Source organism: Mobula hypostoma, chromosome 20, assembly GCF_963921235.1.
Source record: "Mobula hypostoma chromosome 20, sMobHyp1.1, whole genome shotgun sequence".
Classification (NCBI taxonomy): domain Eukaryota; kingdom Metazoa; phylum Chordata; class Chondrichthyes; order Myliobatiformes; family Myliobatidae; genus Mobula; species Mobula hypostoma.
In genome coordinates, this window is record NC_086116.1 from 40,526,075 (window position 1) to 40,598,163 (window position 72,089).

Genomic DNA, 72,089 nt, shown 5'->3' on the forward strand with positions numbered 1-72,089 from the left:
TACTATTGTTTTTGAGGTCTTCCATCTCATTTTGGAGGCATTCAACAAACACTATTAGAAACGTTGGGAGAAAATTACCTTAGTTTCAAAACACAAGATATTCTGCAGATGCTAACAAGCGGAAAATACTGGAGGAACTCATCAATTCAGGCAGCATCTATGGAGAGGAATAAACAGTCAACATTCTGAGCTGAGACCCTGCATCAGGATGAATGAACGGTCTCAGCCTGAACATCAAATGCTTATCCTTCACCTCAATTTTTTAAAGAAGTGTCTCAAGTGCCTATGGCTAATAATTATGGAAAGAATGATGTCTTCTGCTTAACGTTTCACCTGTGGAATGGCCATATGTTAGAGTAGCTTTATTCTATCACAGAATTTTACTAATACCATTCAGAAAGCTCTGACAGCTTAGAACATTTGATACTGGATAATTAAACAAGGTTTCTAATGCAGAAGAATGATGTAGTTTAAATAAGAAATAGGAGCAGGAGTAGGCCATCAGGCCTGTCGAGTCTGCTCCGCCATTCAATAAGATCATGGCTGATCTGGCCATGGACTCATCTCCACCTTCCTGCCTTTTCCACATAACCCTTAATTACTTTACTATAAAATGGGACATTGACAGAATGAAGAACTGGGCTGAGAATCCAGAGATGTGTGAAGTGATACACCTTGGAAGGTCAACCTTGAAAACAGAGCACAAAGTTAACAGCAAGATTCTTAGTGGTGTGGAGGAACAGAGAGGTCTTGGGATCCAGGTCCATGGATTCCTCAAAATTGCTGCAAAGTTATTACGTAGTTAAGAAGGTGTATCGTGTATTGGCCTTTGTTGGTTGGGTGATTGAGCTCAAGAAGTGCAAGCTAATATTGCAGCTCTGCAAAACTCTGTTTAGACCACACTTAGAATATTGTGTTCTGATGGTTTCATTATAACCACTACACTACCGTCCTGCCCTTCCCTTACCATCCAAAAACATTCTCATAATTATATTTACATGGGACACTGCCACAAGCAACTGTAAATGGTGATTGGTTTAATGCCAGTTCTTAATTTTAAATTTGAGACTGGTGATTTTGTTTTTGTTAACCAAAAGTATTATGGTTATCCCAAAGTAGTGTTATGGAATTAGATCTCACATCAGTCATTATCTTACTGAATAGGAAACCAAGCTAAAAGGACTGAATAGCACTAACTATGACTCCAATACATATAAAATAGAGTGAACAGTTTCAAATTCCTGGGTGTCAATATCTCTGAGGACCTCAGCTGGACACAACATATTGATGCAGCTATAAGGAAGGCAAGACAGCAGTTATATTTCAGTAGGAGCTTGAGGAGATTTGGTTTGTCATCTAAAACACTCAAAAACTTCTACAGGAATACCGTGGAGAGCATTCTGACTGGCTGCATCACCGTCTGGCATGGGAGGGCTACTACACAACATACTACAAAAGTAAGTTGCAGAAACTTTTCTTTTTCATTGTAAGACCTTGATCAGACCCCACTTGGAGTACTGTGCTCAGTTTTGGTCACCTCACTACAGGAAGGATGTGGATACTATAGAGAGACTGCAGAGGAGATTTACAAGGAAATTGCTTGGATTGGAGGAGAATAGGTTGAGTATACATGGCTTTTTCTCCATGGAGCGATGGAGGATGAACAGTGACCTGACAGAGGTGTATAAGATGATGAGGGGCATTGATTGTGTGGATAGCCAGAGGCTTTCTCCCAGGGCTGAAATGGCTAACACGAAGGGGCATAGTTTTAAGGTGCTTGGAAATAGGTACCGAGGGGATATCAGGGGTAAGTTTTTCACACAGAGAGTGGTGGGTGCTTGGAATGCACTCCTGGTGGCTGTGGTGGAAGTGGATACAATAGGGTCTTTTAAGAGCCTCTTAGATAGGTACATTGAGCTTAGAAAAATGGAGGGCTATATGCTAGGGAAACTCTAGGTAGTGTCTAGAGTAGGTAATATGGTCAGCACAACATTCTGGGCCAAAGGGCCTGTAACGTGCTGTAAATTTCTATGTTCTGTGTTCTATGTTATTGAGATAGCATGGAATAGGTCCTCTGTCCCCTTGAGCCACGTTGCCCAGCAACCCCCAATTTAATCTGAACCTAATCTCAGGAACATTTACAGTGACCAATTAACCTGCCAAATGGTCGGCCTTTGGACTGTGGGAGGAAACCGGAGCACCCGGAGGAAACTCACGCAGTCACGGGGAGAAGCAGCAGGGTCGCTGGTACTGTAAGGTGTTGTGCTAACAACTAAGATACTGTCCCACCCCGTAAGATTAGTCAGCTTCATCACAGGAACTAGCCTCCGTAATATCCAAGACATCTTCAAGGAATGATGCCTTAGTGTCCATCATTAAGGACCCCCGCCACCCAGGTCATGACCCCTTCTCATTGTCCCCATTGGGAATGAGGTGCAGAAGCCTGACGGCACACACTCAGCGATTCAGGAAGAGCTTTTTTCCCTCTGCCATATGATTTCTGAATGGGCATTGAACCAATGAACGCTACTTCACTACATTTTTATTTGTTTTTTTTGCAATACTTATTTTAACAACTATTTAATAGACATATATACTTAATGTAATTCAGTTTTTCCCCTCTATATTTATTTATCATGTATTTCATTGTACTGCTGTTGTAAAGTTAACAAATTTCACAACATATGCCAATGATATTAAACCTGAGTCTGAAATAACCAGGGAGAGATTCTCTCTCAATGAAGTAATATTCCAAAAGAACAATTTTGATTGCAGTGCTGGAGGGTACAATTTAACTTGGAAAAATAAAGGGCTGGGGAAGGTATACTATTCACCGTCTCACCCATTCCCCTTGCCTGGAATGAGACATATTCCAGATCCAAAATCCATTCATTTCAGTCCATTACTTTTAACTGGTTGGTATGGTGATACTGGATAGAAGTGGTTCAAGTAGTGTAATCTGTTGCTTCACATTCTGATTCATTCTGGAATTGCTGTACTGAAGAACCATTCAGAAAATAGCACTTGAGATAATAACCCCTGAATCACCTCTATAAATAAACAGTGGAATCTAAAGTTAAATAAAACAACTGCAACCCTTCCGATCACCCAGAATTTGGAAGCTATGTTTCAGTATAGGCTTGTATTTTGTAACTTCTAGAAATCTGAAAAGATGTAGAGCCAGTCGAATACTATGCCTTCTGTAATTTTGTCATGGTCATAATATGGTCATCAACCAGTCTGTAAGTTCCCATTAACAGTAAAGTGATAAAGACCGCAAAACGTGAAAGTTCCATCTGCCCTCATTTAGCCTTTAGCCCTCTAAACCTCCCCTATCCATATACTCATCTGGATTGATTTTTTGGGTCAGTAGTGCCAGCTTTTACTGTTTGGAGTACAGTTCTCATTGCTGTCTGTAAGGAATTTGTAAGTTCCCTCCGTGACCTCTGTGATGCTCCGGTTTCTGAGCACATTCTAAAGACCTGCAGTGTGGGTCAGGGTTGGTGAGTTGTAGCCATGCTACGTTGGCACTGGAAGCATGGCAACGCTGCCGATATGCCCAGCACAATCTTTGCTGTTTGATTTTTTGCTTTGACACGAACGATGAACTTCACTGTGTTTTGATGTACATACCACAGATAGAGCTAAAGCTAAGTTAATGCTAAATCTTTAAAAGCTGATCTTTCAAATATTGCTAATGCGCCTGTTTCAGCCATTAATTGTGGCAGCTCATTCCAAATACACAGCACCTTTTGCATGAAGAAGCTGCAGTCAATGTCCTGTTTTATATCTTGTGCCTCTGATCTTTTTCATTCAGCACCCCACCCTGGGGACAAAGGATTATGTGTTTTCACCTTGTCAATGCCCCTCATGATCTTCATTTCCCCCACTCCCCCTCTATCAGGTCACCCCCACCTTCCAGGGAATTATTCAGCAATGTTTTCTCTTTTATTAACAGTAGCAGATGATTTTTCTGGAGGAACATAGTGGACAGAGCGGTACCTGCAGGGGAAAATACATTACCAACATTCTGGGTCGATACCCTGGCAAAATTCCTTTCCTCCCACAGACGCTGTTCAGCCAGCTGAGTATTCACAGCAGGTCTGGAGAGGAAGGGGGACGATGCCAGAATAAGGTGGGGAGAGGGGAAGGAGTATAAGCTGGAAGGTGATAAGTGAAACCAGGTGAGGAGGAAGATAGGTGGATGGGGGAGTGCGGGAAATGAAGTGAGAAGGTGAGAGGTGATAGGTGGAAAAGTTAAAGGGCTTAAGAAAAAGGAATCTGATAGGAGAGGGCTGCATGCCACTGGGGAAAGGAGGAGGGGCATCAGAGAGAGGTGATAGGCAGGGACAGGGAAAAGAAGGAGCAAGAGGGGAGTCAGAATGAGGAATTGAAAAAAGACTTAAATTTAGAGAAATCAATGTTCACACCATCCAGTTGTTGCTCCAGGTTCCAACATCTGCATTCTCTTATCTTCCCTATCTCGCAGTAACTGGACCTGGACATTCCTGCAATAGTAACCCATCTGTGAAACATCCTAGCCGCGAAGGTCAGACTTAAATAAAAGAAGAACTCTCTGGAGATGCCCAATGGGTCAGGCTGAATTTATGAAACATCATTAAAAATTTAGAATAACAATCTTCATCAGAATTGGAGAAATGAGAAAACAGACATGGTTCAAGTTGCAGTGTGGGGGTGGGATGGAGATGCCAGTGACAGGACGGAGATCAAGGTTGTCTAGGTGACAAAATTGCTTCCAGCATCATCCAGTTAATCATGGTTGATCCATCCGCTGGAGTGTAAATAGAAGGAGATGAAGGAAGGCAGTCAGACAGAAAAGGAACGGACGGCAGTATTCTGGAAATGTGAAATGCGTGGCACAGCAATTACAAGACATTCTCTCTCTCCATCTGCTGAGTATTTCCAGCATTATGTTTTTATTTTAGATTATTGACTATAAGACATGAGAGTGGAAAAAGGTCTATTAATCATCGAGTCTGTTCCACTAATCAATCAAGCCTGATTTGTTTAAAATCTCACTAAAGTCACAGAAGAGTCATAGAACACTTCAGCACAGAAACAGGCCCTTTGGCCTATCTACTACTACTAATACTATGTCGACTCATGCCTAGGGGGCCAGCGTCGGGCACGATGATGGACTCTCCACTTCTCCCTCTCTTTCATCAGTGTGTTCAGTTCATCTACATTAGCTGCGCCACTAACTTCTAGGAGCGTGTTGACCATAGTCCTGGGAGGGCGCCTAGGGTTCATCCTCCCATGCTTGGGCTCCCATATGATGATAGGCTGACAGGTAGCTCAGGGTGGCGTAGACAGTGCCCTGATAGTTGCAGTCTTCTTGCCTTGATTTTAGTGGTGAGCATTGGTAGGTCATCGTAGAGCTCGACGTTCGTCATGTGCTGTTGCCAGCTCATGTCAAGAACCATCTGATCTGTACCAAACTATTACGATACCTAGTTCCATCGACCTACACTCAGACCATAGCCCTCCATACCTCTCCCATCCATATAAAGTACCTATCCAAATCTCTCATAAAATGGTGAAATCAAAACAGCATCCACTTCCCCTGGCAGCTCGTTCCACACTCTCATCACCTTCTGAGTGAAGATGTTTACCCTCCTGTTCCCCTTAAATATGTCACCCTTCAAGTTTGATGGAAGAAGCCTACTTGTATTTACCCTACTGAGTGTATATTTCTCATAATTATGTGTACCTCTATCAAATTTCCCCTCATTATTTTATTTTTCAGGTAATAGAGTCTGAATCTACCTTTCCCTTCAACTCAGGTCCTCAGTTCCTGGCAACATCCTTGTAACTTATCATTTTTTCCCTGCAACCCTTCATCCGGTTAGCAGTCAAAATCTTCACCTGATTGATGACCTTCACTGCCCCCTGTGGCAAAGAATTCCACAGATTCACCACAGTCTGGCTGAAAAATTTCCTACTCACCTCAATTTTAAAGGGATATCCATTACTGTTGAGGCTGTGTTCTCGTTGTTTTATAACTAGTACAGGTTCAACAGACTGAATGGCCTCCCTCTGTGTAAGAAGGTTTCTATGATTCATTCCAAAGTATTCAAAACTAAAAAGTAAATTTTATTATCAAAGTACCATGTATGTCACCTGAGATTCATTTTCTTGTGGGCATACTCAGCAGATCAATGGAATAATAAAAGATCGGCTACAGAGCAAAATACAACATATTGTGCAAATGCAACTATAAATAAATAACAATAAATAGCGAGAACGTGAGATAATAAGATAAAGAGCCCTAGAAAGTGAGATTATTGGTTGTGGGAACACTTCAATGCCGGGGTAAGTGAAGTTGAGTGTGGGGATCCCCTTTTATTCAAGAACCTGATGGTTGAGGGGCAGTAACTATTCTTGACCCTGGTGGTGCGAGTCCTGAGGGCCTTATGCCTTCTATCTGATGGCAGCAGTGTGAAGAAAACATTCCATAAAATCCAATAAACTTCAACAAGGTCACCACAATAAATTCCCTGCTCTTGTTTGGAAAGTGTCTTGTGCTTCTTAATGCTCACCTGCGAAAATAATTGGAGACTCTATTCCAATAAGCAACATCGCCAGCAGTATATTTATTATTGTCACATGTACTGAGATAAAGCGAAAATCTTGTCTTGCATTGTGTTTATACAGATCAAATCATTACACAATGCATTGAGCTATAGTAAGGAAAAACTATAACAATGTAAAATAAAATGTAAAATCTACCCAAAAAGTGCAGGGCATATACACAATAAAGAGGAAGATCACAATGAGGTAGAGTGTGAGGCCAAAAGTCTATCTTGATATACAGGAGTCTGATAACAGCTGTCCTTGAAATTGGTGGTACGTGCTTTCGGGCTTTTGCATCTTCTGCCCAATGGGAAATGGGAGAAAGGAGAATATCCAGTGTGGGTGTGGTCTTTGATTACGTTGGCTGATTTACTGATGTAGTGAGAAGTCTGCACAGAGTCCACGGAAGTGCAAATGATTCCTGTGATGTGCTGAGCTGTGTCCACAACTCTTTGCAGTCATATACAGAGCAGTTGCCATACCAAACCATTATGTTTCCAGACTAAATCATTTTTATGGTGCATTGATAATAATTGGCCAGAATTAACAGGGACATGCCTCGATTTCTTTAGCTTCCTGAGGAGGTAGAGGCATAGGTGAGCTTTCTTTGCCATGACATCACCATGCTTAGAATTTGACAGGTTATTGGGAACACTTTCACCTCCTTCCCAGTCTCAGAAGGATATTCGTTTAGGACAGAGAAGAGTAAGTATTTCTTTCCCCAGAGGATGATGAATCTGTGAAATCCATTGCCACAGATGGCTGTGGATACCAAGTTATTGGGCATATTTAAAGGTTCATATGTTCTTGATTAGTAAGGGATTCAAAGGTTAGTGGGGATAGGGGAGAATGGGGTTGAGAGGGAAAATAAATCAGTCATAATCGAATGACGAAGCAGACAAAATTAGGCTGAATAGCCTAATTCTGTTCCTATATCAATGGTCACTCAGAGCAATAGTTCTCAATTTATGCTGCGAGACTCTATGATTGGATACAAAACAGGACTGGGAACATAAAAGATTATGGGAGATCTCTGTGTTATATCTCGTAACTTCAAAACATTAAACTAATTGTAAGAAAAAAAGGGAAACCCAAGAGATTAAGAGCATCCTGCCATATGCATCTTTGCTGTCTAGGGTTCAGTGGAGAGCCAATGAGATGGCATCTGCTGTGGACCTGTTGGTCTGGTAGGCAAATCATAGTGGATCCAAGTGGCTTCTCAGGCAGGAGTTGATGTGCTTCATTACTGACCTCTCAAAGCACTTCACTCTGGATGTAAGTGCGACTGGATGATAGTCATTGAGGTAAGTTACCACGATTTTTATAGGCAACGGTATAATTGAAGGCTGCTTGAAACAGGTGGATACCTCAAACCGTCAAAGCAAGAGATTAAAGATCTCAGTGAACACTCTAACCAGTTGAACAGGACATGTTTTTAGTATTTGGCCAGGTACCCCTGGTTGGGCTGGATGCTTTTTGTGTGTTCACCATCCCGAAGGCTGCTTGCACATCAGCCTCAGAAGCTGAAATCACAGCATCGTCGGGGGCTGTGGGAGTTCGCAATGGCTCACCAAGTTTTGACGCTCAAAGCGAGCGTAGAAGGCACTGCATTCATCCGGATGTAAAGCCCTGTTGTCACCTATGTCACTTGATTTAATTTTATAAGAGGGGATAGTATTCAAGCCCTGTCAAAATTGTCGAGCATCCTTCATTGATTCAGGATTCATCTGGAATTGCCACTTCACCTGTGAGATGGCTTTCTAGAGATCGTATCTGGACCTCTTGCAGCTTTCTTGGTCACCACATTAAGTGCTCAATCGAACAATATATTTACAATATTATTCAAATATTATTGAATTATTAAACACACAACACTCCTCCCTGCTTAGCTACAAACTCCATCTCAATATATATATAATGCATTTCAACCATACACACAGCATCCTATATAAAACAACTACTATAGAAACATCCTCAGCATAATAAATTATCCCATTCAGGCCTAAAGATTTAATTGCTATGGAGGCTGTTTTACTCTTATGGGATAATGTCTTTCCTGACAAGGGAGATCATTCTGCTTGGCAAGTGAGACTTGCGGCTGTGAAACAATCTGTTTCTAGGGCCTTCTTCACGGTGGTTGTAGGAGTTGACTCTGAGGCTGCAGTAAGTGGTTCTGACAGTTCTGGACATTTTTTTTTCTTTTTGTTCTAGTGTGTGGATTTTGATCTTGGGAAGATGCACTTAGTTCACTGGAGTATTATCTTATTAATCTTTCTATCGCTCCCTTTACAGTCAGATCTCTCCTCTTGGTTTTCTCATCCACAACATCATCTGACAAAACCTGTGTTTTCATATCTCCATGACTCCTTTCTTTTTGGCCTTCCATTCATCTAGAAGAACTTTTCAACTTTTCATATCAACTTTTACAAGCAGTTTTTTTGTCTCCTACTTGAAGCTCATGCAATAACCTTAACGCGCGCAGAGTAGATTCTGGTTCTTTATATTCACAAATTCTGAATGCTTGTAACTTTCCTGAAGCTCCTTGAACTCCTTGAACTCCCTTCCAGCTTAAAACCAAGCCACATTTTGTAAGTAATTGCTTGATTAACATATCAGAAGCTTTCTCAAGTGTGTTACCTAGACAAATTGTTGTAGTCGGACCACTGCTTTCATTACTTTCGTGATTCCTCTGAGCAGCTTGGCCCTTCCTTGGTTCAATATGCTTTCCAACCAGAGACACAGAGGATGGCACCAACACAATTTTGCCCTCTGTTGGGCAAAAGTTCATGGTACAACATGGAGATACTGTGGCATCATTAAATACCTTTCTTAATTCACTTTCAATTGACTCTATTGCAGGGGATGTGGCATGCAAATGGTTGACAGATCTCCAATCAAGTGGTAGTTGTCTCAGCCAATCACATCCCCACAATGCTGGCCCTCTGTTTTACCACATACAAGCCCAATGTGGCTTGTTGGTAGTTGTATTTCACTGTTATGAATGTCGTGCCCATGGGAGCTTTCTTTTTTCAGTATAAGTTTCTAGCTGGATATCTGCAGGCTTCAGTTCAGTATCTTTGAAATGCCAGTCAAGCTCATTTTGTGGACTAACTGAAACAGCTGAGCCAGCATCCAATTCGATTTTAATTAATTTACCGTTCGCTTCTGGTGTAAGCCATATAGCTTGTCTATTGTTAGTTTTCATATTGTAAACCCCAGGGGTACCCAGACCTGTTTCTCTCTCATCATTATCAGGTTTTTCATCAATAACATGCAGATTAGTGCTCTTTTTGAAACTGTAATTTGACTTTTTAGCTTTTTCTCTTTCCTGGACAGTCCATTTATGTTTTACTGCCTGACGTGCTCTGCAAGTTTTACCTTTAAATTTGTTCACCCAGGTCGGTTTGTGCTTCGTCCTTGCAATTTTGTTCACACTCACTTTCATTCCTGACTGCAACTAAAGTCTGTCTCTGTCTGCTGTTTCGTTGATACATCTATTTCTACTGCTCTTTTAAATATAAGTAGTGATTCAGTTTCAAACTGTTTTTGAATGCTTTCTTGTAAAATTCCTGAAACTAAATAATCTCTCAGTATATCGTTAAGTCCATCACTGAACTGACAATGCTCAGACAATCTTTTCAATTCAGCCACATACGCTGGAATGGACTCCCATTTCTTTTGATTCTGTGTAAGAAACCTAAAGCATTCTGGAATCAACAACAGCATTGGTTCGAAATGTTCCTGCATTACTTTCACAATAGCAGCAAAGCTCATTTCAGCTGGTTTAGTTGGAGTAAGCAAACTATGATCAAACTGTATGCTTTTCTACCCAAAGCACTCAACAGAACTAGTACTTGTTTCCCCTTGGCGACTCCATTTGCCTTAAAATATTGCTCAATTACCTCAGTATATATATTCTAGATATATGTTGTGCAATCAAAGGTTTCAATCTTTTATGACGTAGCCAGCTAATTCTGCTCTTTTTTTTATGATTAAATAGTACTCACTGTTTAAGAACCTGTGAATTCTTCCATTTTCTTCCTTTTTTGATGCAACAGTCATCTCCTTTTCTAAAGAAACACATGCTGCACTGTTTTTTTACTCAAACGTCTTGCTGCACTTCAAAAGTAGGTAGTCATCTCAGGTTCAGTTAAAACTTTCTCATCGCAACTGTTGTATTTTGTAACTTCAAAACTTTAACCTAATTGCAAAAAAAAAGACCGGAGCCCAAGAAATGCAAGTCTTAGCTAATTTTTACTTTAAGTGAGGTGCACATGGATCACGTGGTAGCGTCACGACGCATGCAATTCACTTATTTTCACATATAACCCATAATTAATTATTGAAATGAACAAGAATGCTTAGTCAAACAATACATTTACAATATTACTTAAATATTACTAAAATATGAAATATACAACACTCTGAAGGCTCAATAATATTACTGTAACTTAATTTAAAACATTTACTGGAGTAATCATTTCCTTTAAAGGAATAAATTATTAACATTCAGTCGGCATTCCAACATTGACTAAGCATATGATAAGATAAAGCTTCATTTATCCTGAAGGAAATTATTGTTGGAAGGTTGCTCTGTCAGAAATATATACTTTAAAATACAAAATGTAAGCATTGAGGTATGAAAAAAATACAAACTATGCATTAAAAAGTAACAATGCAAAATACAGATGTGCAATGAAACCATATATTTATATAATTAAGGAGGAAGAATTGTAAAATCTTATAGCCTCAGGGAAAAAGGATCTCCTGCGACATTCAGTGGTGCACCTTGGTGGCATCAGTCTGTTGCTAAAGGTGCTCTTCTGTTCGTTCAGTATAACATGGAGGGGGTGAGAGGGATTGTCCATAATGCTCTGTAGCTTCTGCAGCATCCTCCTCTCAGGCACAACCAGCAGGCGATCCAGTTCCACCCCCAGAACAGAACCAGCCTTCCAGATGAGCACATCGATTTTCGTATCGTCAGCTGCTCTCACCCTGCTGCCCCAACAGACTACATCGTAGACTAGAATGCTGGCCACCCGCTGAGTCTTAGAACATCTGCAGCATAGCACTGCAGATGTTGAATGACCGGAGCCTCCTCAGAATATACAGTCAGCTCTGACCTTTCTTGTACAGAGCTCCCGTATTTTTAGTCCAATCCAGTTTATTGTTCAGATGAGTTCCCAGGTATCTGCAGTCCTGGATGACTTCCACATCTGTTCCCTTGCTGGAGGTGGCAATGCAGGGTGTTTTCACCTTCCTGAAGTCCACCACCAACTCCTTCTTCTTAATGATGTTGAGCTGCATATTTTTCCAAATGTTTTCACGTGGTGCTTTAATTTAGAAAGTTTGGAAGCGAGAGGTGTGACTTCACCATCGTGTGCATCTGTTTCATACCAGAATAGATATTTAACTGAAATCACCTGACCTGAGTGTGCTCAGCAAAAAGCCTACCCATCAAAACAGACATGGCTGTACCTGAACTAGCAACATTTCAAAAAGTAATAACTTGCTTGATTCATACTACAAATATAATTTTGCTTTTAGGTCTTTAGCTAAAATCTGTTAAGTGACTAATTTCACTCCAAGGTATGATTTACTTGAGTTTTCTAGTATTGTATGTTTCCTAAGTCAAACAGCTAAGCACCAAGGTTTTGAAGTTTCTACCAAGGTTTTGTGTACCAAGGTTTTGAAGTTTTTTTTCATAAAGACACCTCACCTTACATAACATATTGAGAGGACCTTTCAATTCAGGAGATACATTAACTTCCAGCATGTTTAAGTGTGCTGTAATTCTCAGGCCAAAAGAAAGAGCAGGGAGTGGAAATTTGCATCAGTGATATTCTCACAGATTAACTCACTTGAGACAAATTCCCACTACCTATTATTTTAATGAAAATTATACTATAAAACTCTGTGCTATTAAAATAATTCGGAATACTAACTAATTGAAAATTACAATTAGAAGACCAAGTTTTTATTGATGACTCAGTACAGGCAATTCTCTTCCTGTTACTTTGTTATAATGTGAGTCTTGACTCATCACTAGAAACAAGAACGCTTACTTGCAGTTTCCATGATTTTCAGACTTTATGGGAATAGGGGGCATGGAACAATGAAAACCCCAAGTGGTATAGAAAGTGTGGAGAGACAGACATGTTTCTGTTGGTGGATAATTCAGAATCAGGTTTATTACACTAACACATGTCATGAAATTGTTTCTATGTGACAGAAATACAGTGCAAAGTTATAAAAATCTATAAATTGCAAATATAACTAAATAGTGCAATAAAAAAGAATAATTCATTGGCTCATGGACTGTTTAAAAGACTTATGGCAGGGAGGAAGAATCTCTTTTTAAAATACTGAATGTGGTTCTTCAGGCTCCTGTAACCTCCCCCTGGTGATAGGAACAAGATGAGGGCATGCCTCAGATGGTGAGGGTCCTTAATGATTGACGTCACCTTCTTGAGGCACCACGTTTTGAAAATGCCCTCGATGGAGGGGAGGGTTTTTAGTTAGACATACAATGCAGAACTGGCTTTCTGACCCACAGAGCTGCACCACCCGAGAACTCACCAATTTAACCCTAACCTAATTGCAGGTGTGACGAAAGTACACATAGACTAAGATATTGACTGTCCTGACAGTTGATCTGCCACCTGTCCTCAGGAGAGAGAGATAAGTAAAGACAAAGGAGCAGCATTTGGAAGTGTTAATGAAGAGACGGGAGAGCTTAACGGAAGGAGACAGCGGACTGGGAATTGTCAAGACCGGCTCCTCTTTGAACCTTGAACTGTTTGAAGTGATGGACAGGCGATACCCCAGCAGGGGGATAAAAAGGGACAGGTTCGCTAAGGCAAGACACACACGACACCCCGAGGTAACGAGACCCTGGAAGCGGTGTGTCTCCCTCAAGTCGGTATGAGTTTTTGGAGGGCTGGTCACGGGACCAAGCCATAGACGCACAGGGTGGAAAGGTACGATCGGCGGGAACCTGGTGTGTGTCCGCCCTTGCCTGGGTGCCAGGTTCACCGTAGAGAAACGATCGTATCTGGAAACGGAGGGGTCACAGTCGGTGACCTCAGAAGACAATACAAAGGGCTCGCCCGAAAACTGACTGCGAAGAATATCAAAGGTCTGTGTGGAAGCCGTTTGAATATTCATTCACTTTTGCTCTCTCTCTCCTTCCCTCCCCCGCCCCCGTCCATCGCCACAGCAGTGATTACTGTGAACTGAACTGAACTCAATTGAACTGAACTTTGCGTCACTTTGAAACTGGTCATTTACCCCTAGACGACGATAGAGCTTGATTGTTCCTATTATCCTAGTTTCTGTGTACATGTGTGTTTATCATTGCTGAACTTTTGTATTCATTATCCTTTTGATTAGAGTACTGTGTTGCTTATTTCCTTAATAAAACTTCCTTAGTTCCAGTAATCCATACTCCAACTGAGTGATCCATTTCTGCTGGTTTGGCAACCCAGTTACGGAGTACGTAACATAAGTTGGGGCTCGTCCGGGATTTTGAACGCTAAATTTGGGACGGGGTAAATTGATTGGGTTAAAACTCCTGAAAGAAAGAAAAGTCAAACAGCAGAAATGGAGATTGAGGAATTTCTAAAGGCGCCGACCTTGGAGGCATTAGAGGATGCCAGGAAAGCGGAATTGGCAGCTGTGGCCAAACGGTTGAATCTTGTTAAGGGGAAGTCGACAATGAGGAGAGAGGAGATGCACAGAGCTCTCGTAGAGCACTATGTATCTAAAGGTGTGTTTCCCCAAGGGGAGCTGGAGGTGGTGTCTATTGAAAAACCTGGTGGAGACACGGTACAGGTGCAGCTTGAAAAACTGAGACTTGAGCACGAGTTCCGGGTACAGCAGCTAGAACACAAAGAGAAACAGTTAGAAAGGCAGGAGAGAGAGAGAGACAGTTGGAACGAGAAGAAAGGCAGCTGGAGCGAGAGGAGAAACAGAGGGAAAGGGAATTTGAGCTGGAGAAGTTAAAGATAAGGGCAGATCAGGGGCCCGTGCCGAACCAAGGTGGAGGGTTCCAGGCGACCCAGGAGGTTAGGCTGGTTCCCCCATTTGACGATACCGACGTGGATCGGTACTTTCTCCATTTCGAAAAAGTTGCTACAAGTCAGGACTGGCCGAGGGATAAGTGGGCTGTTTTGCTTCAGAGTGTACTGAAAGGGAAAGCCCAACAAGCTTACTCAGCTTTGTCTGCGGAAGATGCCCAGAGGTATGAGGTGGTGAAAGAGGCCACCCTCAGGATTTATGAGTTGGTCCCGGAGGCATACCGGCAGAGGTTCCGGAATGCGAGGAAGCAGTGGGACCGCACGTATTTAGAGTTTGCCCGTGAGATGCAGACATATTGTGAGCGTTGGTGCGCCTCGAAGGGGGTAGATGAGGATTATGATAGACTGCTACAGCTGATCCTGATTGAGCAGTTTAAAGGTTGTGTCCCTGAGGGTATGAGACCCTACCTAGATGAGAAAGAGGCAGCCATGTTAGCCGCAACTGCTAAGTTAGTGAATGAGTATGCGTTGACGCATAAAATGAAGTTTGTCCCGAGTAAAGGCTACCAGAAGGGAAGTCAGGACGGCGGGGGGAGTCCGCCAGAAAAGTCAGAAAATAAGCCGGGGACTAGTGAGAAGGATAAGGTAGACCGGGAGCAGTCTGGTAGGAAGTCTCCTGAGGTCGTCTGTTATAATTGTGGGAAAGTCGGACACTTTGCGTCCAGGTGCTTTGCCCCAAAGAAGGAGACGGAAAAAGGAAAAACAGCGATTTTGACTGGCTGTATCGAGCTGGTAAACGAACCGCTAGGAGAGGACAGGTCTGCCAAAGTTCAGGAAGGGCGCGAGAGGTTTATCTCGGCCAGATTGGTGTCATTGAAGGAGAGGCTAAACCCAGTTCCAGTGCGGATCTGGAGAGACACGGGAGCATGTCAGTCATTGATATTGAAGAGTGTATTAGAGTTTAGCTCAGAGACCCAGACTGGGGAGGTCAAGGTAAAAGGTATTGGGGAAGGGACAGAGGCAGTCCCTTTGCACCAGATACCTACAAAGCAACCTGGTCCCTGGATTAGTCACGATCGGGGTGAGGCCCGAATTACAGATGAAAGGCGTGGAAGTCTTGCTTGGTAATGACCTCGCCAGGGGAATCGTGTTCCCAGCCGTGAGATTGACAGGTCAGCCTGCCAGCATTGAGGCCCCACCCATGGACTCACGGGTTCATCCCGGGACTGCCGAAGTAAATTTAGCTGAGACGTACCAGGAGGAGGTAGAAAGTGAAAAGAAGGAGTGTAACGAAACAAGAGGTAGTGAGGGAGCTGAGACAGACTTAGCATTAGCCAGGAAGGAATTTGTGCAGGCGCAGGAGCGAGACGAGGGGCTGATGGTTTTGGCGGAGGCAGCTCTCTCTGACGCAGAATTAACAAGGGAACTAGTAGGCTATTGTGTGGAGGAGGAAGTGCTAAGGAAGAAAGGGAGACCAAGTACCGTACCCGCAGATGAGGAATGGGGGTGGTGAAAAAGAGTTATGGGGATGAGATTTTTAACCTGGCCCACAAGGTACCCCTCAGTGGACATTTTGAGGTGCTGGAGGAAACAGTCGGTGTAATCATGAAAGAGGTTTACTGGCTGCACAGGAGGCAGGATGTTATTGATTATGGTAGACGCGAACTGAGACGGTCGCAGGCTTTTGATATGCTAACAAACCTAGTCGGTGTTAACGCGGAAATCAATGAAGCTAGGGTCCCCCTGATAAGAAAAAAAAAACATTTTGAAAAGATGAGTATGGTATCGACCAGATGGGAGAAGGCTATTGTTTTGGCCAGCTCTGCTGATAAGGTCTTTCCCTTAATCCCCGAACAAAGCAACTCTTTAGGAGAAGTAATTAAACGGCTCGCACAGGTGTGTTTGATTGTCCCGAGGCGATGCAAAGTTGGGTGGTGTCTGACACACTAGGTCATCCTAGCTCTCTATAGAAACATAGAAAATAGGTGCAGGAGTAGGCCATTCGGCCCTTCGAGCCTGCACCGCCATTTATTATGACCATGGCTGATCATCCAACTCAGAACCCCGCCCCAGCCTTCCCTCCATACCCCCTGATCCCTGTAGCCACAAGGGCCATATCTAACTCCCTCAAGAATGAGTAATTCAGTGACGAAAGGGCTAACGAACACAGAAGTGTGTATTGGCGATATGATATGGCTGTCTGAAGCCAGCTTGATGGTGAACCTTGAAAAAAATGAGTTCGGCCACAGGAAGGTCACTTATTTGGGAATTGTGGTGACACAGGGGCAGCTGGCAGCGATGCAAGCTAAAGTGCGGGCTATCTCTGACATCCCAACCCCAACAGACAAGAGGGCCCTCAGAAGGCTCTTGGAGATGGTGGGGTACTGTAGGAAGTTTTGCAATAACTCTGTGGTTACTACCACTCCCCCTCCTACTAAGCCCTTGCGAGAGAAAACTAAGTCGGAATGGGACGACCCTTGTTATTGTGGTCCGGGACGAAAACCAATGAGAGGCTACATCGATCCCAATTCATCAGTGTTTTTGGCCACTATGAAAGATAAAAACAAAAGATTGCTAAAATGGAGTCTGGTGCTACAGGAATTTGATATAAAAATTACATATATAAAAGGAACGGAAAATGTAATTGCTGACTGTCTGTCAAGGTGTTGACAACTTCAAATTCGCTGTATTAGCCAAATAGCTGATGAAGATGTATATTTGTGTGTATCAAATAATGTATTCATGTTTGTAATTTTTACCCCAGTAAAAATCCTTAAAGGTGAGGGGTGTGACGAAAGTACACATAGACTAAGATATTGACTGCCCTGTGCTATCACCAGTGGGATCAACAGTTGATCTGCCACCTGTCCTCAGGAGAGAGAGATAAGTAAAGACAATGGAGCAGCATTTGGAAGTGTTAATGAAGAGACGGGAGAGCTTAACGGAAGGAGACAGCGGACTGGCAATTGTCAAGTCCGGCTCCTCTTTGAACCCTGAACTGTTTGAAGTGATGGACAGGCGATACCCCAGCAGGGGGATAAAAAGGGACAGGTTCGCTAAGGCAAGACACACACGACACCCCGAGGTAACGAGACCCTGGAAGTGGTGCGTCTCCCACAAGTCGGTGGGAGTTTTTGGAGGGTTGGTCGTGGGACCAAGCCATAGACGCACAGGGTGGAAAGGTACGATCGGCGGGAACCTGGTGTGTGTCCGCCCTTGCCTGGGTGCCAGGTTCACTGCAGAGGAACGATTGTATCTGGAAAAGGAGGGATCACAGTCAGTGACCTCAGAAGACAATACAAAGGGCTCGCCCGAAAGCTGACTGCGAAGAATATCAAAGGTCTGTGTGGAAGCCGTTTGAATATTCATTCGCTTTTGCTCTCTCTCTCCTTCCCCCACCCCACCCCCGTCCATCGCCACGGCAGCGATTACCGTGAACTGAACCGAACTGAATTGAACTGAACTTTGCGTCACTTTGAAACTGGTCATTTACCCCTAGATGACAATAGAGCTTGATTGATCCTATTATCCTAGTTTCTGTGTACATGTGTGTTTATCATTGCTGAACTGTTGTATTCATTATCCTTTTGATTAGAGTACTGTGTTGCTTATTTCTTTAATAAAACTTTCTTAGTTCCAGTAATCCAGACTCCAACTGAGTGATCCACTTCTGCTGGTTTGGCAACCCAGTTACGGGGTACGTAACACAGGACAATTTACAGTGACGAACTAACCTACTAACCGGTACATCTTTGGACTGTGGGACGAAACTGGAACACGAGGAGGAAACCTATGCATACACAGGAAGAAACATACAAAGGCTCTCCAGAGGATGCCGGAATTGAACTCCAGACTCCAATCCACTGAACTGTAATAACATCGCTGCTGCTCTACTGTAGTGCCCTAGAAGCTCATAAGGTCATTCACAAACAGTTTAAAGGGTAAACAACGTCACTGTCTGCTAACCCACCTGTCCCACTCAGTGCCAACTGTTCCACCAATAACTGTGTATCCCACTTCTTAGCTGGAGCAGATGTATCATCCTCAACCACAAGGGCCCATCTTTTACCTCATCTGTACCTTCCCACTCTAACCTCTGTCTCATGATGTGTGGGATCTACTCAGAGACTGAATCCTCTGGGGAAAGAATTCCAAAGATTCACAATGGTCTGGGTGAAGAAATCTCTTCTTTCCTATTTTATTAGGGTGTAGCATAGTTATTTTTCTTGTAGTTTGACTTTCCAACATGTGCTTTTAATTTTTATATGGTCACCTACATTCAATACACGTAGTTGTTCAGGGAATTTTGCAGTTGTTGTGGTGTAGCTGATTTTGTGTTTCCCAGAAGCATCTCAGATTTTTTTTTTCTGCAGTAGGTGTCATGCCATTTAAATCTTCATATTTTATAGGTTAATTAATATCACTAGGATATTGTTGTCTCTGGTCCGAGTATGAGAGGATCACGACTTATTTTTTTCTTGTCTTTTCCTTTGTTTGTTTTTTGCTGTGGTAACACTCAATAAAATGGCTGTACAACCAAGCTTTACGCCTCAATCTTGACCTCTGAAGAACCTCTGGATCAAAATCGTCACATCTAACATGTCTCTGAATGACTGACCTTTATTGATATAGTCATAGAGTCACAGAGCACTACAGCAGAAACAGGCCCTTCTGCCCTTCTAGTCTATGCCAAACTATTATGCTGCCTAATCCCTCCAACATGCACCCCTATCATAGCACTTCATATCCCTCCCATCCATCTACCTATCTAAATTTCTCATAAATGTTGAAATCGAACCCACATCCATCACTTCAGCTGGTTCCACTTCGAAACCATATCCAACACTCTTGATTTAATAGCTTCAGTGTGGTTAAGCTGAATTTCTGAGTAACTGAGAGGCATTGTTTGTGTGGATAGTCAGAGGCTTTTTTCCCAGGTCTGAAATGGTTGCCACAAGGGGACACAGGTTTAAAGTGCTGTGGAGTAGGTCTAGAGGAGATGTCAGGGGTAAGTATTTTACTCAGAGAGTGGTGAGTGCGTGGAATGGGCTGCCGGCAACGGTGGTGGAGGCGGATACGATAGGGTCTTTTAAGAGACCTTGGATAGGTACATGGAGCTTAGAAAAATAGAGGGCTATAGGTAAGCCTAGTAATTTCTAAGGTAGGGACATGTTCGGCACAACTTTGTCGGCCGAAGGGCCTGTATTGTGCTGTAGATTTTCTATGTTTCTATGTTTTGAACCATATTATATGGTTAAGGGGAAATATGTTCCTGTATTTTTCCTGTTAAGTTGTATAAGAAATCCTGATGCAGGATACGTCAACAATTCCTTCCTCTTCAGATGCTGCTCTACCGGCATGTACTTTGTTAAATCATGTAAGAAGTTATACTACTGGCAGTTGATTTATTTGTGCCACAGGTACTGAGATACATTGACAAGCTTTTGTTTACATGCCTTCCGGAACGATCATTCCATACTTCAGTACACTGAGGTGGTAAAAACAGATTTTTAAAAATGCGGAATATTAGTAATGCAATCAGTCAAGTCGAGTATGAAGTTCTCCGGAGGGGTTGAATATTGGTGAGTCAGCCAGTGGCCGTAGAGACCAATGTGAGATCCACATATTCTGCTGCAGAGTGGGCAGGAGTAAGTGGTGGTTTTCCTTAGCGGTTGGGTCTTAGAATGCAGAATATAGTGTTACAGTTACCGTGAAAGTGTAAGGGACATTCGGATGAAAAGTGAGAGATCAATTGCTTATCTTTAGCATATAAAAGATCCCTTCAAGGCTCTGACGAGAGTGGGGAAGAAACTGACCTTGAGCCTGGTGGAACATGCTCTCAAAATTTAGTGTCTCTGCACATTGCAACAACAGCATTTTGCAAAACTCTGTAGAGTAAAGGCTTAATCTATTTAATTGCTTCTCACAGAACAATGTCCTGTCCTGGGAATCAGTTTGATGTCTTTTTGCTGTACACCTTCTATTCAATACGGCATTTGCAAGCATAATCTTCCCAGGGAGGGAACAGAAGAAAAGGTATCGAAGATGTAATTAAGGTCTGTCACGAGCCTTGTGGCCCATCAGGCCGGTGCTTATGCCGGTCTCCGTGGCGTGAAGTGAATAAGAGTACGAGACTCCCCCTCGGATAGGACACCAGTCTTTCACGAGATTAACCCCCAGCATTTTTGCCGGTACCCACTCTCAGCTGGGTAGACTGGAGCATTGTGTGGTTAAGTGCCTTGCTCACATGCTGCCTCGGCTGAGGCTCGAACCCACAACCTTCACATCGCTAGTCCAATGCCCTAACCACTTGGCCACGCGCCACACATCCAAGATGTAAGGTGAACACTTAATCTTCTGAGAAAGACATTCCTCTTGGTGCTGAGAGGATTCTGAGACCAGTCAGCCCAGGAGAAGATGAATAATCTGGTGTTTAGTACAGTAAAGGGAAAGAGGGGTGCATGAATGGGGAATGGAAAAGGAGAGGGGAGGAGAAGAAATTACTGGACGTTAGAGAAATCAATGTCCATGTCATCAATTTGGAGTCTACCCTAACTTGCACTCCTTCCTCAACCCTGTCCCCCCCAAACATTCCTATTCTGGCTTCTGCCCCCTTCCTTTCCAGTCCTGAAGAAGGGCCTTGGCTCAAAACATTCCTTTCCATAGCTGCTGCCTGACATGCTGAGTTCCTCCAACATTTTGTGTGTTACTCTAATACACTCAGCATGCTGTGACTATTAGAGTAATTTAGCAAAATGATCTAATTCAGTGCTTATCTGATCACAAAGATGTTATTGAGGGTGCTAGACCTGATCCACTTAATTGCACTTCTCTCCTATTTCATCAACAAAACTCATACGATTTTTCTTCAGGGAGAACAGTTTCCAAGAAAATAGATAGAGAATCTGAGTAATTTTTAAACAAATACCCTCCCTTTTATGTTTTATATTTATACAAGATGCAATAAAAAGGAGGAAAAGGGTACATTAGCAAAACTGCCAACATCATGATCTAGTAAAAAATATCACACCAGTGGTTTGAGGTACTTGGCTGGAAATTTAATTTGAGGTTTTCCAAGATATTGTTAATGTTATTATTTGTTATCTTCTTTGACCCATTATGATAAAATAAAGATTTATAATTATATAACATTTTTCATAATATTGACAAGTATGTTACTAAGGTAAATTAAGTCCTTTTTCTAAATTATAATTTACACACAGCATGATCCCACAAATAGCAATGTGGAAGTAGCTCACACTATTTATGTTTTATTTTTTTCTTATAGTAACATAGTAATTTTTAATGTCTGGTACTGTGCTGCTACCTCTAAACAATAGATTTCATGATGTATGTCAGTGACAATGAAACTGATTATGATTCTGATTCACTCATCTACTTTGATTCAGACATTAAGATGGTCTGCTGAAAGCCTCCCACACCACCCCCGTGCTGCCCCCCCCCCACCGTTTCAAGAGAAAAGAGTCCATTTTGCTGTTGTTGTTGTTTACTGTCTGTTCGCTGTGTTGTTCTGCTGAACATTGTGGGCATGCTATGTGGCCATCAGAACGTGTGGTGACACTTGCGGGCTGTCCCCAGCACATCCTCAGATTGTGTTGGTTGTTGACTCAAAAGACACATTTGACTATATGTTTCGATGTACATGTGATTACTAAATAAATCTAATCGAATCCAATCTAATAAAGAATGATGGCATTGGAAAGGGAAATGTCAGCGAGATCATGCAGGCACAATATGTATTCCGGGGCCATTACGAGAGAATCAAAGGAAAAATTGAAAGCAAAAGAAAAACATCGTTAACAGACTGAATAGAAAATCCAAACAGACCATTTAGATCCTGTCACACTTTAGATACTGAATCAGAAGCGGGAACAAAAAGAATATTTTGGCTCACAATCCCAATACATATTTGGATCCCAAAGAGAGGCAATAAATCAGATTAAGCTTGCAATGCTGGTAAAGAGGAGTAGAAGCTGGTTTGGAAAAGGAGATGTGGAAAATACAAGTACTAGGACATTGACTACTTTTTCCTCTTCGTGGATTAATTCATCACCAGTCCTGCTGACCTTTGCTTAATGAAGCCAAAGATTTAAGAAGGAAGGGGTGATGAAGATGAGAGAGTGCAAATGTGACTGCAGGACGATACAAGTCTATTTCCCAGTCTGATTCAACTGAAGGCTCTATGTTGGTGACATCCGCTAACCAAATAGGAACAGGAGAAAGGCTCATGAAGCTTAATCTTTAATCTTATGCCTACTTATATCCTGATTTCTATAGCTTCCAATTATTATTTAAAAATTAAAGGTTAAATATTAAAGATTAGCATTATTTGTCAAATACACACAGAAACATTCAAACTTACAGCGAAATTCATTTTTTTGTGCTAGCCCATAAGTGTCATCATGCTTCCAGTGGCCTAACCTATCTTAAACCAAACACCTTTAGAATGTGGGAGGAAACCAGAGTACCTAGAGGAAAACTGCAGGGAGAACGTACAAACTTTTACAGACAGCAGCGGGAAGTAAACCTCAAATTTTTTTAGTGTCCCTGTCTTCAATATACTTAATATCTCAGGATCCGTAGACCCTTGAGTTGGCAATTTCAAAGATTCACAGTCACTCACATCACATTCACAGCTGTAAGAAGGCTCCACAGCACTGAATGGTAAAGAGTTTTGCATGGTTATACATGCAGCCAGCAACACCATGGGCCCAACCCCTACCTGGCCATCGAGGAAATCTTCAAAAGGCAGTGCCTCCAGAAGGCAGCATCCATTGTTAAGGACACACACTATCCGGAACACGCCCTCTTCTCATTATTACCACTGGGGAGGAGGAGGAGGAGTCTGAAGACCCACAGTCAGCATAGCAGGAGCACGAGTGGACCATTTGGCCCCTCACACCAGTTCCACTATTCAGTACAATCAGACCTGATCATCTTACCTCAATACCAAGTCCTCTCTCACACTCATGCTTTTTGATGTCTTTTGTGTTTAAAATTCTATCTGCATCCTTGTTAAATACCTTGTTAACTTCCGCTAATGCCCCACCTCCCCCTCGTACCCCATCTGTTACTTATTTTTATACACACATTCTTTCTCTCACTCTCCTTTTTCTCCCTCTGTCCCTCTGAATATACCCCTTGCCCATCCTCTGGGTTCCCCCCCCCACCTCCTTGTCTTTCTTCCCGGACCTCCTGTCCCATGATCCTCTCGTATCCCTTTTGCCTATCACCTGTCCAGCTCTTGGCTCCACCCCTCCCCCTCCTGTCTTCTCCTACCATTTTGGATCTCCCCCTCCCCCTCCCACTTTCAAATCTCTTACTCACTCTTCCTTCAGTTAGTCCTGACGAAGGGTCTCGGCCTGAAACGTCGACTGCACCTCTTCCTAGAGATGCTGCCTGGCCTGCTGCATTTACCAGCAACTTTGATGTGTGTTGCTTGAATTTCCAGCATCTGAAGAATTCCTTTTGTTTGCGGTTAAATACCTTCAGTGTCCACTTTATTAGGTACATCCTACTACTGAGCGTATTTATTTATTTAGAGAGAGAGCATGGAACAGACCCTTCCGGCCAACAGGCCACACTGCCCAGCAACCCACCTGTTTAACACTAGCCTAATCACAGGGCAATTTACAATAACCCATTCACCTACTAACCCGTATGCCTTTGTACCTTGGGAAGAAACCAGAGCACTTGGTGGACACCAACGCAGTCACAGGGAGAACATGCAAACTCTTTACAGACAGCGCCAGAACTGAATTCTGAACTGTAATAGTGTGCTAACCACGACGCTCCCGTGTCATATGCTTGTAGTCTTCTGCCTTTGTACACCAACCATTTCGAGATTCAACGTGTCTGGTGCTCAGAGATGCTTTTCTACACACGACTGTTGTAATGAATAGCTCACTGAGTTACTCCCACCTTCCAGTCAGTTTGAACCATTCTGGCTATGACCCTCTCACTTCACTCATTAACCAGGCATTTTTGCCCACAGAACTGCCACTCACTGGGTGTTTCTATTTTATTTTGTTTTTTACACCATTCTCTGTAAACTCTAGAGATTGTTATGCGTGAAAATCCCAGATCAGCAGTTTCTAAGGTAATCAAACCAGTCAGTCAGTCACTAAGATCGCATCTCTTCTACATTCTGATGTTAGGTCTGAATGACTACTGACTCTCTTCTTCTTCTTCTTCTATTTCCGGCTGTTTAGACACATCCAGGCATATTACAGCCCTCCGCAGGATGTATAATTAATTATAGAACTTCAAGGAACTCAAATTCTCGAATATAACCTAGTCCCACGTATAAACTGAATAATAAACTCTTCAATCAGATGTTGATTCTCTTGATGGCCAAACAAAGATTTAATAGAAAACCAAAAATAATTTTAAGCCAGATAGCCTCTTGAACAACATGCTTCTTTCAATTTTGTATCGATTACAGCTCAGCAACACATGCTGGACTGTCTCTGGACTACCACAGTCACATAATCCAGTAGGATGTTTTCCTATTATCTTTAAATAATAGTTTAACCCATAATGCCCCAACCCAAGTCTTGTTAATTTCACCATATCTCTATGACTTAAAAGGTAACAGTCTGAGACCTGCTTAACTAGTGGGTGACTAGAAAAATAATGCCTGCCGCTTAATTCATTTTTCCAATCCTCCTGCCACTTCTCTATACCTTTTTTAATCCTACTTCTCAATTCTCCTCTGCCTAGGGGAACCCTAATTTCTACTTGCCTGATCTGTAAGGAAGGCTTTGCAATGCCATCCACAATTTCATTTCCCTCCACCCCAGCATGCCCAAGTATCCATGAAAATCTAACTGCACAACCCATCTTCCCTACTGTAAACAACACTAAGAGAATCTCAATAACTATGTCTGCACGACCTTTCGTAGCTCTATAAGGCAGCAGCAGAATCCAAACAGATGATAACCCTACGTAACTGAATCTCTTGACGCCATCTGTCTGCTTGCCACATGATTGGCCGATTAGATACTTGCATTAACAAGCAGGTATACAGGTTTACCTAATAAAGTGGCCACTGAGTAGCTGTTTCACAGCCTTCTTAGTCAGAGAGTTCCATAGATTCCCAGCTAGATAATTAATTAAATAATCTCCAGGCAAGGAAGTTTACAGGTGGTAGCAGTCAACCGAGGAAAGAGAGGACTTTGAACTTCCTTTGCACAGCAGGTGACCAGAGCCACGTGGCATACAAAATCAAGATAAAGATGCCAATGAAGGATTCAAGAGTGACATTTACTATTGGTCAGTTTTTTTAAACCAATTTTAAAGTATTATTGGCCTTTAACGTGTGGATTCTGTTGGTTTGTAGTATCTGTGTTATTGTAGTGTAATTGGTGATTGATTATGCAAATTAGGAAGTTGAACATGCACATGGTTACCATCGGGCCTGTATCTATAGTCAACTATTTAATACCTGTATAAAAATTGTGTTTTTTGTTCAAGCAGTTTGGTGATAGGGTCCATACTGTTTGCCTTGAGAGCAAGGAAATGAAGTGTGATTGAGGAACAAGTGCAAAGTTTTTGGATCTTACATTACAAGATGTTGGTCAGAGGAACCTGGCCATCTGTGTTTCAGTATTACTAAAGGTTTTCACACAGGTTCAGCAAGCAATTAGTGAGGCAAACAATACACTGGCCTTTATTGCAAAAGGATTTGAGTACAAGAGCAGGCATCCATTCCTCCAATTATATGGAGTCCTGGTGAGAGAGCATCTGGAATATTGTGTACAAGTCTGGTCATCCTGCCTGAAGAAGGGCTGAAATGAAGAAAGTGCAGGAAATGTTCACCGGATTGATTCCTGGGATGGTGGGCTTGTTGTATAAGGAGAGTTTAAGCAGAGTAGGCCCATACTCTTTAGAGTTTTGAAGAATAAGTGATGATCTCATTGAAGGCCTTTAACCTGGAAGAGGTGATGTTTCCTCTGGCTAGGAACCAGAGATCAGTCTCAAATTTTAAGGTGTCGATGATGGGGAGAATTTCCTTCACCCAGAAGGGGAAAGTTCTTTACCCAAGAGGTAGAAGGATTGGTGAGGAGGCTCCATTGTTGTGAGTACACTCAACAGTTCAATGGTTCAATAGTTCCATTTAAAATCAGAGCATGTATACAATATACAACCTGAATTCATACCCTCCACAGACATCCACAAAACAAGAGAAACGCCCCAAAGAATGAATGATAGCAAAACGTTAGACCCCAAAGCCTCCTCCCTCTTCCATGCACAAGCAGCAACAAAGCATCAACACCTCACCCACTTATTTCGGAAGAAAGCATCAGCCCCACCACCACCCAACATGCAAGCAATAGCAAAGCCCATTAGAGAGACAATGGTCTAGTCCATCAAAAAAGACACTGGTCATTCTAACTGTTCGATATAACATAGGCTCTCTCTCTTTCTCACTAATGAGGGAGAGAGAAGTATCACTCCTTCCACAGCGAGAGGGGAGGCCAACAGTTTGCTGTTTTGATGTTACAGTCTGCAGTTTCACTTTATTTCAAGTTCCTCTGGCATGAGAACCGGCAACAAACTCTCTCTTATCATTGAGAAAGAGAATGAGCGATCGCTCGAGTGCTGAGACCTCCGACAGCTGCACCCACTGTCTCGATGTTCTGATCTCCCGTGACGCTTCAGTCGGTGACACCGGCAAGGAATCGGGTTGTCCACAGGGCCACACAAGGCCCCACCCTGAAGGAGCATGTCGAAAATGCTAGGCCACTCTGCAAGCTCTGAGAGTGAGTGCCCACTACCATGAGAAACTGCAGTTTGAGTGCAGCTGTAGATCACGGACTCCAATGATAGATATCAAATTTGAACCGTTCTTTGAAACTGAACACTGAATGAATTTCTTCCGGCACATAATGAACTGAATGAATAGGTCATAAAGTCAATGGGAAGCTGTTGTGACCTGGAAAGAACTTCTATATTATAAAGAATGTGGACATAAGAAAAGCAGGAAGAGGACATTTGGACCCTCATCTCTGCTCTATTATTCAATGACCCGTTATAGGATCAGAAATTACTGCCAGAATCAGGATCAGAATTAAGTTTATTATCACTGATGTATTTTGTGAAATTTGTTGTTTTGTGGCAGTACAGTACAAGATATAAGGGTTAATGGAGGGTCTCAGCCCAAAACATTGACTTTCCATTGATGCTATCTGATCTGCTGAGTTCCTCCAGCCTTATTTCAATATGCAGTAAGTTTCAATGATATTTCCCCCCACCCCTACCCTCTTCTAAACTCCAGTGAGTGCAGCCCAGAGCCATCAGACACTCCTCATATGCTAATCCGTTCATTTCTGCAATCGTTTTCTTAAACTTCCTCCAGGCTCTCTTGAATGTCAGCACATCCTTTTTTTTAGAAAATGGAGTCCAATACTGCCCACTCAAGTGTGTTCTGACCAATACCTTAGGTGCCATTGAAGTTCGAGACCTTGACTTCCTTGTTTTTGGGTCTGGCATACTGATGCAGAAATGAAGAACTGAACTATTTTTATTTTCTAAATTGGAGATACAGCACAGTAAAAGACCCTTCCAGCTCAACAAGCCTGTGCCTCCCTATTACACCTATATGCTCAATTAACCTATTAACCCGTACGAATGGAATATGGAAGAAAACCCACGTGCTCACTGAGAAAACTCTTTACAGACAGCAGTGGGAATTGAACCCGGATCACTGGAACTGTAATAGTATTACATTAACCACTATGCAACTGTTCTGAAGGCTATAGGACAGGAAACACACGAGGTGTACATTTCGTTTTGTGGGTAAAGCACTATCAAATCTCTAGGTTAGCTGTTCGATCCACAACCTAATATTGTAATTCTGTTATTCCATTGTGACAAGAATACACATAAAATTAAGATGTTTGCTGGCCTAGGTTAGCATCAGTGACATCAGCAAGTGGTCTGCCACCTGCCCTCAGGGGAAGGAGAGATAAGGAACAATGGAGCAGCGTCTGGAGATGTGTAATGAAGGGACGGGAGAGAGAGCTGTCTGGAGCGGCTCCCCCTTTGAACCCTGAACTGTTTGAAGTGGTGGACAGGCGATGCCCCAGCAGGGGGATAAAAAGGGACCGGTTCGCTAAGGCAGGACACACGCCACCCAAGGTAACGAGACCCTGGAAGCGGTACGCCTCTCACGAGTCGGTGGGAAGTATCAGACAACGGCCAGGGTGGGAAGTACCAGACAATGGCCAGGGTGGAAAGGTACGATCAGCGGGAACCCGGTGTGTGTCCGCCCTTGCCTGGGTGCCGGGTTCACTGCGGAGGATCGACCGCATCTGGAGGAGGGGTCACAGTCAGTGACCTCAGGTGACATCACCAAGGACCTGCCCCAAAAGTTGCTTGTGAGCCATATCGCCGGTCTGTGAGTGAAGCCGTGTCTGAATGATCAGTTGTTCCCGTTCTCTCTCTCTCCCCCCACGTTGTCCATCGCCATGGCAACGATTACTGCGAACTGAACTATATTGGACTGAACTTTGAGTCACTTTGAAGTTTGGTCATTTACCCCTAGACAACGATAGAGCTTGATTGATGCTGTTATCTTAATTCTGTGCACATGTGTGTTTATCATCGCTGAACTGCTGCATTTATTATCCTTTCGATTACTGTGTTGCTTGTTTCTTTAATAAAACTTTCTTAGTTCTAGTACTCCAGACTCCAACTGAGTGATCCATTTCTGCTGGTTTGGCAACCCAGTTACGGGGTACGTAACACCATCAATACAACGAGCATTGCATTATTCTGCTTAAAAAGCACTTACAGATGTTGGAATAGGCAGCACAACAGTAAGAAATATCCTTCAAATGGTTTGTATAAGCCAAGAGATGCTTGTAGTTACACTGTAAGTTAATGTATTGAATTACTGCTTGGGATCAGCACGTGACATGAGTGTAACCTTTAGGTCAGCTTTCTCACCACTTGTCATTTGGTCGAGGTAAAGCATAGCTTGAGAGAGTGTATCAAAGATAGATTAATGTCAGGAGTGTGGAGTTTCAGAGTTAGTGATTATTGATCTTGAGTAGCAGCTACAAATTTCTAACACCAACATGCTGTCGAACTGCCAACTCCTGGGAATTGCATTGACTGACTAAACAGATCAAGGTTCAAGCAGAAGCTTGCATCTTTCAAAGTTTAAGAGAGAACTAGTTTAGGTCTGAACACTTCTATATCTGCAATTTAGGGTTCACATCCACCGGAAAGGTCACCTTTCCAGAGTGATAAAAGAGAACACATAGGGTCAGGAAAGTAAGTTTCTGTGATGTGATGTATCACCCACATAATTAATCAAAGTTTTAAAAACGCGAACAACAATCCTGACGAAGGGTCTCGGCCTGAAACGTCAACTGTACCTCTTCCTAGAGGTGCTGCCTGGCCTGCTGCGTTCACCAGCAACTTTGATGTGTGTTGCTTAATTAATCAAAATGTATGGTTGTTAAAGCCACTGTCTCGCAGCACCATTGGCCCAGGGTGACAAGAGTTTAGTGATGGCCCGAGTGTAGAGGCACAGGCACAAACACAGATTGAACAGTTCACTGAACTTAGATAAGAGTTGTATTGAACGATGGAAAATCATAAATGCTATAAATGCTAGACCAACAGGGCTGCTAACTGAAAACTTACAAACTAACTAAACCTTACAAACTAACTAAAAACTAACACTGTCACTGCAGCTCGAAAGCAGTAACCCAGAACTAAATTAATGCCACTGCTTTAACAGCGTCTATTTAAATCACTACTCTTCTTCCCTGGAATACGGACTGAAAAAAAGCAGGGGGCATTGTCATCGCTGTGCTTCAATCAAGACTTGACAAGACTGAAACAAAAGGAAGAGTATTAAAATACAATTACAAAGAAACCCTAATTGTCTGGAATGTGTGCATGCTCACATGCATAATTGCTGTCTTCTTTCAGCTGCCCGCCTGCGAGAGCAGCCAGACTCCGTGGCAGTGTTCGCATTGTGACACAGATTCAGTCCTGACCAATGATGTTGCTTGTGTGGTGTTCACACGTTCTCAATGGAATCAAGTGGAATCAAGTTTATTGTCACCTGCACACGCATGTACAAGTGAAATGAAAATCTTACTGGATGCAACATCATGGGCACATAGCATTAAGTGCACACCATTCACAAAGATCCATAAATTAAACGTAAGTTCTACAAAACAGAACACAATTAGAACAAAAAAGTCCATTGTAGTGAAAAGTGGTCAAAGTGGCCATAACATTACGATACTGATGAAGAGTTGTGCAGGTTTCAAGAACCAACTGGTTGAAAGTAAGTACGTAGCTGTTCTTGAACCTGATGGTATGGCACTTCAGGTTTCTGCACCTTCTACTTGATGGTAGTTACGAGAAGATGGCATTGCCTAGATGGTCAGGATTCTTGATGATAGATGTTGCCTTCTTGAGGCAACACATCATACAGGTATTCTTAATAGAGGAGAGGGAGGTTCCATGATGTATTAGGTGCATCCATCTCTCTCTGCAGCTTCTTAAGCTCCTGCGCATTTGAAGTGCTTTACCATACCATAATGCAACAAGACAGGAAACTTTCAATAGTGCATCTGCAGAAATGTTTTCCTGTTCAGTGACTAGCCGAACCTCCTTAAACTTCAAAGAAAGAAGAGAGATTTGTACGCCTTCCTTATGATGCATCTCACAGAACATGTTAACACACAGAAATTTAAAGTTGCTGACCCTCCCCACACAGGTTTCTTCCTGGCGCTTCCTGCCAGTGTAAATTGCCAATGTAAATTGCTCCTGATATGTAGGTGGGAGGTTGATGTGAATTTGGAAGAATAAAATGAGATTAGTGTTGGATTAATGTAATAGGTGCTTGATAATTAATGTGGTCTTATTGAATTCCAGGGACTGTTTACTTGTTGTATGACCCCATAATTATCTACATTTTCTGAAAATATTAAAAAGGTGATGTTAAAATAGCCACTTAATTTCATCTATAAAGTAGATGGAAGTGAGTTGCAAAATGATATCTCTGATATCAGTCAAGAACATAGAACAGTACATAAACAGCCCTTTTGGCCCACGATATCTGTGCTGAATTAAATTAAATCTCTTGTGACTGCATATGATCTATATCCCTTCATTCCCTGCATGTTCATATGTCCATTGAAAAGCCTCTTAAATGCCAATCTTATGTCTGCAATTGTTTAAGGAGGTAAGTTAAAAATATTTTTGACTCAAGGTGATTTTCCCAGTTATTGTGGGTCATCTGACAGTACACTGGCATTAGATCCAGAGTTAAAGGGTGAGGTCCTTACAACAAGGCACACCCTCCCCCACCGTCGGTAGCATCTACATGAAATACTACCTCAAGAAGGCAGCATCCATCATCAAACATCCCCACTGTTTGGCCCATACCATCTTCTTGCAATTACCATTGAACAGGAGATACAGAAGACTAAAGTCCCACATACCACCAGGTTCAAGAACAGCTACTTCCTGCCAACTATTTGGTTCTCGAATCATCCTATACAACTCTAATCTCTCCCTCAGCATAGCAAAACTATGACAACCTTGCACCATAATGGACTATGCTTTTGTTTGTTCTCGTTGTGTTCTTTCTTGGATAACTTTGTATAATTTACATTGTTAATTTAAAATTTCTCATGAATGTTGTCTATCTGATGCTGCTGCGAGTAAGTTTCTCATTGCACCTGCGTACCCATGTGCTTATGCATTCAAGGTACAAGATTGTTCATTGTCATTCTTCAGTACACGATTGTTACTCCAGATCTGAAACAACATAAAAAACCCAAAAAGCATGAAGAACACAGAAAAAAAGCACAATAAATTTAAATATGCATATTACAATAGACTTGACTTTGACTTTAAGGTCTAATTCCCATGCAATTGATTTCAACTGAACGACAGCTTGTAGGGAATCTCAGTTCACAGCATTCCTTCTGTGCCTCATCTTGCAAAGCTCTTTATTCACATTCCTAGGGCAATTCTGAACATCCTGATGTCAGCACACTGCAAGTCGTCTTCCAGACTGTCAGAACAAGCAGGGATCCATTTCATTACACACACACACACACACACACAACAAATGGGCAGTACAACACCTCATTCTGGGCTCTGGGAAGAGACTCCCCAAAGATACCTCCTAGTATGTGATTATGTGATTCAAAAAGGGGGAAAAAATTAATCTGGACTAACACAAAGTATGGAAACAGATGTAAACCTAGATGCTTTAGCCAAAAGGTTTAAACACTCTTTAAATTCCACCCACTCTACTCCCTTCCCTTCCTGATTAGCCCTGGGTGCACTCTCAGTACCTCAGAACTTAATTACCAAATTATGCCATCTCTTTAATTTTATATTGACTGGTTAATAAGTGCAAAATCGTACCATGGTCCTAATCAATTAAATTAAATGTATTTTTACTTACTGATTACAGATGACATGCAGCTTACTAATCTTATGAGCTCCTATAACATCCCAATTTCCCCATCATTTTCTTTCCATCTTTCTCTCCAACTTATTCTCTCTCAAATGCACATCCATAGCTTCATAGAGATTACAGCAAAACAGCTGGTCCTTTGGCCCATCTAGTCCATGCCGGACTGGACTTCTGCCTCGTCCTGTCTACCCGTACCCTATTTTATCCCTCCATATCCCTTCCATTCATGTACCTGTACAATCTTCTTTTAAGTGTTACAATTGAACCACAGTCTACCACTTCCACTGGCTTTCACCACAGTCCGTGTTTCCCTTGGATTCCCCTTAAATTTTTCGTTCTTCGCCTCACGTTCTAGTCTCACCCAACATGAGGAGGAAAAGAACCTAAACACAAGAGATTCTACAGATACTGGGAAACCACAGCAATACAAACAAAATACTGCCAGAAATCAGCAGGTCAGGCAGTATCTATGGAAGGGAATAAACAGTCAACATTTTGGGCTGAGACCCTTCATCAGGACCTTAATGGAAAATGCCCGCATGCCTTCACTATGTTCACACCATGCATAATTTTGTATAGCTTTGTAAGATCTCCCCTCATTCTCCTGCACTCCATTGATTAAAGAAATAATCTATTCAACCTTTCCCTATAACTCAGGCCCTCAAGTTCTGGCAACATCCATTCCCATCCTGATGCCACATTTGTTTCATGAGGGGTAATTTCCGTATCCAGTTAATCCAGCAGCAGGTCTTTGGGGTGTGGGGGCAAAAAAAACAAGATTATCCTGAGAAAGAAGGTGTCAGTTCCACACAGGCAGCACCTCAGGTTGGGATCGAACCCAGAATCTTCGAGCTGAATTAACTGCTGTGCCATTTGATGGTCCTATTTTTGCTCTGGGCCAGACATACTTTTTGAAACCTAGTAGTTTTGAACAAGTTTTAATCACGCAATACACATCAAAGTTGCTGGTGAACGCAGCAGGCCAGGCAGCATCCCTAGGAAGAGGTACAATCGACGTTTCAGGCCGAGACCCTTCGTCAGCACTAACTGAAGGAAGAGTTAGTAAGAGTTAGTAAGCAAATCTCTTTACTAACTCTTCCTTCAGTTAGTCCTGATGAAGGGTCTCGGCCTGAAACGTCTACTGTACCTCTTCCTAGAGATGCTGCCTGGCCTGCTGCGTTCACCAGCAACTTTCATGTGTGTTGCTTGAATTTCCAGCATCTGCAGAATTCCTGTTGTTTAAGTTTTAATTACTCTAGGTTTAAGAACTTTTAGATAGAGGATAACACTCCTCCTTAGCGGGACTGGAAATAAGGGCTTTGAATGAAGCACGGGGAGCCATAACTGTCCTCCTGCATGCTAATTCTTCCCACATTTTGGACCCTTCAGGATGTTCCATTACCTGCCATTGTGTTAAAAGTGCCACATAAATGTAAATTATTATTGTTGTGGAGCAAAACCATGCAACCAGTTGGAATATGCACTGCATTAATTATTGCAGACTACTTTCATTCATGAGCATAACGTAAATTTGCATATTATACAATTTAATTGTTAGTAAATGAGCAAAGCTAAACACTGACATTTATCCTCAGGAACAAGTTGATTATCTGAAGATATACTCAACTGCTTCATGAATGCTAGCAGCTACAATTATTTCATCCTTAATTACAGCAATATGCAGGTAACACAGAATATTATTGGTGTCTATGTTTGATTGTATTAGTGTGTGTGTTTGTCTGTAAGTGTGTTGAATGTGTAAGTCTATTAGTATTCTATGTACGATAGCAAGTGTACGTGGTTGCAAAGTTGTGTTTCTGTGTGTGACTTTATAGAACAATATAGCCTTTCTGCTTCATTCATCACTGCTAACGAATATGTCCTTCTAAGCTGGTCCCTTTGTCTGAATTTGGCCTATACCCATCTAAACCTTTCCTATCCTGGTATCCCGTCCAACTGTCATTTTGCTTTTGGATCCCAGCATCCATCAGTCAATGAACATCATTACAGCAGGTTAAAGGATTATTGATGCAATCCTGTTAATAGGAGCTTGCTGTGGGCAGATCAATTACTGTGCTCTTTGTGTTACAACAGTAGCTACATATTAAGGAACTCGATTAGCTGTAAAGTGCTTTGGGGCATCCCGAGACAAGGAAAGCCTCTTATATAAAAGCAAGCATTTTCTTTCCTTCTAGTTGTACTAAAATAGAAACAATAAACACAAGAGATTCTGCAGATGCTGGAAATCTTGAGCAACGCACACACGAAATGCTGTAGGGTCTCAGTCCAAAATATCGACTGTTTATTCCTGTTCATAGACACTGCCTGACCTGCTGAGTTCGTCCAATTGGAGGGTTTGGATTGCAAAATACTTTACATTTCACATTTAATTGCATTTGCTGAAAGATTTTTCATGCTTAGAAGATGAAAACCAATTTGGAAGATTTTGGATGTTTATTATGCTACCTCACTTGTCTTCGGACACAGGCAGATACATGGATCCAAAAAAATTAAGGCAAACGGGACCCCGGGTGAGCCAGCTAACTGCATCCAAGGGAGGCATGAGACACTGCAGATGCTGAGATCTGGAGCAACAAATAAACTACTGAAGGAACTCAATGGGTTGAAAAGCATCTGCAGGGGCTGAAGAATGAATTTAGGTTTCCACCTGAAACGTCAACAGTTCCTTTCCTCCTACAGTTGCTGCTTGGCCTTCTGAGTTTCTCCAGCAGACTGTCTTCTGTCTGTTGGTGCGTGGCCAAGTGGTTAAGGTGACGGTCTAGTGATCTGAAGGTCGCTAGTTCGAGCCTCAGCTGAGGCAGCGTGTTGTGTCCTTGAGCAAGGCACTTACCACACATTGCTCTGTGATGACACCGGTGCCAAGCTGTATCGGCCCTAGTGCCCTTCCCTTGGACAACGTCAGTGGCGTGGAGAGGGGAGACTTGCAGCATGGGTAACTGCCAGTCTTCCACACAATCGAGCCCAACCTTGCGCCCTGGAAACCCTTCAAGGCCCAAATCCATGGTCTCACAAGACTAATGGATGCCTATTATTATTAATTGTCTTCATCATAGGAGGCAAAGGATGGCAATGAAAATATGCTTTCCTAATCAGAAGACTGTGACTAGTGGAGTGTAATGGGCTGGGTTGTTCAGACCCAAAAGATTCAATCAGTTCAAGTGTCCAGGAGATGTGGTAATGAGCATTCAAGCACAACAAAGTAACTTAAGCCTAATTTATTAACATAAAATAGAAAGCACAAATAAACCACACAAAACATGATGTTGTAAGGTTCAAAGATCACAGGGCTCATGATTCTTAGTCTCCACTTGATTGTCGCTGTTGTTGGGGGGAACTCTGAATTCTGAATTCCGTCTCGTGGAATCATCCTGGGTCCATGCTAGGTACCAATCACAATCACTCAGTCTAAGTGCAGTCGCAAGAACCAAGCGGGAGGTGTCTCAATAAATAGGAGGTTTCACAAGCCTAGAGAGAAACATGGAGACAGACAAACTCTTTGATCTTTTGTTCTTAATCCACCAACTCAGCATGGTTTCTTTAGAAGTTTCACAAGCATTGAGACAGAGACAGGTAAACTCTTTGGTCTTTTGTTCTCATGCCACTGGTGCCGGAGGCCAAGGAAGACTCCAGCCCCTATCAGCAAACATTAGATATTAAAAATCTTCAGCAGGCCAGGCAGCATCTATGGAAAAAAGTACAGTCAACGTTTCAGGCCCTGAGTCCTACCGAAGGGTTTCAGCCTGAAACGTCGACTGTACATTTTTCCACAGATGCTGCCTGGCCTGCTGAGTGCCTCCAGCATTTTGTGTGTGTTGCTTGGATTTCCAGCATCTGCAGATTTTCTCTTGTTTGTGATATTAACAATCCTACAGTGTTTGACCTGTATAGACACCTTAACATCTTACATGCTGCAAACTCACAAAGAGTTAAAGTGTCATTTGCAGCTGTTCAGATTTTCATCCAGTATCTTACAAAATTTAATACAGCACAAAACATGCCATCCTTTTGAATGTCTGAACAAGCCAACGATGCATAGAACTCTTCCTTCTGCTTAAAATGATGAATACATATTAATATCCCTTGGATGATTGAAAATGAGTAATCACGATTATTAAAATGTGAAAAGTTATACCAATCTAATTATTAACTTCAAGGTTCACATTAAAATATACATCATCCTTAAGGGACATTAATAATATCTCATTGACAATTAAAACAGAACGAGTAAGATTTACAAATACCACATTGTGGTCCGGAATGCAAGAGTCAGATTACAATCAATTTGTTACTTGTTTCACAGGAAAAAGCTGTAAGAGGCCAGTCTCTCTAGGTTTACAACATTCTCTCACATCTATAGGCCCTGATTAACACACATCAGATAATGTACATTTTTCACAAAATAATCATTTCATCTCGTCAAATCATAAGCAGCTTGTTGGGTTTCAGACCAAGTCCAACAACCAACAAAACACAAGACAGACATTAAGCAGAACAAAGCAACATTCCAGCAGGAATCTTTAAAAATAAAAGCAGAGAGATGGTTAGAAATGCATTCATTCTCACTTGGTCAATTTACTCTTATCCACATACACAGGATGTTCTCACACCATCACCCTGTATTTATTTCTTAGTTTGTCAGTAATAATCTCACCCTGCATTGGTGGAGAAGATGGATTATGTCACAGATACTATAATGAGCACTGCTGGGACTGGGACCCTTGATTCTTATGATATTTTTGAACAACTTTCATGTAAGTGAGGGAGATAGGAATAGAAAGTTTGCCAATGATACAACAGCTGATGGTTTGTGGACAGTGTAGAAGATTGTCTTGGGCTGCAAACAGAATGTAGATCAGCTGGAAAGTTAGAAGAAATTTTGGCAGGTGGAATTTAATCTTCACAAGTGTGGTGAATCATATAAGGGTTGGACATACAGTATGTCGTAACAGTCATAGTCATAGTCATACTTTATTGATCCCGGGGGAAATTGGTTTTCGTTACAGTTGCACCATAAATAATAAATAGTAATAAAACCATAAATAGTTAAATAGTAATATGTAAATTATGCCAGGAAATAAATCCAACTATGGCAGAGTCATCAGAAAACTTCTGAAGATGACAAGACTCTGTGCAGTAGTTGAAGTCCGAAGTGAAAATGGTGAAGAGAATGGGAGACAGGACAATCCCCTGTGGAGCCCCATGATAGGGTACTAAGGATTGTTGATAAAGAAAGGTATCTTGGTATTCCAGTCCATAGTGGAAAAACAGTCAGATTGCTAGTTGGTTCATGGTAGACATGCTATGTTGGTGCTGGAATATGTGGTGACACTTGAGGGCAGACTCCAGCACATCTTTTGCTGTGTTGGTTGACAATGCAGATGAGGCATTTCACTGTATGTTTCAATGTACACGTGCTAAATAAATTAATCCAAATCTGATGGTAGTCTAGAAGGCTTGCTTGCCTTCACATTCAGGTCATAGAATATCGATGTTGGGGAAATACTGATTACACTACACTTGGAGTAATTGTCACACTGGAGGAAGGATATGGGTGCGCTGGAGAAACCACAAAGGAGATTCACCAGGTTGTTGTCTGGATTGGAGAACTTTAGTTACGGGAAGAGATTGAATAGGCTGGCCTATTTTTTTCCTGAAGTAAAGGAGACAACAGTGTGACCTGATGGAGTTATATAAGATTATGGGAAGCATAGATAGATAGTCAGAATCTTTTTTTTTCCACAGTAAGGGTATCAAAAACAAGCATAGATTTAAAATGAGAGGAAAGAGTTTTAAGGAGGATTTCAGGGGCCTTTCACCATTATAAGTGTGTGTTTGATGGTTGATGCAGACTCAATGGGTCAACAGAATTGTTTGCATACTTATCACTCACTTAAACCCATCTCTTTGATTCAGCCTTTAATTAAATATCTACTAATGTAGCTTGAAGTTGAAGTTTGTTTGATAATTTCTCCTGTAAAGTGGGAATCTCATTGAAACCTATTGAATATTGAAAGCTGTAGATAGAGTGGACATGGAGAGAATGTTTCCTATAGTAGGGGAGTCTAGGACCAGAGGGCACAGCACCAGAATTCAAGGATATCCTTTAGAAGATAGGTGAAGAGGAATTTATTTAGCCAGAGGGTGATGAATCTGTGGACTTCATTGCCAAGGGTGGCCATGGAGGCCAAGTCATTGGGTATATTTAAAGTAGAGGTTGATAGAATCTTAATTAGTAAAGATGTCAAAGGTTACAGGGAGAAGGTAGGAGAATGGGGCTGAGAGGGATAATAAATCAGCCATGGTGGAATGGTGGAGCAGACCCAATGGGCTGAATAGCCTAATTCTGGTTCTATGTCTTATGCTCTTCATAGTAAAGCATCTACACTAATGGTGCCTAATGAATGAAAGTTGTCAATTGTTATCAAGTATCTGCAATTTTTGTCCAAGGATGGTTGGGTCTAAAACCATGTTCTGCAGTGATGGCCAAGAGTTGAATAATTGACCTTCAAAGATATTCATTGTGTGAGGATGGACCCCAGTCATTGGAGTATTTACATTTACTGACTTCTGTCTTTGATTTCAATAGATCGCCTTTATGCTACATGAGTTCAAAGACTACCTTGATGGACACTCACGGGCCAACACTGGAATTTAAATCTCTGTCCCATGTTTGTATCAAGCCTCTGGTGATGTCTGGAGTGAGGTGGTCCTGATGGAAAACAAATTAGGTGTTGTTGAGCAATGTATTAAGTGAGAAAATACCACGCAATAATATTATTGGTCACAATTTATAGACCCTCCCGATGATCGAGAGCAAACTAATTCATTAGTAATTTGTTGGATTGGTTTCGTCTTGGTTTTGTAAACAGGACATACCTAGGCAGTTTCAAAATTACCAAGCCAGAGATCATTGGGATGTGGGTGGAATCTGTAAATCTATGCTGTCGAAAAAGAACATTGAAAACTCCACACGGATGTTGTGGTTCGGCCACACGTTGTGCTGAGGGCACCTCATCTTGGGAAGAATGTGAAGGCCCCAGAAAGGATGCAGAAGGGATTTCGTCAATTGCGTACAGTTATCCAGAATGGGAACAGCTCATTCAGCCTACTGAGTCGTAATTTAGGGTCTCAGCCCAAAATGCTGATTCTTTATTCCCCTCCATCGATGTTGCCTGACCTGCTGAGTTCTGCAACGTTTTGTGTGTGCAACTTTGCACTGATAATGAACAGTTCATTTGCATCAGTTCTAAACTAATCCCACTTTTGATCTCCCTAGCCTACCATTTGATCTGAAGATGATATTGCCCAGAAGATTCTTTGAAAGTCAAGAATTGGACCCAAAACTTACGTCTGCAGCCATTTTATTGCATGCTCATCATTGTACAGGTTAGACTGGGTCAACTTTAAATAGCAAATAACATGAAGCAAAAGCAGCTACAGTAAGGAGCAGGAAGGAGAAGGAAGTAAGACAAAGATCTTGCCTGTGTGCTATTGGGCAGAGACTTTATGGTTTGAAGGGCCTGTTTCTGTGCTGTAGTTCTCTGTGACTCCATCTTCATACTGCAAACTAATTTAAGATGATTAGATATAGGAGTTTTCTCTGATAAGGACAATCTGTGAAAAAAATAAGGATACTTTTGATTTGGATTACCGAGACATGTTAAGCATACCCTCAGGGCCCACTTTATTAGGTACACCCGCTTGCTAAGGCAAATATCTAATCAACCAATCATGTGGCAGAAACTCAATGTATAAAAAGATGTAGACATGGTCAAGAGGTTTAGTTGTTGTTCAGACCAAATATAGAATGGGGAAGAAATATGATCTAAATGACTTTCACCGTGAAGTGATTGTTTGTGCCAGACTGGGTGATTTGAGTATCTCAGAAACTGCTGAGCTCCTGAGATTTTCGCACACAAGAGTCTCTAGAGTATGCAGAGAATGGTGCGAAAGACAAATAAACATCCAGTTCTGTGGGTGAAGATGCCTTGCTAATGGGAAAGGTCAGTGGAGGATGGACAGACTGTCACAAGGCGGTGCTGGGAACAGACCCAAATGCAAGACACAGACACTGAAGTACAAGGAACAGGACTTGACCAGAGTGGGGACTTGACAGGATACAGACAAGGAGCAGGGAAAAGAATGCAGGCTTGGGCTTTGACCCCGAGCCAGTGACTGGACAAGGACCCAGAGCCTGGGTTTTGCCTCGGGCCCGGGCCCCAGAGCTAGGCAAGGACATGACATGACTGCAGGACTGGAGACTGGAGTCTTGAGGCTTGAGCTTGAAGACAGTGTTGGGGTCTTGAGGCTTGAGCTTGGAGACAGGCTTCGGGTCTTGAGGCTTGAGCTTGAAGACAGGCTTGGGGTCTTGGGGTCTTGGTCTTGAGGCCTGCAGGCTGGGGTCCTGGTCTTGAGTCTAAGACTTGGGTATGGACTCTGAGCCAGAGACTGGGCAAGGACCCAGAACCTGGGACTTGACTTGGGCTCGGACTCCAGAATTAGGCAAGGACAAGACGAGGCTACAGCACTGGACGTGGCTTGGGTGAGGAACACCTGGGTAGGGTGAGACACAAGGACAGGTAAAGGCACATGGACAGGACTCAGATAGGACTGGACTAGGCACGGACTGGACGAGGGCCTTCAGGAGCACAGAGCCTTGGACTAGAAGAGACAGGAGCATGGAACACAGAGCTGGGACCCCTCCTGGGGAACAGGACATAGGGCCGGGACTCACACACATAACACAGAGCCAGAACCCCTTCTTGGGAACAGGATGTGGGGCCGGGACTCATACACAGAACACTGAACATGAAGAGATGGATCCCAACAGAAGGTGGCGGCAAACAGCCGGACCCACCTAGTGAAGGCGTGGACACAGAGACAATTACACACAACGAAAGACAGTTCCTGATCTTGACCTAACAAGGCTCTGGTCTTGCTCCAGCGGTAAGACTTCAGCGACACAGGCAGGGTATACAGGCGGGGTATCCAGGCTAGGTGAGCAGGCAGAGAGTCAAGTGAGGTATCCAGGCAGACAGTCAGGCGAAGAGGGAAAAGACAGGGAGGGGAACAGGACAGTCCAGCGGGGAATCCCTGGTTTGCAGAGGTATTTATGTCTTAGCCTCAAAACAAGAAACATGTGCCCACAACAGAAACTGGGGAAAACCAGAAACCCTGGAACAAGGAACCATGGACCAGACCGTGAACCAGAACACGGACTTCACGGACCGGACTATGACACAGACTGGTTTAAGCTGACAGGAAGGTGACAGTATCTCAAATAGCCAGGTGATACAACAGTGGTGTGCAGAAGAACACACGGCACATCAAATCTTGAAATGGATGGTCTACAGCAGCAGAAGACCACGAACATCTACCTAGTGGCCACTTTATTACATACAGGAGGTACATAATAAAGCGGCCACTGAGTATATAAGCAAGCACAAACCAACAAAAATAAGCAATTTAAATAGCAATTTAGACATGGTTCAACACCCTCAGTAAGGCAGTGACTCTACCAGTTCTAGCACTGTACCACCCCCTACAAGGATGGGGGATTTCAGCTACAAGGTTAGACTGGAGAAGCTGACGTGAACTCCGAGGAACAGGGAAAACTAAGAGAGGATCTGACGTGTGAACAACATCATCATTGGTTGAGATAAGGGCCTTCAGAAGGGAAGTAGATTTGGTGATTAGCTCAATATTATCACATGGCGGCACGCGCGGCCGTTCCGGATGATATCGATATGTGTAACTAGGGGGCCGTACACAAACCGGATTTGATGGAGACAGCCGTGAGAAGCGCAGAGGAACATCTGGAGTAACTTCTGAAATGCCCGCTTCGCTGCCGTTGCTACTATGTGATCGAGAATTTCTGGAGACGAAGGCCCCAAATCCTCGGCTTTGCGTATCGCCTGTTGCCAGGGCCGAGGTCGAAGCGCTCGGCAGAGATGGTGCTCAGTGCTCGGTGTCGGGAGGTGGTCAGAGGCTCAGAGTTTTTCGGACTGTGGCCCGATGCTTCCAGTATGCTGCTCCGGCAAGTTGGTGGCACTGGAGGTTTACCGTCTGCGTGAGATGATGGGACTTTCGAGAGACTTTGAGACTTTTACTGTGCCATGGTCTGTTCTTATCAAATTACGGTATTGCTTTGCACTGTTGTAACTATATGTTATAATTATGTGGGTTTTTGTTAGTTTTTAAGTCGGTTTGTCATGTGTTTTCGTGATATCATTCTAGAAAAATATTTTATCATTTTTTAATGCATGCATTACTAAATGACAATAAAAGGGGACTGCGTGTCCTCATAATCATACTGTGTTAGCGTACATCCAGACAGATCATTCCATGTAATACATAAGAACATCAAAGAAGCACAAAAGAAAAAAGACAGAATGCAGAATATAATGTCACAGTTACAGAGAAAATGCAGACACTTAAAGTTCAAGCATCATGGGGTAGATTGAGAATGAAGAGTTTATCTCTGTTGTGTAAGGAGTCTGTTCAAGTGTTTAATAGTACAGGATCGAAGTTGCCCTTGAGTGTAGTAGTAGGTGTTCTTGTTAGGGATCATTTTGGAGTTATGAAATTAACTAACATAACTATGGATTGACTAAAATTAGAACAGTCTTCAAGAAATAAAATCTGTGCACATTTTAACTTCCAACCAATACTATGTGGCTGGAGTAACCAATCTTTGGGTGTGCAACATACTAATTCTGTCCCATTGAAACTACATAGGGGAAGACAATAGTGGAATGTTCATATTAATCAGTAACCATTGAAAACTTCAGAAGGAGATCTGGAAAGACATTAAGTAACCATCTGCTGTACTAGCACATTGTTAAAGGTGCACACCTGTCACTCAACATGCAGTTCGGGACAGGTCTTTTTGTCTCTTAACCTTCTGCCTTGTTCATATTCATGGAGCCATCCTTCAACACTGAAACAAAAAGGGTACGCTTTTGGGTGTCTGGAGTTTGTATCTGGGGCATTTGGGACAAACACAAGTATTGCATTTTCAGTGCAGTTGTTTGTGATATGCCACCATTATAAATAAGTAATTCTGCAAGTCTAAATGACTGTATTAAAAATATTGATGTAGATTATCATAGCTATTGAAGCTGTAATTAATCATTTATTGTTGTCTTTGTGTTTAAACTGTATAAAACATAATTTTGGGTGAGTGAGATTCTCTTGGATTCTCTTTCCTGAAAGTTTGTTGTGTAAGTAAAACTTCTCTATTTCCCAGTTACAGCTTCCGTGTGGCTCAGCGTTAGTCACAGTCACAACAGTTCTCAGGTTTCTGTACCAGTCGAGCACCTCCGCTCCATCCGCCTAAAGTGGAATTTCCTGGTCTTAAAACCAATCACTTTACCTTCTATCCCTATTCCTGTTCCAACATGTCGTTCCATGGCCTCCTCTCCTCCTCTTCTGCCAAGGTGAGGCCACTCTCTGGAGAATCAACACCCCATCTTCTGTCTAGGTAACCTCCAACCTGATGGTACGAATATCGATTTCTTCTCCAGCATTTTTTTCTCTCTTTTTTCCCCTCCCCCTTCCCTCTCTTTTTATTCCCCACTCTGGCCTCTTCTCCTCTCCAACCAGCCTATCACCTCTCCCTGGTGCCCCTCCTTTTTCCCGTGGTCCACTCTCCTCTCCTATCAAGTTCCTTCTTCTCCAGCCCTTTCCATTTCCCATTCACCTAACTTCACCTTCTCGCATGTCTTCCTTCCCCTCCCATACCCCCTAATTTTTATTCTGGCAACTTCCCCCTTCTCCTTTTTTGATGGACTGGGTTGCATTGGTAACTCTGCAATTTCCTGCAGTCTTGGGCAGAACATTTGCACTCCAGATAGGATGTTTTCTCAATATCTCAGAGGATCTATTCTGGGCCCGACATGTTGATGGAATCACAAATAATGCATGCCAGCAGCGATACTTCATTAGGAGTTTGAGAAGATGTGGTATGTCACCAAAGACGAGCAAATTTTTATTGACATACTGTGGAGAGCATTCTGACTGCTTGTATCACTGCCTGGCATGGATGGGGCACCACACAGAATCAGAGAAAGCTATGGATTGTCGAAGACCCAACCAACTCCATTATGGGCACCAGCTTCCCAACCATCAAGGACATTTTCAACAGGGTAATGATTCTAGAATGCAGCAGCCACCATTAAAGGCCCTCACCATCCAGGACATGCTCTCTTCTCATTACTACCATCAGGGAGGAGGTACAGGAGTGTGAGGACATACATTCAACATCTGGGAACAGCTTCAATCTCTCCACCATCAGGTTACCTCATGATTTTGCCCTCTTTTTGCACAATTTTTATAAATATTTCTTATTGTAAGTTATGGGTTTTTTTTTAATGTCATACACTGTACTGCTGCCACAAAATAACAAAATTCATGACATACTGTAAGTCAGTGTTACTAAATCTGATTCTGATCCTGATTTAGGGAGAATAATTTGCAGAACTCGGTCAATGGGGAGTGAGCAGGAGAATTGGACTTGGAGATTAACCTTCTAGGAACAGTCGTAGAGTTAGGCTGATAGCCTCCTTCTTTACTGTAACATTCTATTTCACTGTAAACATCAAAAATAGTATCAGAAATGTGGCCCATCACATCGACTGACCTTTCAATAAGATCATGTGATCTTTGACCTTGGTGCCACTTCCCTGCACCAAACCCTAGACTCCCCTCATATTGAAAAATCTATCAAATTTAGTCTCAGATACACTCAGTACATGAGCCTCTATGCCCCTTTTGAGAAAACAATTCCAAAGATTCATTGTCCTGTGGATGAATTCTATTTATCTCCATCTTCTTTCAGATTGGTCCCTTCTTTGTGACAGAGCAGTCAGGGAAATTATCAACCTCCTATCAATCCAGATGACAAGTCTCAAACTGACTGTCCATTTGCCTCCACAGATGCTGTCTGAGCCATTGAGTTCCTCCAGCATCTTGTTTGTTGCTCCAGATTCCAACATCTGCAGTCCATTGTGTCTCCGACCTCCTGTCTACCTTGTCTAGCCCTATAAAACCACAGGAAACAGGCCTGTCAGGCAAGTTCTGTTCATGGCCCCCTCCTGGTCAATGTTTAACATTTGGCCCTTCCAGATGTTTGAATGCCGAGATCACCTCCCTCTCAAGAGTGCAATTGGCCTTGTGATATCTATGCTGGCAAGATTTGCTTGCTTCAAGCTGTGTGACTGATGAAATACAGTGACAAATGTTTATTTCATGTTGTTCCTCCAGCTTGGGACATCTTCAATCCAAACTGTTTCTGTTGGACATAAAGCTGGAGATCTTATTTTGTTTGCATTTTGAAGATGAGAGCATTGAAACAACTTTAGCTGGTTTGGTCACTGGATGCAACTTTCTGTTAATTGGATCCTATTTCAATAGACCTAATGAAATTGTTAAAGGGGGTTATATTTTCCATGAACTGCATGTCATCTTTGCAGAATTTGTTTTGGTTGATTAACGATAAAATAAAAAGACCCTTAGCTTTTTTTCTGGCCACAGCTTACTTGTGCACTTCAGCTGTTGTATGGATTCTAGGTGACTTGGAGCTTTTCACCTCTAAGCCCTACAGTGGCTCCTGGTTGACCACAAAATAGCCATCAGTTTCTTGATAGCATTGTTTTTTCTTGCTGAGAGTAGGGGGGTCTCTGAAGCTCTCAAGCAAGTTGTCGAGGCCAGTTCATTAGAGAGTACTTAACATGAATGTAGATAAGTTTCTGGAAGATTAGGGATTGCAACAACTATGTTTCACTCAAGGTTAGTAAGACCAAGGAATGAGGAATGGGGAGTTGGAAGAATACACATCATTCTTCATCGAGCGGTTTAGAGAGGAAAGGGTGAGCAGCTTCAAGTTACTGAGTGTCAACGTCACAGAAATTCAATCCAGAGCCCAACACATTGAAGCAATCACAAAGAAAGCATGCCAGTTACTTGACCTCATTAAGATTTTGAGGAGATTCAGTATGTCATTGAAGACTCTGGCTAATTTCTATAGATATATGGTGGACAGCATTCTGACTGGTTGCATCAACATCAGGTATGGAAGCTCCAGCGCACAGGATTGCAAATAGCTGAAGAGGGTTGTAGACTCAACCAGTTCCACCATGGGCATTAGCCTCCCACCATCGAAGGCATCTTCAAGACGTTGGCCTCAAGAAGCTGGGATCCATCATTACGGACCCTTATCATCCAGGGCTTTGTTACCATTAAGGAGCAGGAACGGGACTCATCATTGTAGGAACAGCTTCTTTCCCTTTGGCATCACGTTTCTGAGTGTGAACACTACCTGTCTATTTTGCTCTCTTTTCCGCTATTTATTTATTTTTATATTTTTTAGTGTAACTATTGTGATGCTTTCACTGTAGTGCCGCTGCTAAACAACAAGTTTCATGGCATACATCAGAGGTAATAAATCTGATTCTGATTCTGAGAGATATGGGGTTTCAGCACAGAGAAATGTCGAACACAGAACGTTGACTAGTACAACACAGGAATCAGCTATTCGGCCCACAAAGTTGAGCCAAACTAATCAAACTTATGATGCCTAATTACACTAATCCCTCCAGACTGCATATGGTCTATAACCCTCAGACACTTTTAAACACTTCCACTAATAATGCCTCTATCACCACCCCTGTTAACATGTTTCGGGCACTCATCACTTTCTGTGTAAAAAAAAAGCTTTGCTCATCTCCTTTGAACTTAGTCTTTTCATCTTAAATGTATGACCTCTCGTATTAGACGTTTGAACCCTGGGGAAAAAGTACCAGCTGTGTATTCTATCCATCCTTCTTATATTGTTATACATTTCTATCAGAATTTCCTCCAGTCTCTGCCACTGCAGAGAAAACAACCGAAGTTTCTCCAAACTCTCCTTATAGCACATGCCCTCTAATCCAGGCAGAGTCCTGGTAAATCTTCTCCGCACTTTCTTCAATATCTCCACATCCTTCCTATAATATGGTGACCAGAACTGAATGCAGTACTTTGGACGTGACCTAACCAGAGCTTTATAAAGCTGCAGCATAACTTCCTGACTTTGGAACTCAATCCTTCAACTAATAAACCTTCATACACCTTCCTACCACCCTATTGACCAGTGAAGCATAGGAGGCAGAGGATTTAAGAGTAGATCTGCCATGATTCAATTGAATGGTGAGGCAGACTTTGGGTGGGGAGAGGGGAGAGGAAGCTGTTGCTCTTTTCCTGCTCCAATTTTCTAATGCTCTTTCTGTATCATCTAATCTACTGTATCTTCTACCTTACAATCTATGATTTCTACATCCTCCCGATCCTGACCTCCTGGAAATACCCAAATTTTATTTTATTGCATTGAGTTTATTCAGAGTTAGAGCATGAAAACAGGCCCTTTCAGCCCAAAGAGTCTTTGCAGCCCAGTTACACCCATGTGAATTAACCTATAAACCTTGTATGCCTTTGGAATGTGGGAAGAAATCGGAGCACCCGGAAGAAAGCAATGTGTTCACAGGGAGAGCGTACAAACTCCTTACAGCCAGCAGCGGCATTGAACCCAGTTCGCTGCGAATGTAATAATGTTACGTTAACACCTATGTGGCCATGCTGCCCCACGTAAATGCCCCACTATTAGTGAAGACCTGCTGTTATGGCCCTCAGCTCTGGTATTCTCTATCTTTGCTGGATCTCTTTCTGTTTTGTTGGTCTTTAGAGGCCATATTGTGGACAGAGCTGCCTGATTAGTGACAGCAGAGGTGTTATGGGTGATGGGTACTGTTAGAGCAGGAACAAAAATATCAGGAGTCTGAGGATGGGGCCCTGACAGAGAGATTGGAGATGGGGTGGAAGCTGCAGGTGGGACAGGGATAGGTTTGAGACTTGACTTACAGGGATCCCAATCCAATAACTTGGTATGAAACCTATGATGTCTGTTATCTGTCAAGTAGGGGACTGTGCACAATTCTGGTTTGATGGAGACAGACGTGAGAGTACGGAGGAACATAGAACCATAGAACCATAGAAACTACAGCAAAGAAACAGGCCCTTTGGCCCTTCTTGGCTGTGCCGAACCATTTTCTGCCTAGTCCCACTGACCTGCACACGGACCATATCCCTCCATACACCTCCCATCCATGTATCTGTCCAATTTATTCTTAAATGTTAAAAAAGAACCCGCATTTACCACCTTGTCTGGCAGTTCATTCCATACTCCCACCACTCTCTGTGTGAAGAAGCCCCCACTAATGTTTCCTTTAAACTTTTCCCCCCTCACCCTTAACCCATGTCCTCTGGGTTTTTTCTCCCCTTGCCTCAGTGGAAAAAGCCTGCTTGCATTCACTCTATCTATACCCATCATAATTTTATATACCTCTATCAAATCTCCCCTCATTCTTCTACACTCCAGGGAATAAAGTCCTAACCTATTCAACCTTTCTCTGTAACTGAGTTTCTCAAGTCCCGGCAACATCCTTGTAAACCTTCTCTGCACTCTTTCAACCTTATTTATATCCTTCCTGTAATTTGGTGACCAAAACTGAACACAGTACTCCAGATTCGGCCTTACCAATGCCTTATACAACCTCATCATAACATTCCAGCTCTTATACTCAATACTTCGATTAATAAAGGCCAATGTACCAAAAGATCTCTTTATGACCCTATCTACCTGTGACACCACTTTTAGGGAATTTTGTATCTGTATTTCCAGATCCCTCTGTTCCACTGCACTCCTCAGTGCCTTACCATTAACCCTGTATGTTCTACGTTGGTTTGTCCTTCCAACGTGCAATACCTCACACTTATCAGTATTAAACTCCATCTGCCATTTTTCAGCCCATTTTTCTAGCTGGTCCAAGTCCCTCTGCAGGCTCTGAAAACCTTCCTCACTGTCTACTACACCTCCAATCTTTGTATCATCAGCAAACTTGCTGATCCAATTTACCACATTATCATCCAGATCATTGATATAGATGACAAATAACAATGGACCCAGCACTGATCCCTGTGGCACACCACTAATCACAGGCCTCCACTCAGAGAAGCAATTCTCTACCACCACTCTCTGGCTTCTTCCATCGAGCCAATGTCTAATCCAATTTTACCACCTCTCCATGTATACCTAGTGACTGAATTTTCCTAACTAACCTCCCATCCTCCCATGCAGGACCTTGTCAAAGGCCTTACTGAAGTCCATGTAGACAATATCCACTGCCTTCCCTTCATCCACTTTCCTGGTAACCTCCTTGAAAAACTCCAACAGATTGGTCAAACATGACCTACCACGCACAAAGCCATGTTGACTCTCCCTAATAAGCCCCTGTCTATCCAAATGCTTGTAGATTCTGTCTCTTAGTACTCCCTCCAATAACTTACCTACTACTGACGTTAAACTCACCGGCCTATAATTTCCCGGATTACTTTTCGATCCTTTTTTAAACAACGGAACAACATGAGCCACTCTCCAATCCTCCGGCACTTCACCCGTAGACAGCGACATTTTAAATATTTCTGCCAGGGTCCCCGCAATTTCAACACTAGTCTCCTTCAAGGTCCGAGGGAACACTCTGTCAGGTCCCGGGGATTTATCCACTTTAATTTTCCTCAAGACAGCAAGCACCTCCTCCTTTTCGATCTGTACAGTTTCCATGGTCTCACTACTTGATTCCTTCAATTCCATAGATTTCATGCCAGCTTCCTTAGTAAATACAGATGCAAAAAACCTATTTAAGATCTCCCCCATTTCCTTTGGTTCCGCACAAAGCCGACCACTCTGACCTTCAAGAGGACCAATTTTATCCCTTACAATCGTTTTGCTCTTAATATACTTGTAAAAGCTCTTTGGATTATCCTTCACTTTGACTGCCAAGGCAACCTCATGTCTTCTTTTAGCCCTCCTGATTTCTTTCTTAAGTATTTTCTTACACTTCTTATACTCCTCAAGCACCTGATTTACCCCCTGTTTCCTATACATTTCATACAACTCCCTCTTCTTCTTTATCAGAGTTGCAATATCCCTTGAGAACCAAGGTTCCTTATTCCTATTCAATTTGCCTTTAATCCTGACAAGAACATACAAACTCTGCACTCTCAAAATTTCCCCTCTGAAGGCTTCCCACCTACCAATCACATCTTTGCCAGAGAACAACCTGTCCCAATCCACGCTTTTTAGACCCTTTCTCATGTCTTCAAATTTGGCCTTCTTCCAGTTCAGAACCTCAACCCTAGGACCAGATCTATCCTTGTCCATGATCAAATTGAAACTAATGGTGTTATGATCACTGGAACCAAAGAACCAAAGTGCTCCCCTACACAGACTTCTGTCACTTGCCCTAATTCGTTTCCTAACAGGAGATCCAATATTGCATCCCCTCTAGTTGGAAAACTTCTGAAATGCCAGCTTCGCTGCCGCTGCTACTGTGTGGTAACCGGAATCTCTGGAGCAGAAGGCCCCGAAATCCTCGGCTTTGCGTGTTTCAGCGGCCCGGGCGAGGTCGAAGGCGCTTAGCAGAGGATGGCCGTCGGGAGGCTGTATCGGAGAGGTTGGTCGGAAGCTCGAAGTTTTTGGACGGATGGACTCAGTGTCGGCTGTGGTCGGCTGCTTCCAAGGCATCGGCAAGTTGACGGTGCCTGGAGGTTTATGGCAGGGATTTTCTCCCTTTTGCCGCCTGCTATTGGGGACTCGGGAGTCAATCGACTCAGGGACATTTGAGACTTTATTTACCGCGCCCATGGTTTGTCCTTCATGGTATTGCTTTGCACTGCTGTAACTATATGTTATAATTATGTGGTTCTGTCAGTGTTAGTCTTTGGTTTGTCCTGTTTTCTGTGATATCACTCCGGAGAAACATTGTATCATTTCTTAATGCATGTATGCATTTCTAAATGACAATAAAAGAGGACTGAGTGTTCTCATAATCTAGTGATGATTCAGGAGTATACTCCACTTGTGGCCTAATTTCCTCAACAACTGATCTGATCACGTCATTATAGGAAGGATGTGGAAGCTTTAGAGAGGATGCAGAGATTTACCAGATGCTTCCTGGATATGAGAATGAGGATTGGTTGAGTGAACTAGGACTTCACTGTTTGGAGTGAAGGAGGTAACTTGATTGAATTGTATAAGATGATAAAAAGCATAGACAAAGGTGACAGCCAGAACCTTTTTCCCAGGGCAGAAATAGCTCAGAGGGATGGGCCTAATTTTTAAGATGACTCGAGAAGAATATAGGGGGAAAAGTCAGAAGTTGTTTATATATACATATACACATACACACAGAGTGTGGGTGATGGTAGAGGCAAATACATTACAGACATTTAAGAAACTCTTACATAGGCACATGGATGAAAGAGAAGTGGAGAACTATGCAGAAGGAAATGTTAGATTGATCTGAGAATAGGTTAAAAGTTTGGCACAATGATGAGGGCTGAAGGTCGTGTACCATGCTGTACTGTTCTAAATGATATTGCCCTCAGTGTCACAATTGGAGAACTGCATTATTTTGTTGTGTAAGGGAAACCCCTTTTTACTGGGCATGTCTAGAAACATGGCTGGTTAGTCCCTTGCCAACAAGCCAATGGACTCATCAATGAGAATACCGCCTTTCTCAAACTCCATATGCCTAGGGTCGCTGTCACTTGGGTCCTACCAGACCAGGAGAGCTGGGGCACTTCATCCACCAGCACCTCCAATCTGAGCAAATACTGTGCAAATGCTGCCCACTTGCAATTACCAGTCAGTAAGAAATAACAGATCGTATACCACATACAATTATAAAGAAAGTATATTTACAAATTTCAGCTTTATCAAAAAGTTCACAGGAAAAAGAAAAGAAAAAGAATAAAAAGGACCCATTGCAGTTAACCCACTGCAAATATGCACGAAAGTTGGAGCTCATCTTGAAGTTGTCTTTAACTCACGTGCTGGACCCATGGTCTGTGTGAAAGCATACACCATCTTCCAAATAGCACTCGACATCCATATTGAACAAACCGGCTCTCCCACATGAGTATTGGTCCTTCCTCCTTGACGCTATTGATGCACACAAAGCACCTTGTGCAACAGGGACAGCATTCTCAACCATCTTCCCTCCCGTCTTCTCCCAGCTCCTGCCAAAAAGACCTCGACCACACCAGTGTCCATCACCAAAATCCTCCCCACCCAGCATTCTCTAGAACCTTCTCTTAATTCCATCATCCTGATTGGCTGACACAACATTCCTAAGTTGAACAACATAGCTCCTTATCTTTAGCTCAAACCCAAACATGCTAAAAGCAGAATAGACTGCTCTTACAGAACTGCTAAAATGAAATACCTACAGCATAGCAGTAAAAATCTTAACCAGGGTGTTATGTAAGTTATGTATAATTTATGCTAATTTATGTTTATGTTAATTGATGTTTGCTAGTGTATAAAATCATGAGGTGCATAGATAAGGTGAATGGTCCCATCTTTTCTCCACAGTTGGCGAATCAAGAAGTAAAGGAGATAGCTTCAAGGTGAGAGGGGGAGGTTTAATAGGAGAGACAAGAGACTGAAGATGTTGGAATCTGGTACACCAAACATTCTGTTTGAAGGACTCAACAGGTCAAACAGCATCTGTGGGAGGAAAGAACCTGTCAACATGTCTGATGCAGCATTTTGAGCTGAAACATCGACAAACGCTTTCCTCCCACAGATGCTGTTCAACTCACTGAGGTTCAATAGAAACCTGAGTGGCTCCTTTTTCACCTGGTGGGTGGTCAGAAGGAGCTGCCAGAGGACGTGATTGAGCCAGATACAATAACAACATTTGAAAGGTACTCGGGTAGATACACAGATAGCAAAGGTTGGGAGGGATCTGGGCCAAATGTAGGCAAATAGGACAAACTTAGATGGGCATTTTGATTAGCTCAGAGCAGCTGGGCTGAGAGGCCTGATTCCATGCTGTATTACTCTGTGCTGGTAATATACTGTGCTGCCGCTGCTGAAAAAGGCTCATTATTCATGGCAATCACACCCTGTGTCTGTATGCCTATAACAATAAATTGAACTTGCATCCAGAGATGCAAAAAGGAGGGAGGAGAAGATGGCAGCGCGTGCGGCCGTTCCGAATGAATTGTATGTGTTAACTAGGGGGCTGTGCACAATCCGGATTTGAGGGAGACAGCTGTGAGAAGCACAGAGGAACACCGGGAGTAACTTCTGAAATGTCTGCTTCGCTGCCGCTGCTACTGAGCGATCGAGAATCTCCGGAGTGGAAGGCCCCAAATCCTCAGCTTTGCCTATTGCCTGTTGCCGGGGCCGGGGTCGAAGCGCTCGGCAGAGATGTGCTCTGTGCTTGGTGTCGGAGAGCTGGTTGGAGGCTCAGAGTTTTCGGGTGGACTCGGAGTCGGGCTGTGGTCGGATGCTTCCAGGATGCTGCATCGGCAAGTTTGCGACGCGTGAGATGATGGGACTTTCGAGAGACTTTGAGACTTTTACCGTGCCATGGTCTGTTCTTATCAAATTACGGTATTGCTTTGCACTGTTGTAACTATATGTTATAATTATGTGGTTTTTGTTAGTTTTTAAGTCGGTTTGTCATGTGTTTCTGTGATATCATTCTGGAAAAACACTGTATCATTTCTTAATGCATGGATTACTAAATGACAATAAAAGAGGACTGCATGTCAAAATGGCCACTATGGTGCTTCGGAAAGGTAGCACAGAAACCCTGGTTTTGCAAGTAAAATTTTAGAGCTATGTATACCCAGTAGCCACTTTATCAGGAATACCTGTACACCTGCCCCTTAATTCAAACATCTAATCAGCTATACAAGTGACAAAAACTCAAAGCATAAAAGCATGCAGACGTGGTCAAGAGTTTCAATTCTTCAGATAAAACATCAGAACGGGAAAGAAATTTGATCTGAGTGACTTTGACCATGGGGTGCCAGACAGGGTGGTCTGAGTATCTCAGAAACTGCTGATCTCCTGGGATCTTTAAGTGCAACAGTCTAAAGGGAATGGAGTGAAAAGTCGAGTGGCAGGTCGGTGGGCAAGGACACATTGTTAATGAGAGAGAACAGAGGAGAATGGGCTGACTGATTCAAGTTGACAGGAAGATGACAGTAACTCAAATAACCATATGTTACAACAGTGATGTGCAGAAGAGTGTCTCTGGTTGCACAACACGTCAAACCCTAAACTGGATGGGCAACAGCAGCAGAAAATCACAAACATAGTGGCTACTTTTTGAGGGGGGTTCCTAATAAAATGGTCACTACATTTAGAATCAAGGTTAATTCCCTTACTCACCCTCACCTCAGTGTTCTGTGTCTTTAACTATCTACCTGAGAGCCAAGCCGTATTTATTGCTTCTTCTGAAATGTATCACTTTTGAGGGCACTTCTTTCAGACATTAGCATACCAAAGAGGCGAGAATTTTATAATTAAGTTCCTGTTCTGGGACTTGAATCCACAGTCTTGCAATTTAAAAGATCCTTTGTGCCACAAATGATATCTTTAAGCAGATTCAAAGGGAAAACAGAATTATTACCACTGTACTTCTGAATCGCAATGTTGATCAACCAACTACTACAGACATCAATATATCTGGTATAAAAACAGAAAATGCTCATAGTCTTCAACAGTTCAGACAGCGAATGTGGAGAGAGACACAGTTAATGTTGATGATCTTTCATCAAAATAAATCAAGTTTTACGTTGCAAAGACAGAGAGGAATAGCATTGAATATAAGAGCAATTTGTGACTGGGAAGGGGGTGTGGTTTAACAGATTGAATGACACATGTTAAGAGGGTTGGAAAAGGCTGATGAATAACATAGGATGTTTAGTTAAGGACAGCACAGGTGAGACAAGATTAATGAAATCTGAAATGCCAGAAGAGAGATTAAAACAAGGACTGAGAAAGCTGGAAATTATATTTTATTTTTCCTTCAATATATATTGAAGCCATTTGGCCCATTGAGACAGTTGCAGGCTGCCACCAGCACATCCTTGAGTGTGGTGGTTTTAACGCGAGTGACGCATTTCACTGCACGTTTCAATGTAAATCTGTAAATCAATCCGAATCTGAATCTGACAGCCACTCATTTGGGAAAACTAATACTTAACCGGGCTCCAATTCTCATCCCGGCTCTGAGATCACCTCCTAACCTTTGTCCTCCCGGACATACAGTAAGTCAGTTTAGTGAAGTTAAAGCAACATTGAGTAGTTCAGGTCAGGCAGCATCTGCGGAGAGACAAGCAGTGTTAACTTCTCAGCTCAAGGACTTTGTATTAGAACTGCAAGCTGATATAGGCAAAAGGCCTTTAAGATTTCAATATTTCAGGATACTAGTTTACTTGTCATGCATATATCGAAAGATACTGTGAAATGCATTGCTTGTGTTAACAATCAACGCACCAGAGGGTGTGTTGGGGGCTGCCTGGAAATGTCGCCACACATTCCGGTGCCAACATAGCAGGCCCAAAATGCCTGTCAGAACAACACAAAACAGAACAAACAAGCCCTGCTCCCCACTCCCACCAGCCCACATACATAATCCTTTAACCCCAGGACTGGATTCCATTCCCCAGCCTCCTGTGGACACGGATTCAGGCCAGCAGACAGCTGGCCATAAAGCTAATACAGAGACAGCAGAGAGCCTCATTGAGTGGACATCAAAAGCAGCTGTGATGGAAAAGCTTAATAGCTCTTAGAAAGCCTGCACTCAGGTGACCAACTCTCATAGAATACTCAGCTGCAAGCAAAGAGAGACACAGAGTAAAAGCTCGAATTACCACCTGAACCGTCTGGTGCCAATGCAGCTGAAAAAGGAGTTAAAAACAACCTCAGCCTTTCCTGTTGACTTACTTATATCCCCTGTTGCACATTTGGGAAATTGAGGATCTGTGCTTAAAACCTTTGAAATACCGGCTCTACGTTTAACACCTTCGAAATACCTGCACTGTGTAATTTTCCCAACCTCCAGCTGGGGTACTCAAAGACAATGATTGTTCACTAAGTCAGTCAAGGCGCAGACACACAGTAGAATATGGACACAGTCAGTGCAAATTACCAATCCAGAAAAATGTTACACTGCTGTATTCTGTGTTGTTTAATGAAAAACTGATTGCCTAGAGACCAACAGGGCAGTGCTTTCCTTTAGAACCAGGATAGATTATACAGTTAAGTAGGGCAGGAAACTGCTCTGAGGTCTCCTCAATGGCTTTGTGCCCAAGGGGTATATCTGGTTAATATATAAAACCACACAAGCTAGTAAGTAAGAGAAAAACTTAAGAGTTTTTCCTTAAAATATCCTTAAAAACCATATGGTAGAGATGGGATACGCTTATGTGCTCTCAGTGTCACATTATTAGGTACATATTAATAAAGTAGTCATTGAGTGTATGTTCGTACGCTTCTACTTCTGTAGCCCATCCATATCGAGGTTCGATGTGTGGTGCCTTCAAACGTGCTCCTCTGCATACCGCTGTGCTAACGCATCGATATTTGAGTTACTGTAGCCTTCCCGTCAGCTTCAACCGGTCTGGCCATTCTCATCTGACCTCTCTCACTAACAGGGTCTCTTCACCCACAGAACCGCTGCTCACTGGATGTTTTCTGTTTGTCGCACCATTCCCCTATAAACTCTAGAGACTCTTGCGCATGAAGACCCCAGGAGATCACCAGTTTCTGAGATACTCAACTGAATCTGGCACCCACAATCATACCACATTCAAAGTCACTTAGATGATCTTTCTTCCCCCAGTCCGATGTTAGGTCTGAGAAACAACTGAAACACTTGACCATGCCTGCATGCTTTTATACATTGGGTTTTTGCCAGATGATTGTCTGATTAAGATATTTGCATTAATGAGCAGGTGTACAGGTGTATCCCATAAAGGGGCCTCTGGGTGTATTTCAACGATGTCTCATCATGCCAGTGTGCCACACAAGTTATTGTCAGCTCCTACATCAGAACATCGACATTTACAATTTCAGGTAACCCTCAGCTCTGTTTTATTGCCCCTACACACTCCAACCCTCCACACATATCCCTACCCTTTCTCTCTTTCCCCTACACAAATCTGCTCCACCACCACAGACTATCCTGCATTCACCAATTTCTATCCCTCTCCCCCTCCCGGGTTCAATTCACCTACTATTCGCACATTTCATCCACTGGTTCACCCCAAGCCCCTCCCTCATCTGGTTCTGGTTCCATCCGCTCATTGTCTTTCCCCTCTGGCTTCCCATAATCACTTCCCTCACTAGCTTCCAGCATTGAACTATGTACAAAAATCTGCAGTAACATAGGGGTTCAGGCAATATCTGTGGGAGGTGGGGGGAAGGACAGGCAGCACTTTGGGTCAAGACCCTTCACTCTCCCCACTACCCTCCTGGCTCCAAATTCCTCTTTTCTTTCATCTACATATCTCCATCTAACATAACTTCCAGTGCCACTAAACCCCCACCCCCTCTACCTATAACTATCCGCTCCCTCTTTATACTGGCTATTCTCTCTCCACTCAGTCCTGATGGAGGGTTTTGATCCAAAACATTAACAATTCAATAATGTTATATACTGTATATTAAAAAAATTCTAACATTACTGATTGCATTGCCAGATATCACTAAGAATGTAAGGAACTTTGCACTCTGTAGTGTAGTTATTAGTATGATACTTTATAGGGCGAGTGACCTGGATGCAGTTCCTGCTGCTGTCTGTAAGGAGTTTGTATGTTCTCCTCATCACCTCGAGGGTATTCTCCAGATGCTCTAATTTCCTCACACATTCCAAAAACGTAGAGGTTAGGGTTGGTAAGTTGTGAGTATGCTATGTTGACATAGTCCGAGCTGCCCACAGAACATAAGACCATAAGATACAGGAGCAGAAGTAGGCCATTCAGCCCATTGAGTCTGCTCCACCATTCAATCATAGGCTGATCCAATTCTTCCAGTCATCCTCACTCCCCTGCCTTCGCACCATACCCTTTGATGCTCTGGCTAATCAAGAAACTATCTATCTCTGCCTTGCACCCAATGACTTGGACTCCATAGGCACTCGTGGCTACAAATTGCACAGATTTACCGCTCCCCAACTAAAGTAATTTCTCCGCATCTCTGTTCTAAATGGATGTCATTCAATCCTGAAGTTGTATCCTCTTGTCCTGGACTCCCCTACCAAGGGAAATAACTTTGCTATACCTAATCTGTTCAGGCCATTTAACATTCGGAATGTTTCTATGAGATGCCCCCTCATTCTCCTGAATGTCAGGGAATACAGTCCAAGAGCTGCCAGATGTTCCTCATACAGTAACCCTTTCAATCCTGGAATCATTCTCATAATTACACACCTCCAGTCATTTATAAAACTCAAAGGACAGGGGTTCTAGAACAGATCCCTGTGGATCAACACTACTTCACTGACCTCCAGGAAGAATATGCTCCATCTATTACCACCTTCTAATTTCTGTGGAATGAATGCAAGCATAATGAAAAGTTTTGACTGTGCTCCCTTACATCCTTGGACTGTCTTGGTTGTTGCCGCAAATGACACATTTTTCTGTATGTTTCAATGTACAGTGTGACAAGTAAAACTGATCTTAAATCTTAACCTTATTCTTTATGTATATTTTTATTATGAATAAAGTTTATTTTTGAAATATGAAGAAAGTTCCTTCCCCTCCCAACATAGATGTTGCTCAGCCTATTGACTTCTTCTGGCAAGTTGTTTCTCTAACATTAGCAGATATTTTTTATAACTAGTTGAGGGGTGACCTGTGCAGTTTTGCCATTGTCTTTCTCTCTTGTTTCTTTATAGGATGTGGCATTGCTGGTGCAGCCAATAACATTGCCCACCCCTAACTGTTCTTGAGAAGATGATGACATACTACTGAAACTTACAGATTCCTATCCCAGCCAGTAAAAGTTGTCTCGATGTGGCATTTTAGTGGGGGTTCTAGAGGAATCAACTCAGTGAATTAGATGGGAAATCGCAGGAAGAAGCTTCATGAAAATATAGTCACAACTTATAATAAAGTCATGACAGCCTACGCTGGGAATGATTAATACCTCCTTGTTTCAACAAACTTTAACATTCTCCTGTGATCAAAGAAGAGATTTAAGTGGCCAACAAATTCATATTATTCATCTGAACTTAAAATTTGCACAATGAAGGTGAAGAATGATTTGTTAAAAATGACAGCTACTCATTTATATTCTCGTTATATCCACATTCAGTTTCTAAGTGTCAATAAAAGCCAAGTACAAAATGGTCGCAATAGGCTATTGCTTCAATGTGACAGACTGTAGCAATAATTTTGGAGCAACAGCTCCTGCAATTTTTCCGAGGCTTCGATTACACTTGCACTTAGGGGAATGATGTGCACATTTGCATCTGATTGAAATGACAAGAAAATTTTCCAAATGCGCAATAGCATTTTATGGTGAGAAAATAAATGACAAGAAAAAAAAAATCAATGCCTTAAAAATGTGATAATAGACTTTTACTGAAAAGAATCAGTATTTGAAGTGATGAAGGAAGTGACAGGAAGGGCTAGGAAGGCTTGGTCTGGATTTTGCAATCAGTAATGAAGGAATGCCACTCACTGATTACAGCAGCTACCTAACTACCTGTGATCTTTCGGAACACAAGAGAGTCTGCAGATGCTGGAAATCCAGAGTAGCACACACAAATTGCTGGATGAACTCAGTAAGTCAGACAGCATCTGTGGAGAAGAATAAACAGTGGATGTTTTGGTTCAAGGCCCTTCAACGTAAGAAGGCAGAATTTCACTCTCTACATCTTTGATAAACGCAAGAAATTATTCAGATGTTGGAAACCTTGAGCAACACACACAAAATGCTGGAGGAGCTCAGAAAGTCAGGCAGCATCTATAGAGAGGAATGAACAATCAACATTTCGAGCCGAGACTCTGCACAGGTCCTGATGAAGGGTCTCAGCCCGAAACAATGACTATTTATTCCTCTCCACAGAAGTTTCTGACCTGATGAGTTCCCCTAGCATTTTGTGTGTAGACATTTGCATGCTAGCTTGCACTAATAGAATCAAAAGCACAGAAACAGGTCCCATAGAATCACTATACATAATTTGGTGGCATATACATAATTTGATAATAAATTTAATTTCAACTTCTCAACTTTGAAACCCACACAGTCACAGAGACTATGTTCAAACTGCACATAGACATAGATTAGACCTGGGGTTGCCTGAGTTACCTGTTGTGCAACTTTGTGACTCTATGAGAGGTTCTTTAGCATTGTATCGTCTACATATGGTTTGGCACACAGGATGCACCTGAGATCAGGACAGAACCCAGCTTACGGGAAGTATAAGGCAGTAGCTTTACTAGCTGTAATACTGTGCTACCCAAAGAGTGAAACTGGTATAAAAAATATAATACTTTATATGCTGTAAATCGCCACAAGATATCCAGAGGACATGCTGTAAAAATCCATGTTTTCTTTTTGTTATCTTGATGAGTGAGTTTTTTTTTGTCATTGTTGCTTTGAACACAATCATTCTGCTGGCAGCCTTTGTGTTTCTCCCCCCTGAAACTATTGTATTAGATAAAAATAACGGATGGATTTCTGATAGCATTTTAGGATTGTGAGACAGAAGATTGATTCATGAGTGTTCATGAAAAGCAGAAAACTTGAAGTCTAGATTGATAGTCATTCAGCCATACTCATGTATACAGCTAATCGAAACGTCAATCCTCTGGAGGGCTAAAGGCTGATTTATACTTGTGCGTCAAATGTACGTCGCAGATACGGCATAGCCGCATACCTTACGCTGTACTCTACACCAACCCTACGCCATAGCCTAACTTGCACCTTTCCCAAAACGTAACTACGCGTCGCAGTGACGCAGACCGAACATCTGTGATTGGACCGCTTGGTAGCATCGCATTTCCTCCTACACTCCAATAGCTTCCCATTGGGCGACTGAAGGGCAGGGAAGGAACTCTGGCTGCAATGCTTTCCATAAAGCTTTACAGACCTCCGAAATTATGGAAGACCCTGTGCCTGGTGCCAGTTTGTAGCTAGCTGCTACAGCCTGTTGACTTCCACCTGAAGCTAAAACTCGAATGGTGATTGCCAGTCTCTGAGTATACTGTGCGTGCACTGATGCAAAATAAATGGTTGGAGACGATGAACCAAATCGTCAAATCTACTTGCCGACATCTGAAAATATTTGAAATGCATTTCCTCGTCCATGTCTCTCAGTGGCCGGAGAAGAACAAAAAATTCATCCTCCTTCAGTTTCAGTCGCCATTGTTTGAAGTTTGAGTTCCTTCATGTTGAGTTTCAACACGAAGAAACTCAACACAGTGGCATAGAAACCCCACCACCAACTAGCATTTTGGTGGTGAATTGCAGAGAGACGCAGACACACCAATGCACAAGTATAAATGCTCACAATGGCGTAGCTCACTTGTGTAGGTTTTGGAGCAAGCTAGTACACACAAGTATAGATCAGCCTTGAGGTGCAAACCATCATGTATACAGTATTGTCACACACAGCACATATAATTCACAAAAGATCACAAGACGCTGGAATAGATAATGAGGACTGCGGGAAGCATCAATGGGGTCTTCCCCCCCACAACTTCTGATTCAGGAATACACATATGCACTGCCCCCAGCACTGTCAAAGACCTCTCCCATCTTTCCCACAATCTCTTTGACATCCTGCCGTCAGATCTTGTGATCTGAAACCTTTTGTGCATGTGTGTGTGTGTGTGTGTGTGACAACTTTAGCTAGAACCTTTGCTACTTTGCATGGATACAGCGGACAAAACCAGTCTTTGCCACTGATGCTTTAGAATGCATTCTGCCTATGTCGTGCACGGAAACAGGGAATATAAGAGTGATTTCTCCTGATGTGCCCAAAGATGGTACCAATTAAAACAAGAAAACCGTGCCATTGTTGTAAAAGCCTAGTTGATTCAATTCAGGAAAGAAAATTAGTTATCCTTTTCTGCTGATCAATCCAAAAGATTTCAAAGTAAATTTATTATCAAAGTATGTGTATGTTGCCACATGCTACCTTGAGATTCATTGATTCATTTCCTTACAGGCATTTACAGTGGATACAAAGAAACAAATAGAATCAAAGAAAATACTACACATAGACAGACAAACAACCAATGTGCAAAGGAAGACAAACTGAGCATATACAAAAAAATGACAATGATGAATAAATATGTAATAAATTATACTGAAAACATGAATTGTAGAGTTCTTGAGAGTTAATCGATAGGTTGTGGAATCCGTTCAATGTTGAGGTGAGTGAAGTTATCCCCAATGCTGGTTCAAGTAAGTCAGGACTCATTCTTTGTATGAATGCTGGTCAAAGCCCGTGTGGCCGATCATTCGACTTTTTTATAAAAAGTGAGTGAATGTGACTGAAGTCTTCACCTGCCCCCACCTATCACTTGCTAGTTCTCACCATGACCCTCTGCCTTAAGTTTTTGTACAGACTCTTTTCCTACTCTTTCAATCTAGACGATTGCATGGTCTGGTATGACAACTTGAAAGTGTAGGAATGTAAGAAAATCCAGAGAAGTGCCCATTGCATCATGGATACATCTCTCTTCAGCACCAAAATGCTGAAACGCTGCCTCAGGAAGAAAAAACCTAGCATCATAGATCACCACCATCCAGGTCATGCCCTCCTCTCGCGGCTACCATCGGGCAGGATGTACAGAAGCCTGAAGTTCCACACATTAGGTTCAAGAACAAATACTTCCCTTCACCATTCAGTTCTTGAACCAACCAGCACAATTCTAATCACCATCTCAGTTCAGCAACGTTAGGGCCACTCTGCCTTTTTTGCTCTAATGATTTCTTTCTTGTATAATTTTGTCAGGAAGATTGGACAATGTGATAAATGAAATGGAAAGACTAAATATTAACATCATGGGAATTAGTGAAGTTCATTAGATAAGTTCTAGAACATGTCAGAATAAAAATAAAACACTAATTTATTCTTGTGGAACATTCCATACTAATGGAGTAGGAATTCTTATGGATGAAAACATGGCAAAAAGTGTTTTAGGACATTGGGCAATATCAGAAAAAGTGCTCCTTGTTAGATTCAGAGGACAACCATTTGATTTAGCAATTATACAGGTATATGCGCTAAAAACAGATGGAACAAATGAGGATATAGGTAAATTCTATGAAGAGATTGAACAACAAAGAATGGATGTAAATCTCAAGATATTGTTATTGTCATGGGAGATCTAAATGCTAAAGTAGGACAAAGTGCTGATGGAAATATCATAGGAAAATTTGGACTAGGGGAAAGAAATGAAAGAGGTGAGAAATTTGTAGAATGGTGCAAGATGAATACTCAGGTCATTATGAATACCTACTTTAGAATCCATCCAAGATGCTTGTGGACCTAGAAAAGTCCAGGTGATAACACCAGAAATCAAATTGACTTTATTACTATAAACCAAAGATGTTGAAACTCAGTGACTCAATGCAAAACATATCCAGGTGCAGACTATAATAGTGACCATAACCCAGTAGTGTGTCATGTAAAAGTAAAACTTAAAAAACAAAAGAAACAAAAACCTGAACAATCCCTTGACTGCTTACAACTGATTAAAGAAGAAAACTTAAGACAAAAATTTACAATTGAAGTAAGAAATAGATTTCAAAGTCTAGAAATATAATCTGTTGAAGATGATAGCAATCATGTAGAAATGAAATTTAACTCTCTAAAGGATGCCTTGATAGAATCAGCAATGTCAGTGATTCCTACAAAAGAAAAAAGCACAAAGTATAAATGGATGACAGATGAAATCAAAAATCTAATGGAAGAAAGGAGACAGAAGAAAGCAAATCCTGTAGCATATAAGTCCTTAGATAAAAAAGTTAAAGGCTTATGTCAAAAAGCCAAAGAAGAATGGTTAAACCAAGAACGTGAGCAAATAGAAAGAATCCCTATTACTGATCCAAAAAGGTTACATCAACAAATCAAGAATATCACTGGCTAAAAGCTCCTCTGATCTTCAGGTGGATGTTTGAAAGTAAAGGATGGTACCATTATTATGGAAAAAGATGAGATTATGAACAGATAGACAGAGTATATTGAGGAATTGTTTGAAGACAATCGAGGCGAAAAATCAGAAATTAAGAAAAACATTGAAGGTCCAAGTATTTTAAAATCTGAAGTTCGTAATGCAATAAATAAGATGAAGAAAAGAAAGGCAGCAGGTCCTGATGAATTAGTAATAGAACAAATTATCGCCCTTGAAGATTATGGAATTGAAAAACATACAGATTTAATCAATGACATTTATGAGACTGGAATAATACCAAAAGAGATGAGAAAATCAGAAACCTAGAACAATAGAATGTGAATTACATAGGACCATAAGTTTAATGAGTCATATCACCAAGATACTTCTGAGAATTTTGATGACGAGCTAAATGTAAGATACAAGCTGAAATAGGAAAGAACAACGTGGTTCTGTGAAAGACAAAGGTACAAGAAACGCAATATTGATGTCAAGGATACTATCAGAATGAGCTATTCAAGTGAAGAAAGATTTGTTTGTTTGTTTTATCCACTGCACAAAAGCATTTGATAAAGTGAAGCACAATAAGTTATTTGAAATACTACAGAAAACTCTAGATCTAGATTCGAAAAACCTCCACCTAATCAGAAATCTGTACTGGGAACAAACTGCTGCTGTAAGAATAGATAGAGAAGTGAGTAAGGTTGCGAAAATCAAGAGAGGTGTTAGAGGTGTTAGAGAGGTGTGTTTTCTCCCCTAATTTATTTAATGTGTACAGTGAAACAATATTACAAAAAATTAAGAGACATCTTGGGAATCAACATTGGCAGTGAAAACATCAATAATTTCAGATATGCAGATGACACCGTTAATTGCAAGTACGGAGGAAGAACTACAAAACTTAATTGATATAGTTGTTGAAGAAAGAGCAAAAATCGGTCTATCTATCAATTGCAAAAAGACAGAATGTATGGTGATATCCAAAAAGAAGGAGAATCCTATCTGCAGGCTGAGAATAAATGGGGAAGACATAACACAAGTACAGAACTTTTGCTGCTTGGGGAGCTGGGTGACATCAGATGGCAGGTGTGATATGGACATCAAAAGAAGAATAGGGATGGCAAAAGACACCTTTATGAGAATAAAGAGTATACTGACCAATACTAAACTAGACATGACAACCCGCCTCAGAGTACTGAAACGTTGCGTTTATCCAGTTATGTTATATGGCTCAGAATGTTGGACAATATCTAGTAACATGAGGAAACGAAATGAAGCAGCAGAGATGTGGTTTTTGAGGAGGATGCAAAGAATATCATGGACAAAACAAGTATCTAACAAGGATGTTATGAACAGAGGAAACACAAAAAGAGAAATAATGTATGAGATCATGAAAAGGCAACGTAACTTCATTGGACATGTGATTAGGAAAGAGGAGTTTGAATGCACGGTAATTATGGGAAAGATTGAAGGGAAGAAAGCAAGAGGAAGACAAAGACAAATGATGATGGAGACAGCAGCCAGAGAACTGGAAATGAATACCAATGAATTCATCCACTTGACCCGAAACAGGAGTGTGTGGTCCATGGCAATCAAAGCTCAAACTGGTCACAGCACCTGATGATGATGATGATAATTTTGTATAAATTATGCTTATACTAGATTTCTTGGGAATGTTGTATACCTGCTGCTGCTGCAGGTACGTTTTTCATGGCACCTGTGCATACATAGGCTTACGGCAATAAACGTGCCTTTGAATGGTCTCAATCTGAAACATAGACTGTACATTTCCCTCAGCAGATGCTGTCTGATCCATTGAGTTTCTCTCACAGTTTGTATTCAGCTGAGTGAAAGGGAATGTCAGATTTAATGATCGGTTCAGAAAGACTCCCACATTCCATCATGAAGGTGATGAAAGTTGCTTTAATGAAGCATGAAGAAGTGGTCAAGGGAAGTCAGCCTTCCAGTAAAATCCACTACCCAAGAATGCATCAAGAAATACCTTTCCCTTTCCAACTTTGCAAATTACAATGATCACATTTTTGTCTCACTTACTGGCTGTGAAAAACACCACCGCATTAAATCTCCCTGATGCCAAGCTCTTAAAAGTGACCAGCAGGCAAACTAACTAGAAATAGCATGTTCAACATTAGTAAAACAATTGTCTTTTATGATTTTTTTATTTCTCTTCCTCAGGCAAGAAGCAAATTTAATGAGCTTGGCTTCACAGTTTGACATTGCTCGAGTGGACAACAGGAAAATAAATCAGGCAGATTCAAAGAGAGATTGGATAATTACCTCTGGACAAAATGTTACTGGGGTTGTGGGATGGATCATTGGTGGCTGGAATTGATTAATTACCTCACCCAGAAAAATAACACTGATAGGGTAGAGTTAGAACACAGAACATAGAATATAGAACATTACAGCACAGTACAAGCCCTTTGGCCCATTATTATGTACCGACCTTTTATCCTACTTTAAGATCAATCTAAGCCTTCCCTCCTACTCAGCCCTCCATTTTTCTATCATCTATGTGCTTATCTGAGAGATTCCTAAATGCCTCTAATGTATCTGCCTCTGGCAGGGTGTTTCACGCATCCATCATTCTCTGAAATGCCCCCTATATTGGAGAGAGTGCAGAGAAGGTTTACTAGCAGGGTTCCAGTATGAGGGATTTCACCTACAAGGTTAGATTGGAGAGGATAGGATTACTCTTCCTGCAGAGGGGCAGGTTGAGAGGAAACTCGGATGAGGTGGAAAGATCACAAGATTAGAACTGCAAAGTCTGGAACAAGCAATGGGGAATGCTGGACTTCCTATTTGGCCCATACTTCTGCTCTTTCTCTGAGGTTCTGCAAGTCATTTCCCTTCAAGTGCCAATCAAATTGCCCCTCGAGAGCCTTGGCTGTCTCCATTTCCAAGGCCTCCATATAAGAAAGTTTTTTCTCCCTCTCTCCCTTCTGTTTCAGTCACTTATTTCCCCTTGTTCACATGCTATCTACTCCTGGGAACGGACTCTTTCTTGATAAAATAGTGAAAGATGGAAATTCCCAGCAGGTCAGGCAGCATGATTATTAATGTTATACTTACTAAAATACAACATGGATTAGTCCCTACTGGTCCTTCGAGCTGTGCTGCCTTGCATCCCCTTATTTAACGCTAGCCTAATCACTGGACAATTTACAATGATCAATTCATCTACTAACTGGTACTCCTTTGGACTGTGGTGGGAAACCAGAGCACCCACAGAAAGCCCATGCGTTCTATGGGGAGGACATACAGATTCTTTACCAGTAACGTCGGAATTGAACTTCAAACTCCAAGACCTCAAGCTGTAATAGCGTCTCGCTAGCCACTATGCTACATGTTGGAGAGAGAAGCAGAATGAATGTTTCAGATCAATGATCCTCTATCTGATGCAAGGTCATTTCCCAATTTTTTTGAGCTACCCACAAAGTGCTGCAGAAACTCAGCTGGTCAGGCAGCATCTATAAAGGGAAATATACAGTCGATATTTGACCAGTCCTGATCAAGTGTCTCAGCCTGAAATGTCAACTATTCATTTCCCTCCATAGATGCTGACTAACCTGATGAGTTCCTTCAGCATTTTGTGTGTGTTGCTCAAAATTTCGAGCATCTGCAGAATCTCCAGTCTGATTTATTAGCAGTATTATCTGATGTCAAAAGATTGCACAGGGCAGATAGCTTTTTAATGCAGATTAGTGTAAGATTAGGCACACCAGAGCAGTGAATATGAATTGTCTCTCTCATTAGATGCCACATGACCTGCCGAGGATTCCAAACATGCTTTGTTTTATATCTGGTTGCAACACCACATCTGTTATTCCACCATACCTGAGTCATGTATCAGGGAATCAGCTATTATCCATGCTTAAGTTGTTAAAATTAAGTTAAAATCTGACAGCATTTAATGTAATTCGATTTTAACAGCAGGATAAAAACTGAAAGAGACCAAAGCAGTTTATTGTGCCATACTTCAGTGGCCGCTTTATTATGTACAAGAGAGGACCCAGAATGATCTACTTTTGCTGTAGCCTACCCACCTCAAGGTTCAATGTGTTGTGCACTCAGAGATACTAATCTGCACACACACACACACACACACGGTTATTTAAGTTACTGTCTCCTTCCTGTCAGCTTGAGCCAGACTGGACATTACCCTCTGACCTCTCTCAATTAGCACAGCATTTTAACCCACAGAATTACCACTCACTGAATGATTTTTGCACCATTCTCTGCAAACACTAGAGATAGTTGTGTGTGAAAATCCCAGAAGATTGGCAAGTTCTAAGATACACAAACCACCCAGTTTGGCACCAACAATTATTGCACATCAAAGTCGCTTAGACCACTTTCTTTTTCCCATTCTTAAGTTTGGTCTGAACAACCACTGAAACACTTGACCATGCCTGCATGCTTTTAGACATTGAGTTGCTGCCACATGATTGGCTGATGAGATATTTGCATAAATGAGCAGGAATACAGGTGTACCTAATAAAGTAGCCACTGAGAGTATTTAGAAACCACAGACAATCTATTTAATTACAGCCTGGAAAGACAGCAAACTGGAGCGGGGTGAGTTAGCAGCCTTAACCGCAGCTCCTGTAAAGGAGTACCCAAGAAGGCTACAGATCAAAGAATGGAAAGATACCCCCAGGGAAGCCCGAGAGGAGGGGCGGAAGAGCTTCCTAGCTGGACGGATACAAGGCTACCGACCCAGTGCAATGGACAAACGACAATGAGTATACAGAGCATCTGTGGCAAAATTTGTAAGAACCAGAGAGGCTTGAAAATCCATTGGTCAAGGATGAAGTGTAAAGAGCAACAGAAAGCGCCACAATGTGCAGATTCCCAATCTGATGAGACAGAGGAGGAGCAGGGTCAGGAAGCGCCCCACAGTACCCAGAGCCTCCGTGTGGTGCAAGCTGTGTATCCCAACATCACATCTCAGACTGTGCGGATCAGATGGCCCAAAGTCTGCCTGACAGCAGAGTGGCAAAGATTTGATGAGGACGTAGAACTAGTGTTGGAAGCAGTGGCCAAATGTAGTGTGGAGAGGAGAATGCAGATAATGACAACAGTGATCATAACTGTGGCAGCAGAAAGATTTGGTACCGAGGAAGTGAAGCGGGCCAAACAGCCATATGTTAAAAACAACAAAGCCACCAAAACCCACAACATCTGGAAAGAACTCAAGGTGCTCAAGCAACAACATAAATTGGCAAACCATGAGGAAATGGCACCACTGGAAGAACTGCGTGTGATGCTGAGGAAAAGGCTCATAACTCTGAGAAGAGCGGAGCAACATCGGAGGCGCAGGACCGAAAGAGCACAGAAAAGATCTGCATTTATCAGCAACCCATTTCAGTTCACCAAACAGCTGCTGGGTCATAAGAGAAGCGGAAAGCTGTCCTGCACAAAGGAACAGATGGACCACCATCTTCGAAGCGCCTTCAGTAACCCGGACAGAGAAGTTGAACTGGGAGACTGTGATGCCCTCATCGCCCCCACAGAACCAACAGAGGCTTTCAACCTTCGAGAGCCTCTCTTCAAGGAGGTTCAGCAAGTAGTCAAGAAAGCCAGAGCTGGCTCAGCTCCCGGTCCAACTTGCTCCACCTACAACATCTACAAACACTGCCCCCGGCTTCTCCGGCGGCTGTGGAGAATCCTCAAGCTCGTCTGGAAGAGAGGCAACGTGCCCAAGCAATGGAAGTATGCAGACGGAGTGTGGATTCCAAACAAAGAGAATTCCGAAAACATCAGCCAGCTTAGGATAATATCCTTGCTGAGTGTTGAAGGGAAGATCTTCTTCAGTGTGGTGGAAAAGTGCCCAACAGAGTACTTCCTGAGGAACAATTACATCAACACCTCTGTCCAGAAGGGTGGCGTTCCAAGGATACCAGGCTGCTTGGAGCACACTGGAGTCATCACACAGCTCCTGAGAGAGGTCAGAGAGAATAAGAGTGACTTGGTGGTTTTGTGGTTGGGTGTGGCCAATGCCTATGGATCAATTCCCCCACAAGGTTGTTGAAGACGCTCTGAGGAGGCACCATTTTCCTGAAGGAATCAGAGGCCTCCTTATGGACTACTACAACGAGTTCCACCTGAGAGACTGAACAGGGCCAATAACTGGTGCAGACTGGTGTAAGCTGGAGATTGGTATCATCCCAGGCTGCACCATCTCAGTCACCCTCTTCACCCTGGCAAAGAACATGTTGGTAGAATCTGCAGAGCCAGAGTGTCGAGGCCTGAAATCAAGATCTGGGATCCGCCAACCACCAAAATGAGCCTTTATGGATGATCTGACTATCACTACGCAGTCAGTGCCTGGTGCTATGTGGATTCTTAAGGGACAAGAAAGGTTGATGAGGTGGGCAAGGATGTCCTTTAAGCCTGCAAAATCAAGATCTGTAGTGTTGAAGAAGGGGTGAGTACAGGAGAAATTTTGTTTCTTTATTGAGGACATTCCAATTCCTACCATCACAGAGAACCCTGTTAAAGGTCTTGGGAAGATGTTTGAAGCAACACTCAGAGATAAAGCGGCAATAAGAAACATCTGTGGGGAGTTTGAACAACAGTTGCAAGAGGTTGACAGGACTGGCCTTCCAGGGTGGTTTAAGGCATGGATTTACCAGCACAAGTATTCTACCGAGAATCCTCTGGCCACTGCTTCTCTCTGAGTTTTCAATTTCCATTGATGCTGAATTAGAGAGGGTAGTCAGCTGGTTCCTGCGAAGATGGCTGGGTTTACCAAGGAACATCAGCAGCATCACTCTGTACGGGAATAACTGCAAACTGAGGCTCCCCCTGAAATCCATCGAGGAGGAGTTCAAGGTTTTGCAAGCAAGAGAGGTGCTGCAGTTCCGGGAATCTTCAGATCCAGAGGTTTCCAGAGCGAGAGTGGCGGTGAGAACCGG

General features: G+C 42.4%; 1 long non-coding RNA gene across 1 annotated transcript; it reads left to right on the top strand.

The window, feature by feature from the left end:
* The first annotated feature begins 25,868 nt into the window (after positions 1 to 25,868).
* Positions 25,869 to 51,680, top strand: LOC134359261 (uncharacterized). The gene is made up of 3 exons (XR_010021073.1): positions 25,869 to 25,907; positions 34,692 to 34,780; positions 51,498 to 51,680. It is a non-coding gene; the product is annotated as an uncharacterized LOC134359261 (long non-coding RNA).
* The last annotated feature ends 20,409 nt before the right edge of the window (positions 51,681 to 72,089 follow it).